General features: G+C 40.0%; 4 protein-coding genes across 4 annotated transcripts; 2 read left to right on the top strand and 2 right to left on the bottom strand.

Moving 5' to 3' along the window:
* Window positions 1–2,765: 2,765 nt before the first annotated feature.
* Window positions 2,766–3,365, bottom strand: LOC133778813 (uncharacterized mitochondrial protein AtMg00810-like). Its single transcript, XM_062218839.1, has 2 exons — window positions 3,015–3,365; window positions 2,766–2,957 (listed from the first exon to the last, which is right to left on the bottom strand). The coding sequence occupies exons 1-2, from the start codon at window positions 3,363–3,365 to the stop codon at window positions 2,766–2,768; spliced, it is 543 nt and encodes a 180-aa protein (XP_062074823.1).
* Window positions 3,366–23,115: 19,750 nt separating this feature from the next.
* Window positions 23,116–23,979, top strand: LOC133778803 (uncharacterized). Its single transcript, XM_062218828.1, has 2 exons — window positions 23,116–23,520; window positions 23,632–23,979. The coding sequence occupies exons 1-2, from the start codon at window positions 23,116–23,118 to the stop codon at window positions 23,977–23,979; spliced, it is 753 nt and encodes a 250-aa protein (XP_062074812.1).
* A 5,638-nt stretch (window positions 23,980–29,617) lies between these two features.
* LOC133778796 (uncharacterized mitochondrial protein AtMg00810-like) lies at window positions 29,618–31,913 on the top strand. Its single transcript, XM_062218822.1, has 3 exons — window positions 29,618–29,747; window positions 31,144–31,395; window positions 31,483–31,913. Exons 1-3 carry the CDS (start codon window positions 29,618–29,620, stop codon window positions 31,911–31,913), a joined length of 813 nt encoding a protein of 270 aa, XP_062074806.1.
* Window positions 31,914–40,873: 8,960 nt separating this feature from the next.
* LOC133809001 (aspartyl protease family protein 1-like) lies at window positions 40,874–44,522 on the bottom strand. The gene is made up of 10 exons (XM_062245907.1): window positions 43,895–44,522; window positions 43,602–43,737; window positions 42,815–43,050; window positions 42,361–42,585; window positions 42,130–42,265; window positions 41,977–42,050; window positions 41,769–41,868; window positions 41,635–41,692; window positions 41,422–41,493; window positions 40,874–41,322 (listed from the first exon to the last, which is right to left on the bottom strand). The coding sequence occupies exons 1-10, from the start codon at window positions 44,215–44,217 to the stop codon at window positions 41,105–41,107; spliced, it is 1,578 nt and encodes a 525-aa protein (XP_062101891.1). The 5' UTR covers window positions 44,218–44,522; the 3' UTR covers window positions 40,874–41,104.
* Between the last annotated feature and the right edge of the window lie 27,567 nt (window positions 44,523–72,089).

The raw sequence follows: 72,089 nt of genomic DNA, 5'->3' as shown, positions 1-72,089 counted from the left end.
TTCATTGGAATGAGCAAGCAGAGGCGACATTCCAAGCTTTAAAGGAAGCCATGACCACCATACCAGTCTTGGCACTTCCTGATTTTTTAAAGTCTTTCATTATTGAAACTGATGCTTCAAGTTTCGGGCTTGGGGCTATTTTGATTCAAGGCCAACATCTCATAGCTTATTACAGTCAAATCTTAGGAGTACAAGCAAGGAAGAAGTCTATCTACGAAAAAGAATTGATGACCATTGTCTATGCTATTCAGAAATGGCGTCCGTGCTTAATGGGACAAAAATTCCTTGTGAGGACGGATCAACAAAGCTTAAAACACTTGTTGGAGCAACGAGTCATTGGCACGGAATATCAAAAGTGGGTTTGAAAATTGATGGGAATAAGCTTTGAAATTGAGTACAAAAGTGGAGCAAGTAATCGGGTAGCAGACGCCTTATCAAGACCTCCTGGATAACCTTCACTCAATGAATTCTCAACTACATAATGGGATTTATGGCCAGAATTGAGCAAAGAAATTGAGGCGGATGAGTTCATTTCTACTATTAAGCATGACTTGCAAAATGGGCAGCAACACCATTATATATCTCTACACCAAGATAACTTGTACTACAAAATAGGCTGGTTCATCCAAAGAAATCAGCCACTATTAGTAAGTTTTGGAGGAGTTTCATAATACACCCATAGGTGGACTTTCCGGGGAGCTAAAAACATATAAAAGGGTTGCGGCTGAATTATTTTGGGAAGGAATGCAACAGGATGTTGCGAAGTATGTGCAGCAGTGTTTGCCAACAAAATAAAACATTAACTTCGTCACCTGCGAGTTTACTACAGCCTATACCATTGCCACGACAAGTTTGGGACGAAGTTGCTATGGATTTTATCGAGGGACTTCCTACTTTTGATGACTAGAATACCATTCTAGTGGTTATTGATCGCTTATCTAAGTATGCCCATTTCATGAAGTTAAAGCACCATTTCACCGCCATTGCAGTAGCTGACCTATTTACTAAGGAAGTGGTCAGATTGCATGGACCACCCGTGTCAATAATTTCATATCGAGATCGCATCTTCATAAGCCTTTTTTGGAGTCACATGATGAAGTTACAGGGCACAACCCTAAAAAAATCCACAGATGGATGACCAATCTGAAGTGCTTAATCGTTTCCTTGAGACATATTTGAGGTGTTTCACATATGAGCAGCCAAAGCGATGGTCTAAGTGGTTGGAATGGGCAGAGTTTGCTACAATTCTTCCTTTCATTCAACTATCAAGTGTACACCATTCAAGGAATTATATGGTCGAGACCCACCTCCAATTATTCCCTACAAGAAACGGGCATTAGTAGTTTCGGCCGTGGATAATATTCTGGAAGATAGAGAAGAAATTCTGGACAGTTTAAGAATGAATCTACTATGTGCCCAACAGCGTATGAAAGCCCAAGCAGACTTGAAGCGTCGAAATGAGGAATCTGAAGTTGGAGACATGGTGTTTTTAAAGCTTAGACCTTACCGGCAATGTTCACTGGCAAAAAGAAGGAATGAAAAGCTTGCTGCCAGATTTTATGGGCCTTTTGAAATAATCCAAAAAGTGGGGGAGGTGGCCTACAAACTCAAGCTCCCTGAAAGCGCAAAAATACACCCCGTCGTTCATGTTTCACAACTTCGTCGGGCAATGGGAAACAACTTATTCTCCCCAACAATACCACCTTTCTTGACAACGGAACTGGAGATGCAATGCACCCTTGAAAAGCTGCTACAACATCGCTACACTGCATCCGGCAAGCTGGAAGACTTTGAGGTTTTGATTAAATGGACTAATCTGCTAGATTTTGAGTCAACATGGGAGGAGTATGCTGGAATTTCCTCACGCTACCCTTCTTTTCACCTTGAGGACAAGGTGAGGATTTTAGGGAAGGGTAATGATAAGCCTTTGGTACAAATCACCTATCAAAGGAGGATTAGAAAGTAGATATTTAGTTGAGTTGTATGTGGTTATTCCTTTATAATTATTTTTGTATTTTATTGGCCAATAATTCCAAGTCATTAATTGTATTTTTTTAGTGGTTTAGGAATTAGACCAACTGTCAGTCTTTTATTAGCCTAGACTTAAGGAGGGGAAAACTATGAATAGGAGGGGGAGTTCTATTCTAGGGGAGGATATTCATTTTTGAGTCTGTAGACTTTTGGGGAGAGCTCAACCCTCTTGAAGAGGTTGATAGGAGTGACCAGCCACTCGAAGTGCTGATCTTTTATACAATTTCAGCTACTGCAATAAAGATTTGAGGAATTTTCATTGTTATTTCGGCTCCTAATTGCTAGAACTATTTTTGTCTAAGAAATATTCTATCAAATACAAACCACATATTTTAATTAGGCTAATTAATAATATCCACACATTATATATACTTAATTTCGATTTAGTTTTTATTTAGGAGCTAATATTGATTTTAACACTGCCCCTCAATGTTATCTCCCATTCTTTGAACTACTCCAAGTTGACGACGAAAGTTTTCAAACTTTCTGATATTCAAGCTGTTTGTGAATAGGTCTGCAACTTGCTCATCTGTCTTGACTTGTCTCATTGAAATCTCGTATTGCAGAACTTTCTCTCGAAGAAAATGATAGTGCACTTCCACGTGTTTAGATCTTGCATGAAATACTGGATTTTCTGCTAAACGAATTGCTAAGTGGTTGTCATAGCACAACGGAATCGCATAATCTATTGGTTGGTGCAAATCATTCATTAGCTGTATCAGCCATGTACTCTCTTAAGCTTCCATTGCTGCTGCTCGGTATTCTGCTTCAATTGTTGACAAAGAAACTGACGATTGTCTCTTACTACACCAAGAAATTATTCCAGATCCAAGCATAAACATATACCCTGTAGTTGATCTACGAGTATCATGATCACTTGCATAGTTAGCATCACAATAGCCAACTAGCTTGCAATTTTCACCCTTCTAGTACACAAGACCATAGTCTATTGTACCTTTTATATATTTGAGTATCCACCGAACCACTTCTAAATGAGACTTCTTTGGATTTTTCATGTATCGATTCATCACTCCAACTGCATAGGAAATATCAGGGTGGGTTAAGGTGAAGTAGATTAGAGTACCTACTATCAGTCGATACATGGATGCATCCTCCAAATCTTTTCCTTCGTGTGCACACATTTTCCCATTTGGCTCCATTGGTATGGAGAATGGTTTACAGTCAAGCATCCCAAACCTCTCTAGTAGGTCTCTTGCATACTTTTGTTGACAAAGAAACAACCCTTGTTTTGTACAATCGACCTCTAGTCCCAAAAAGTGTTTGAGCTCTCCAAGCTCATTCATCTGGAAGCAGACTGATAAATTTTCTCTCATTTGGTGAATTTCTCCTTTGTCATCTCCAGTGATGATCAAATCATCTACATATACCAACACTACTGCCAATTTTCCTTCTCTAGCTTTAACAAATTAGCTAGAATATGCATGTGCCATCACATAACCACTTTGGCTTAAAAATTCAGCTATCTTCTCATACCACGCTCGTGGTGCTTACTTCAATCCATAAAGAGCTTTCCTCAGCTTGTAGACAAAGCTAGAATAAGTTCCACTCTCAAATCCTCTTGGTTAAATCATGTAAATCTCTCAATCCAACTCTCCACACAAGAAGGCATTCTTCACATCCATCTGCCACAAGCTCCAATTTTTGTTGGTTTCCATTGCAAGTAGATTTCGTACAACTGTAAGTTTTTCCGCTGGACTAAACATTTCATCATAGTCTAGTCCATATTCTTGAGAAAAACCACAAGCTACTAATCGAGCATTATATCTCTCGATTGACCCATCTGGACGACGCTTTATTTTGTAAATGCATTTACAATATATGGGTTTTATATCTCTTAGTTTTGGCACCAGATCCCAAGTCTGATTTTACTCAAGTGCTTCAATCTCTTCTTTCATCGCTGTCATCCACTCAACAATTTGTGATGCTTCCTCAAATGTCTCTAGCTCTGTTATAGTTACTTCTTCGACTAAGGCTATATTGGAAATATTTGGGATTTGATCTTCTTTTTCTTGTTGACCTTCGAAATTGAGATTTCGGATTTGAATCTTCAATTTCACTATGCCCACCTTCTTCTCTCGGTAGTTGATACACACCAGTTTGCCAAGGATTCTATGTCACTATTTGATCGACGTCATTGTCATTTGAATTAGATGACTCATCTGAACTTGTTTGAAGTTGAGCAATATGCTCCCCCATCTTTTGTTGTAGATTGTCTTCAAATTATCTCGAGTCAGGTAACATCTTCTTCAAATACCCTGGATAGCCAAGACCATCACACTGTGTGTTTTAAATAGTGTTAGACTCTGTAAACGAGTCTCTTGGCCATAAAGGTGTAGCTAAATGTGATTAATGGTTTAGGATTACAAAATTTGGTAAAAATGAATAACCATTTTATTAAAATGTTTACGTTCATACATGGGACCCCAAAATAACATTTAAAAGGCTAATTACAGTTCAAAAGCTACAACTAGCCGACCTAAGCGGAAAAATAAGGTTTGACCCTAGTTCCTCTTAGAAACCCCTGCCATGGTTATCGAGCAGCCACATATATACACGTCGCCACCGAAGCTTTCGAACTCATGGCTGGTCCAGCTTCCCTTTCCCCTTACTTGCACCACAAGCTGTAGCCCTAATTTTCCGAGACGTTACTTAGGGAGTCCATTTAAAAATAATAAACAATAATTACTTTAAGACACTAAGAGAAAATATTTATTTGAAATTTAAATAGACAATGAGATCTCATTATTTAAAAATAAAAATGTTGGACGCTAGGTTTAATAACAATAGCTTAAAGAAAATAACCGTTCAAGTCTGAAAATTTAAAAACATAACATTTATTTCTAATAACATAAAATAATTGGAGCCCAGCCTCTAACATGTTCCGTCCATGCCTCGAGCCCACACCACTCACTGATTTGTTTTGCCTTTACCTGCACACAGAGTACCCATGAGCTAACGCCCAGTAAGAAGAACTAACAAAAAAATAAACATAATAATCATCGTGCGATATATAAGCACCATATCACACTAACATAATGTGTGTTACACTCATACACATAACAAGTCATGTTGATCGAACATGAAATGTAGTCTGCCCTGCCTGCGCTGTACTCACACTTGACATTCCCACGGTGGCACCTAGTCTAGCTTGCGCTGTACTCACACTCGGTTGTTCCCTCAAGACATCGTTGCCCTGCCTGCGCTGTACTCACACAACATTTTTGTGGTGGCATTCTATTATCCTGAGTTATACACACCCAAGATAATTCCTGCAAGTGCTATACTCACACAAGCAGCTAGAATCTAGTAGAATGCCTACTCTATCATCTAAGCATGTCTATTAACTAAAATCCTTAGCACTATCCTCATGCTAGTTAACCTAATGCAACAATTCAGGTCACAAATATAATTACATAACTAACTGTTAACCGAGATTTTTGACAACTATATTAATGAACAATATATTTACTGATACTAATAATGAAAGTAGAAGATCGACACGAGGTTTTTACGTGGTTGGGGCGTTAACTAGCCTTAGTCCACGAGTCTGTATATTAGAGCTATAAGAAGCTTTTACAATGGAGTTTTCTAAATATATCTGAACAGAGTTTCTACCTTTTCTTTCCTTTTTCTTTTCCCCCTGGTACGTTGTTCTACAGCTTATATTTATAAGCTGAGGGGAACCCCGGGTCTGGGCCGGATCCGACCTAGGCCCATCACAGAAATGGGTACAAGGGGTCTTTCTAGTGGAGGCCCAATACAAAAAGGTATACAATACACAAAATTCAGACCAGCTAAGGCCCAATTGGTTGACCTGAGACACAAGCCTTCGCTCGACAAAACGACGCTTTGGCTCTGACCACTTCGAGTCACGAGGCTGATTCAGGAGACAAGACCGGTCAGAGTACTTGGCTGCGCAGTCCTGACACACCAGTGGGCAATCCCGAGGCGACCTTTTCTGCAGGCGAAAAGTGGGGGACAATGCCCACGCGAAATGAGGCGGTTTCAGGATCCTGGACGCCTGGCCCTTCAATTGGGGAGGAGGTGACCCAAGTCTGTTTACCTTTGGCCCGCTCCATTTACCTCGGGCCCGGACCATACCAGGCTCCGGGACAGGAATGTGTAGGTCGCGACGGTCCGGGCGCTCTGGACATCGCCGGGACCGTTCGAGCTGAAGATGAATCCAGAGGGACGTCCCGGACCCCTCCAAACGGGCCCAGGCTAGGGTCCCGGTCTGTACCAGTCCCCTTGGGTGATATTCGAGCCAAGGGACCTTGGGCCAGGCCCAAATGCTGAGTCGGTCCTCTGACTGTGGGCCAGGGCTAAGGCCTAAAGCCCTTCCAGGAAATGGGGATAACATTTACCCCCCAAGCCTTCACCCGGGCTTGCCGGGGGGAGGGTTGGACCACCCTCGCGGCGCTCGCCAAGTTGCCTCCGCAGTTCCTGCTCGAGCTAGGAGGCTTGGCCGAAAGGCCGCGGCAGTGGCAGGTTGCTTAGCCCGGATCGTTTACCGTGATCCAGGTACGTTTACCCTTGGCCCGCTTTAAGAAAAACGACACACGTGTCACCATGAAATTGCTGCAAGGGCCTCGAAGAGTTGCCTAGGCCTCCCAAAGGCCGCTAGGCCTAGACTAGGGTGTCGGCGCACGTCCCGAGGCGTCACTTCCGCATGGGGGGAGTCATCATTAATGTCCCTGGAATGAGGTGGACCGTAGGATGGGGCGTCCTTTGGCATCCGCCACTCTTGGGCCGTCGGATTTGAGACGTCGAGGATCCAGACCAAAAGGACTCATAAATGCCCCCTGCGTGATTCTTGATCGTCGGATGAAGAGGCACCTGACCGTTGGATCGTGGGCCCGAATTTGGGGGCTGATATAAAGACTCCTAGAGAACAACATTCGGCACTTTTCCATTTTCGAACCAGCTTAAGAAAAAACCCGAACGCTTGTCAGAGCTTTGCATGTCCAACCTCGCTGACGAAATACTCCGCCGCTTGCTAGTTCTGCGCCACCGCCTGTTTCCCATAGCCTCAACCTTCGTCCTTCAACCTGACGGCGCTTCTCGGGTTTGTCCCGTCGAAGAACTACTGAACCGGCTGTGCCACTTCAAGAACGAGGTTCTGCCATCCTTACGGTCGGACAGCCACCAGCCTCAGCGGTCGACACCACACAGTAAGTCTCCCTTTTTTTTATCTCTGTTACCAACTTTGTGAATTTATGCTCTCTCGATGCATGCGTCTAGGCTCTGTGTGTTAGAATTCGCTAGGAAGGCTGCCTGGTTTGGGTTGCACCGTACTCGGATGCTTCCCGGGCAAGGGACGGACCTTAGTAGTTTTCTCTCCCGATCAGGGTCCCGGGGCTCGTCGGGGTCCCGGGCCTGATCCGACGGGACTCCAAGCAGTCCTTAGGATACTCCCTGTACCTTGAACGACTCTTTTGAGTTTAGGTACTGACTGCTTGGTTTTTTCTTTCTTTGTTCCCAGATCGTCAGTTATGGCCACGGGCGTTACACTCCATTCCGAAGAAGAGGTCAATAGGGCCCCTGTAGTCGCTCCCGGATCCAAGACGCCCACAGGAAACAGGTGGGAAATGGACGTAACGGCCAACTCGTTCCGGAACTACCGGATGATGCTGCTCCTGGAGACGAAGCTGGGCATCGAATCGACTCCGGGCCTCTTCCACAATCGCATGGCTAGGCTAGAGGATCAAGCGCATATGTCCGTGGATGGATTCGGGGCTTGGAGCGCCGGACATATTAGCGCGGGAGCTACGCTCCCGCTTTATGACTACTTCGTGCGGTTCCTGACATATGTGGGGATCGCACCTTTCCAACTGCTGCCGCAAGCGTACCGCCTGCTTTCTGGGTGGAAGGTGTTCTGTGTCGCGAAGGAGATCGCGGAGCCTACTCCGGCGGAAGTCTTGTAGTTCTACAAGTTGGTTCCGCAAGTCAATGTTAAGGACAAGAGCTTGGACAACTTTTACAGGCTGCAGCCGCGGAGTGGCTACCCTGCTCCCACCAGCACCTGGAAGCACCCCCCGGATGTCCAGCATTACTGGTTCATGACATCCGGGTTCCTTATTGACAATAACCCCACACTGTTGCTGGACTTCCAGCGAGTGGGTAAGTATTCCTCCGGACCCTCTCTTTTATTCATCTTTTGCTTCGACCTCTTATCGTATCTTCCGGGTCGCAGTTCCATTCATTCAAATCCCCCTTACTGAGTTTCTCCTAAAAAGGAGGAGGTTCTATGCCAAGCTGACCGCGGAGGAGCTGGACGTTGGGGGCTATGTCAATGATGGCAACCTCCAGCTAATAGGGTTGCTTGCGGCCACCCAAACCATTGTCGTCCTGAGCTTCCGGGGCATCCCGTGCGAGAAGGACGCCGAGGTCCGGGAGCAGCTGGCCCTCGACCACATCGCCGAGGTGGTGAGAGTGGCGCGAGCCACCGCAGCCCAGCGTAAGAAGAATCAGCTTCCGGCGGAAGAGGCCACCTCGGAAGAGCTGGAGGAGCTTTTCGAAGATGCCCTACCAAACGACGGGAATCCCGGGGCTAGTGTATCGGGGTGAGGTAACTCCCCTTTAATCTTAACTTATGCTCCCCAAGTCAGGGACTTAGCTAGGGATAGGCTAGAGCCGCCGGGCCCCGCGTTTGGGGCTGATGGGGAGATGAGGCCTTCATCTCCCGTCCCTGTAGGATCAGGGATCCTAATGTTCCTGTCCGGGTTCCTCCAGTATGGGGGGTTTCTAACCCCGGATGACGTAGGAGACCGGATAGACTCATTCGCTATAAGGGAATTGAGTCTCGCCCGGGGCTTAGATGAGGGTTCGTCCCGGGCTGTTCTTTTTTACTGATGCGTTTTCCTGTCTGGCTTATCATACTTACTCCTTTCTCCTGTACTTTTTGCAGAGGATTCTGATATGTCTAACCCGGCCAACGAGATGAGGAGGCTCATCAAGGAGAGGTCGGCCAAGAAGGCGGCCAGGAGGCCAAACGTTGTGGCAGGCACGGAGCCCTTCCCCGCCAGTGAAACACCCGGGGTAGCGCCCGATCCAGGCAAGGCTCTGGCCGTGGTTCCCTTCCAGGCCGTGGAGCCAGCCGCCAGCGTCCCGTCGGACCAGCCCCCGGTCATTGATTTGGAAGCGGGCGAAGCCGTAAGCCGGAGCTCAGGCAAGAGGGGCCCGGAAGTCGATGCCGGGGAAGGCAACCTCGGGAAGAGGCCCCGGATGACGCGGTCGGAAACAACTGAGGAGTCTCACGGGGAGAGTTGACTAACTGCGAAAGAGATCCCGGCTGTGCCTGCCCTTCCCCTCCGCCCAACTCTCCTCGAGGAGGGGGAGTCCGCCCTGAGGGACGAACAGTCCCGGCTGATCAACCGGACTTGGGAAAATGGCCGGTGCTGGAGGGACGACGCTTACAAGGCCCTGACAATCTGTCGTCAGGTCGAGTTCTCGGACCGTCCTGCCGAGTTCAGCACTCTCCAGCCGATCGTGGACCGGCTAGCTGCCGAGGCGGGCTTCCGCCCCAAGCTGGGCCAGGACATCGCCCCCATGGCTGCTGATTTGATGGATCAGGTTGGGAGTACTATGTCCAACCTTCAGCTGAAGAGGTACGCCACGATAGCCAACCCGGACGTTCTGTTCATCTCTCAGGCTCTCCGCCACCAGGGCACTGCGGTAATGTTCACCTCACTTATATTCCTTCTGTCATTTGTTGGTGGTTTTATTATCTAACTTTTCTTTGCTCCAGGTTGATTTACTGTCCTAGAGGAGTGCTGATCTAGTAGCCGAGCTTGCCATAAAGATGGAGATGGCCAAGTTGGAGCTGGAGGCGGCCGTGAACCAGAGGGAGGCCGTCAAGGAGACCCTCAGCCGGGAAACGGCCCATCTCCAGGAAGAAGTGGCCCGCCTGAAGGCGGAGCGCGAGGAGATTTGCCGCGCCAAGGCTGGGCTGGAAGAGGAGCTGTCCCAGAAAACAAAAGTCGCCGAAGAAAGGGCGACGCTCTTGGAGACAGCCGCAGCACAGTCTGCCCTGGACAAGGAGGAGATCCTGGCCCTGAAAGCCCGAGTCTGCGAACTAGGCGACTCCCTACTTCAGGAGAAGGCGGCGCATGAGACGACCCGTCAGGAGAAGTAGGAGGCCGATAACTTGGTGGACGTCACCTTCGACGAGGCCATCTATATGGCCTGGTGCAAGGATAAGAACATGAACCTCCTCGTCTTCCCTGACCCACAATCGAAGCGTTCCGAATACGAGGCCAAGGAGAGGGAGGATGCGGACCTCCGGGCGGATGCGTTGTAGGCCTGTGTCCTGGCCTTGTACTTTTGTTATTGTTTTTGGCTTGTAATTAAACTTAAAACCTTGCTCCTTGCTACTTTCTTTTGTTCAGTAGAGATTTCGATTTGTTGCCGCGACTATCTGATTGCAGGGGTTTTAGTCCTGGTTCCAACGGCCGGGACTAGGCCTAACTAAATTTTCCAAGTCTCTAGCCTTGGCGCTCGGTCCAGGGCTCCCGGGGCTCGGCTCAACCGGGCATTTCATCCTTTTCAGTTTTAGGCCCCGGCCTTACCCCGGGGTAAACCGGATATCTTTATCTCCCAGGACAACACCTGGGCGGGACGAGCCTTGGGCTTGGTCCCTTTTTTAATATACCCCCGGACATCGTTTCGTCCGGGGCGGGACGTGCCTTGGGCTTGGTCCCTTTTTTAATATACCCCCGGACATCGTTTCGTCCGGGGCGGGACGAGCCTTGGGCTTGGTCCCCTTTTTTAATATACCCCCGGACATCGTTTCGTCCGGGGCGGGACGAGCCTTGGGCTTGGTCCCTTTTATTATATACCCCCGGACATCGTTCGTCCGGGATGGGACCGGCCTTGGGCTCGGTCCTCTTTTTTAATATACCCCCGGACATCGTTTCGTCCGGGGCGGGACGAGCCTTGGGCTTGGTCCCTTTTATTATATACCCCTGGACATCGTTTGTCCGGGGTGGGACTAGCCTTGGGCTCGGTCCCTTTTATTATATACCCCCGGACATCGTTCGTCCGGGGTGGGACCGGCCTTGGGCTCGGTCCTCTTTTTTAATATACCCCCGGACATCGTTTTGTCCGGGGCGGGACGAACCTTGGGCTTGGTCCCTTTTATTATATACCCCGGGACATCGTTTGTCCGGGGTGGGACTGGCCTTGGGCTCGGTCCCTTTTATTATATACCCCCGGACATCGTTCGTCCGGGATGGGACCTGTAATGCCCCAGATTTCCTATTATGGTTAATGGCTGGATTAGTAGGCCGGGAGGGCCATAACTGTTTAATTATGCCATTAGATGTGTTTATGCATGTTTATGAGAATTATATTATTATATGATGTTAAATGCATGCTTGTGAGTCAACATTTGTTTACAGGGGTATTATGGTAATTTGGCCCGTTGAGGGTATAATTGTATATTTGTATGTGCGATAATGATATATTGTGAGACCACATTATAATGTGGATTGGTTCGAGTATTCCGACATGAGACGATCGTTAAACGTGATTTATCGATTTGGTCATAACAGGTTTGAGCTCGGGGCTCGAGGTGAGTCTCGGGGTGATATTAAAGGCTATCGCGTTACCGGGGATTTTAGGGTAACGGGTTATGAAATATTGGTGTTTGAGGATATTGAGATTAGCGGGAATTGGGAAGCGTTAATTATAATTAACGGGTTAAGCTAGAAGTACCAATTTTACCACTAGAGTAGTTTGAAAGGCTTTAGATGTCATAGGGGCATTTTGGTCTTTTTAGGGGTGGATATATATGAACTTAAGTGGCTGAAGACTGTAGAATAAAACAGAGTAAAAACAGAGTTTTGCCTCCTCCATTCCCGTACATCACCCTCTTCATTGCTTCTTTGAGGTTTTGGAGCTCTAGTTGTGGATTCAAGCTAAAGGAACTTAGGGCAGGGTTGGAGACTTGGTTCTGCTTGTGTGGGAAGTTCAAAACAGGTTCTAAGGTAAGCTTTGACCATTGAATTCAAATTAAGCTCTGTTTTTGTTCTAGCTTTTGATTCATGGAGTTTGATGTGGGAAGTGAGAATCAAAGGGGGTTTTGGTGTTGGTTTGTTTGGGGTTTGATGTGAGTAAGCTAAGGGTGTTGTTTGGGGGTTCAATTATGGGTTAGGAAGAGGTTCTATGAGGGTTTAAAGGTCTGGTTTGAGAGGGAATTGCACAGGGAGAAAAACTGGTTCGTGTGGCCGACTTAGCCATTCTGGGCTGGGCGCCGCGGCGCAGCAGGGGAGCGCCGCGGCCCTTGGCGTTTGGCAGGCAGGGAGCCTCTCTGTCTGGAGGCGCACCGCGGCGCAAGAAGCAGGGAGGGCCGCGGCCCTTGAGGCTAATTTTGCTAAAAAAATGGTTTTTAGCTTGGGGATTCAAACCATAGGCCTCGGGGTTGGACCTAGTACCCGGTTGGGTAGTATTTGATGTCTCGGGGGCTGGGATTTGGTTTGGGAACCCTTGGTTATCATTTTTATTGATGAATCCTATATTTTGGTTATGACCAGGTGACCGTCGAGGAATTTAAAGGTTGATCGTTCTCAGGGGTCGTTCATATTATAATACTCACTCGAACCAGAGGTAAGAAAACAGTGTATGAATACAGTTGCACCCTGTATAGGTACATGACATGCATGGTTTGATATTAAGGCGTGTTGATTGATATATGTGGACATGGATTGCATATTAAATGCTATTGAATGCCGATTACCTGCTTGAGACACTGACTAGTCAGGGACCGACTCTAAAGTCGAGAATCATGCATTGAATGGCTCTAAAGCATTAATGCCAGTCCGACCCTAGGGTCGAGGAACTTATAAGCGCTTGCCTGGTCTACGACCAGATAACTATAGCCAAGGTATATGACCCCGGTGACTGTTTTTCACAAGGCTAAGGGACGTTGTCCATAGTTTCGACTCTAGAGTCGTGAGGAAGGTTATGTTGGTGACCAATCACCATGCACCTGTCCTGATCAAGTTTATGAAAGAATCACCTATCAGTTAAGCCTGGTGACCCTATCGTCACATGGCTAGAGGGAGCGATGCTCATTACTGTGACTTTTGGCTATTGTCACCTACTTGTTGGACTGATAGTCCTGAATGGTTATTATGAACGTTGTTGATATTATATCATGTCTTGCTATGTTTTCTTGCTGGGCCTTGGCTCATGGGTGCTTTGTGGTGCAGGTAAAGGAAAGGAAAAGCTTGGCCAGCCTTGAGTGGAGAGCTTGGGCGATGTGATGTACATACAGGGCCGCTTGACCGCCACGGTCAAGGAGTTCTCAGAGGGACTAGGGGTTTACCCTATTTTTGCCGCTTAGGCCGGCGGAGTTTGTATATCTGGAACTGTAGCAACTCTTTTGTAACTTGAACTACTTGTAAACATTTTAAAAGGCTCATGAGAAGTTTATTTACTTAATGAAATGTACCCTTTCCTTTTTATCGGTTTTTCACCTTAACCTGTTAATGGTACCTAGATCACGTTTTTAACCAAAGGACTCGGGTAGCGAGTCAAATTTTCGGTTCACCGTAACTGTTCTGGGGTAACCAGGGCGTTACAGGACCGGCCTTGGGCTCGGTCCTCTTTTTTAATATACCCCCGGACATCGTTTCGTCCGGGGCGGGACGAGCCTTGGGCTTGGTCCCTTTTATTATATACCCCCGGACATCGTTTGTCCGGGGTGGGACCGGCCTTGGGCTCGGTCCCTTTTATTATATACCCTCGGACATCGTTCGTCCGGGGTGGGACCGGCCTGGCTCGGTCCTCTTTTTTAATATACCCCCGGACATCGTTTCGTCCGGGGCGGGACTAACCTTGGGCTTGGTCCCTTTTATTATATACCCCCGGGCATCGTTTGTCTGGGGTGGGACCGGCCTTGGGCTCGGTCCCTTTTATTATATACCCCTGGACATCATTCATCCGGGGTGGGACTGGCCTTGGGCTCGGTCCCTTTTATTATATACCCCCGGACATCGTTCGTCCGGGGTGGGACCGGCCTTGGGCTCGGTCCTCTTTTCTAATGTCCCCGGACGTCGTTTCGTCCGGGACGGGATGAGCCTTGGGCTTGGTCCCCTTTTTTAATATACCCCTGGACATCATTTCGTCTGGGGCGGGACGAGCCTTGGGCTTGGTCCCTTTTATTATATACCCCCGGACATCGTTCGTCCGGGGTGGGACCGGCCTTGGGCTCGGTCCTCTTTTTTAATATACCCCCGGACATCGTTTCGTCCGGGGCGGGACGAGCCTTGGGCTTGGTCCCTTTTATTATATACCCCTGGACATCGTTCGTCCGGGGTGGGACCGGCCTTGGGCTCGGTCCTCTTTTTTAATATACCCCCGGACATCGTTTCGTCCGGGGCGGGACGAGCCTTGGGCTTGGTCCCTTTTATTATATACCCCTGGACATCATTCGTCCGGGGTGGGACCGGCCTTGGGCTCGGTCTTCTTTTTCGCATTTGCCTGGGATGACACCCCCCGCAAGTGAGCGGAGATGGGTCTGGGGTCACTTGGGAAAGAAATTCGAAAGGAATTCGCCCTGAGGCGTACATTTTCTTGGTGACAATAGCCCTTTACGACGTTTTACACGCCGTTTTCATTGTTCAAAAGGGAATTAGCCCTGAGGCGTACATTGCTTACAACGTAAATACTAAACTGGGACGAGTTCTAGGACTACTGGTAGTATTTGAGAAGATGCTCTGCATTCCAGGCTCGCGGAACCTCGGAGCCATCGAGCCGCTTCAAGCGGTATGTTCCGGGGCAGGCCTCGTGCTGGATCTCATACGACCCTTCCCAATTAGGGCCCAGAACCCCAACTCCCGGATCCTGAGTGGCAGGGAAGACCCTCCGCAGGACTAGATCGCCGGTTTCGAACTTGCGACTCTTGACTTTGGAGTTGAAATGCCGCGCAATCTTGCCCTGGTACATCTTCAACTGCACTTGCGAATCTTCCCGGATCTCCTCGATAAGATCCAGGGATTCCTGGAGCAAGGCGTGGTTCTGGGTAGGATCATATGTGTCGCGTCGATGGGACAGGACGGTCGTTTCAATTGGGATGACGGCTTCGCATCCATAAGCCATTGAGTAGGGGGTGTGCCCGGTTGACGTCCTCTCGGTCGTCCGATAGGCCCACAGTACGCGGGGGAGTTCCTCGAGCCATTTGCCCTTACAGGCCTGAAGCTTTTTCTTCAGCGTCCCTTTTAGGATTTTGTTCACGGCTTCGGCCTGCCCGTTATCGACCTTGGTCTTGGAGGCTTCTTCAGTGAAGCGCTGGATATAGGCTCTCAATGTCTCCGCGGGGAGTTGCTTAATATTGGCGAGGGCGCTGATTTGCATGTCCATCCTCATGGCGGCCACGAACTTTTTCCGGAACGCCGACTGTAGCCCGGACCATGTTTGGATGGACCCCGGTTTAAGCCTTTTCCACCACTCTTCGGCGGGACCGCCCAACGTGATGGAGAAGCAGAGGCATTTGCCGTCGTCGCTGACGTGAGCCACGGTCATGAGTCGGTTGTACCGGGACAGATGATCCCTAGTATCTGTGTTTCCAATGTAGGCGGTGAGGCTTGGCATCTTGAACCCCTTGGGCAGTATGGCGTCTAGGATGTGCCTCGCGCACGGCTCTTTATCCTCTTCGTCAGAGTCAGTGTCTGCGCCTTCCTGCTTGCGGACCAAGCGATCAGTGACCTTTTTTAATGCAGCCATTTGCTCCAAGAGCTGTTTGGTCGTGCTATCCTCCAGGGGGATTCTCTCATTCCTCCTGTCGTTGATGTTGTTCCTGAGGTCGCCGTCTCGAGGGAGGATTTTTTCCTTGCGGGCTCGCTCTTTCCGGGCATTCAGTCCGTCACGTAAATCTACCCGGGAAGTGTCGTCCCCAGAGCTGAGAGCGTGACGATCCTCGCGGCGAGATTGGTCCCGGCGGTTCTTGTTGACCGAAGCACTCGGGTGCAAATACCTTTCCCGCCGGCTTGGCCCTGGGGGGTGCCGGGGCTGCCCGTTCTGTGGCCACGCTCCTTGTGGATCAATTGGGTGGCCTTGTCCTGGGACGAGGCGCACCTTCTCTTTCCTAGGTAACGGCCGAGAACGTGCCCTGGCTTTCTCGACGGGGGTGGTCTTCTCCCGGGTCCTCCGTCGCTCCTTGTCCGGGACTCTCTGAGCTGCGTCGGGAAAAGGCTCTGGGGGACGGATCGGACTAGCACCCCTGGGGCCCCTGGCTTGCTCTTGGGGAGCGGGTTGTTGCGTTTCTGATTGCGGACCAGCCGTGGGGTTGGCTGCCGGGCCCTGCGCGGCCATCAGTGCTTGCAGGGCTCGCAGAGACTCTTGCACCCGGCGGTGTGCCTCCGCCTGTTCAGCCATCTTGGCTTCCTGATCCAGGATCTGCTGCCTTAGTCTAATCACCTCCGAATCTTGCTGATCATCGCGAGGATCCCGGGGTCCACGGCTTCATCATGATACTCCCCCTCGTACTCCTCTTCTTCGTTTTCTACTTCGTATTCTGCCTCACCCTCGTAGTCTTGCGACTCATCTTGGTGAGACGTCTGAGGAGGCACGTCTTCAGGCAGGTCTTGAGGAATATGCTGAGAAGGCAGCGGGTCTCCGTTACCTTGCTCTGGGTTGGTAGGGTCGAAGGTGGTGTGACGCGTGTTGACCATCGTGGTAAAGGCCTGATGTTGGCGCTAGCTTCCTTCAGCTCTCAATGAAAGCACCAAACTGTTAACCGAGATTTTCGGCAACTATATTAATGAACAATATATTTACTGATACTAATAATGAAAGTAGAAGATCGACACGAGGTTTTTACGTGGTTGGGGCGTTAACTAGCCTTAGTCCACGAGTCTGTATATTAGAGCTATAAGAAGCTTTTACAATGGAGTTTTCTAACTATATCTGAACAGAGTTTCTACCTTTTCTTTCCTTTTTCTTTTCCCCCCTGGTATGTTGTTCTACAGCTTATATTTATAAGCTGAGGGGAACCCCTGGTCTGGGCCGGATCCGACCCGGGCCCATCAGAGAAATGGGTACAAGGGTCCTTTCTAGTGGAGGCCCAATACAAAAAGGTATACAATACACAAAATTCAGACCAGCTAAGGCCCAATTGGTTGACCTGAGACACAAGCCTTCGCTCGACAAAATGGCGCTTTGGCTCTGACCACTTCGAGTCACGAGGCTGATTCAGGAGACAAGACCGGTCAGAGTACTTGGCTGCGCAGTCCTGACACACCAGTGGGCAATCCCGAGGCGACCTTTTCTGCAGGCGAAAAGTGGGGGACAATGCCCATGCGAAATGAGGCGGTTTCAGGATCCTGGACGCCTGGCCCTTCAATTGGGGAGGAGGTGACCCAGGTCTATTTACCTTTGGCCCGCTCCATTTACCTCGGGCCCAGACCATACCAGGCTCCGGGACAAGAATGTGTAGGTCGCGACAGTCCGAGCGCTCTGGACTTCGCCGGGACCGTTCGAGCTGAAGATGAATCCGGAGGGACGTCCCGGACCCCTCCAAATGGGCCCAGGCTAGGGTCCCTGTCTGTACCAGTCCCCTTGGGTGATATTCGAGCCAAGGGACCTTAGGCCAGGCCCAAATGTCGAGTCGGTCCTCTGACCGTGGGCCAGGGCGAAGGCCCAAAGCCCTTCCAGGAAATGGGGATAACACTAACAAATAAGAAAGCAAGGTTGTACGCATAACGACTCCCTATGCGCAGATGTCCACTCTTCTTACCTTAAACAGTGAGTTTTTCGCTGACGTGTCCCGAACCACTTGTTGCGTCACCTTGACGACCGCTAGCTCCTAGACGTCCAATTACACAGCGAAAATTCAGGAAAAATAAAAATAGGCGTTAGGGTTTTATTTCCAAACCCTAATTGTCGAAATAATTTAACCATGAAATTTTAATGTGCATGGCACGTAAATTAAAATTATTTTTCACAAAGGTTCGAACCATCATGTCACATGCACAAACACTAATGTTTATAACGTATCGCATGAATTCATTTATGTACTTTTTATGTGAAAATTACCAAAATGCCCTTTAATATCACAATTACATAATATACTCAATAGTTTCTAAAGATTATCATATGACAACAAAATTTAACAACCAACTCTCCAAAACCCTGAATAATAAGCGAAGACTCATATAAGACCAGAAAAATAATTTTTAACATTTATAAATTATTTTTCTTTAATTTCTCAAATAAAACCCAAATAATAAAAAATAAATACACAACCAGCTCAAAAATCAAACTGACATATAGAACTATTTAAAAATCCAAAATAAACTTATAAAATTTATTTTAGAATTTTCTGGGCAAAATAACTATTTTGCTTAATTAATTTAATATAAAAACTAATTAATTAAAGAAAAATTAATAACGGATTAAAACTAGAATCTAACTATACAGATCGGTTTCTACACCCTACAGTAATACACAAAAATTACCTAGGGTTCAGAGCAGTAGTATTAATATTTTTCATATTTAAAATATAAAATAAGCCAAATAAATAATGAAAATTACATAAATGATACAAATTCGAAATAAATTACAGAGAGCCTTAGAATCTTATTTTAAACATATACAAAAATTTCCAGAATTTTTAGAATACTTTAAATAATTTTTCCACATTTATTTTCTTAAATAACATATTTAAAAGAAAATAATTAAAGGAAATTATCAAATATGATCAAAACTTAAATATAAATATACAAAGCCATTCTAAATAATATAGACATCATTCAAACATAAAATCATATTTTTCTGAACAATAAAAATATTTTTCATAATTAATATTTATTTAAACTTCAATAAATCATAATAATTCAAAGAAAAATATCAAACCAATTGGAAAATGCTCTAAAATTAATGTACTAATTTTAAGATTGAAAAACTAAAAAAAAACACCTCAGTAAACACTCAGATCAGGTTCGTCGGAGCTCTCGCCAAAGTTATCGTCTTCTTCGGCGTCGGCGAGGTTGTTTCTTTCGTTTCCGACTACCCCAATGTTCCAAATCATTTGGAAACTTCCCACACATGTTCCAGCAGTCCAAAACGACCCTAAGACACAAAGAATCACGCGACAAATGCCTTGGTCGAAGTCTTCTTCTCCAACGCCGGTGTACCGTCAACAATGGAGCTCAAAATTAGTTTTTCTTGCTCTGGACCATTTCAGCCTATTTCTTCACGTTAAAACTGATTCTTGGAGTCCCCTAAGCTTCTTTGTCACCAACCACGCACACCATACACTCTTGAACACACTTAAATCCAAAATTATCCAAGAATATGCATTTTCTTGGATAAAAATGGTGAATCACAATCTGGGACTTTATAATTGTATTTCTCATACTCAAAAGGTTTATTTCCTCCCCTAGAATGATTCTACAACATTCAATACTGCCCAGATTTTTTCCAAGTACAAGATCTCAAAAATTTCTTCTCTTATAAAAAAAAAAAAAAGATAATACCCTCTCTCTCTTCGATTATTTGCTTCCCTCACTATTTTCACGATTTATTTCCTTCAGATTATCATGGTAAACACATTTTAGAATAGGTTTAGAAAAGAAGTTAGTGTTTGAAGTGGTAAGATCCTCTTTTCAAGGAATTCTTTATATTTTCCTTTAAAAAATAAAATAAAATAACTAAGGTTCCACAACCGATATCGTCAGTTAAATTTAAAAAATTTAACTCATTTTCAAAATATTTAATCATGTTAAATAAAAAAAATAAGGTCTCTAAAATGCCCCTTGAACCAATCCCAAACTTGAGGGTATTATGGTCTTTTCGCAAATTCAATTATTTAATATTATGGCAAACCAAAAATTACACATAATATGATAAAATAATTTCAAGCATATTATTATTACTATTATGCTCATGATAATAATAAATTTTAATTAAATAAATAACTTAACCCGAGCCGTTATTTATTCAGTTGACATTATTATCATGTTGTGATTCCACAAAAACTCAAACATGAGAAATCATGAATTTTATTTCCATTGGAAGTCATACATATCCAATATTCCATCAAAGGAAAAGAAAAAAAATGACAAGGATGCACATTGTGGGAAAATTACAAAATTGCCCTTCCAGGAAAACGGATATTACACAAGCACCCATGAGCCAAGACTCAGCAAGAAAACTTAAACATACTCATAAGCAGTTAATAACATATCATAGAATCATAATAAGCATCCCTAGCAGTAATAACCTTACTCATTCATGCATTCTATTCAGATAAGTGACTACAGTGTCACACCGGGGCCCGTTGCCCTAAATACGTGACCATAGAGTCACCTCGGGGCAGAGACTAATAAGTCATATCAGGGCCCATTGCCCTAGGATATGGGACTATAGAGTCACCCCTGGGCCCACTGCCATATCCTCTGTATAACTAGCCTTAGAGCTGGCCTAGCGTACCTGGCGCTTTAATTTTCCAACGACCATAGGGTTGGTCAAGCGTATATCACGCTCCTGATTAGGCCTAACCATATCGCTCAATGCGCTATTGCTTCCCTTGACTTATAAGTCAATGCTTTCGACCAGCGCTCAACGCGCTATTGTCATCCTTGACTTATAAGTCAATGCTTTCGACTAGCGCTCAACGCGCTATTGTCATCCTTGACTTATAAGTCAAGTTCTTTCAGTCAAATAATGCAACACAAGCATACATCATTTAACAATTATCCAGATATAGAGCATTCACGCATACTTAATCAATAAATCACATGCATAATCATAATCATGTTCATTCACAGGGGTCCGAGCCCTAATCATATCTACATTTAACAACGGGGCCAAGCCCTAATCACATATATCACGTGTTGGGTGTAGTTTTCTTACCTCGAGTTTCAAGTGAGTGGTGAAACGAACCCGAGCGCTATCCCTGACCTTAGCCTTGCGGAAACCTTAGTCACAATACAAGTATACATTCATCAAGCCCAAATCCCGAGTTCCAATCTGGACTCTAACTCTCGAAACCACTGTTCCCAGTTAATGGGACGCTAAAAATATCCCCCGAGCCTCTAGTGGGCTCCTAAATCGGATTCCTGAGCCCCCCGGACCTTCCTCTAAAATCTCAGGAAAACAGCTTTTCGAGGCACCTGGCGCAGTTGCGCCCATAGAAATATTGGGCTTTCCAGGGCATTGGTGCGATTGTGCCAACCCTTGGCGCGGTTGTTTCCCTCAACTAGAGACCCAATCCCAATTCAAATTCCACCTCTTCTGGGACACTAGCATGGTCGCGCTACAACCTAGCACGGTCGCCAGAAACCCGAAAATTGCCCAAAACAAAAGTGTTCTTCCCCAATCGAAGTCCATACGATTTCCTACAAAAATCAAACTCTGATTTCGACCAAAATAGGTGTTTCCAGTAGGAGTTCAACCACAAAACACCCCACAAAGCTCAGATAAACCAAACCCAACACTCATCCCCCACAAAATACATCATACAACTTAAAACCCAAAATCAAAGCTTTAAAACTCAAGAACATTCAAAGAACTCAATGGCTTAAGAACAGAGGGATCATTTATTGAAATTCTAAATTTCCAAGCTGCTTTGAGACCCTCAACAACTTTTAATCCCTTATAAAACTTCAATTCCCCTTCACCCTTCTCAAGAATCCAAACTTAGGCCTAGCTTTTGAGTTCCCTTGATTGTTCTTCCAAAGTGGCCAACAAGTGAGAATGAGAGAGGGAAAATGTGAATGCTCATCCCCAAAGGATGCTTCCTATTTTGCAATCTAATGTGGTCAAATGACCACATTGCCCCTTTCCCCACTTAACCTCAAAGTTTACTCCCGAGGGAAAATTAGTCATTTGGCATAATTCTCGTTAATCTCAAATTACCACGAATTCCCACTTAATCCACTAAACTCGAGTGCTCACCAAATTAATTCTCGTCACTCAATAAATCCCGGTAATTTAACAAAATACCCCTAATCTCACCCCGAGCCGGGTATTTACCCCGTTGTGACTTTCCCGCTAAATTTCTCACTAGGATCGCCTCATGCCGAGTAACTCAAATATACCCACATAATAATGCGGTCTTAATCATAAATCACATATATTTACACTTATATACCCTCAACATGTCAAAATTATGAAAATGCCCTTCTAATAAGAAACAAGTCCACATGCATGCTCAATACACCTAAAGATGCCAATATAGTCATATTATAATATAGCTCACATAATACATATAATCACATAATATATTATTAAATCAATTATTGTCCTCCTGGCCCCATAATCAAGACATTAAGCCTTATTAGGGAAATTAGGACGTTACAGTGGGTGTGCCGAGTGCACTTTTCTATGTATCTAACTTGTTCCTTGTGTAACAGGTGGTATCTCTTGTGAACGTGTTCCCAAGGATCTTTGGGAGAAGATTTCATCAAGTGAAACTTTTGGAGGAAGAGAGCACTCGCTGTTCTTTGAAGGGATTTCAAGAGACTCAGTGTTTCATCAAAGCTAAATCCGTAAAGAAGAGTTTAACAAGATTGCGGCAATTGTTTAAGAGGGAGTCTTACATTGTTTAAGTCAATACTTTTATACAAATTGGTTCTTTATTTCTTAGTGTAGTTAAATTCAGTAAGAAAGTTTATTTTAAAGCTATTAGTTAGTTGCTGCAACTTGTATCCGTTTGTTATCATTTCATGTATTACTGGTTACCATAAATAACTTTTTAATCTTTTTCATAATCAATGAATAAGAGAATTCTTTTCTTGTTTTCTCTATTCGTTTTCTCTATTCGGTTCATTCAAGTAATATGGTACCATAGCCTTGAAGGCTTCTTCTACTTTTTTTTTTCATCTTTCAAATTTTTTTTTCAGCCACCATGGTTCAAACCATAAGCACCATTAACAATAATTCTGGTAATGAAGCTTCCATCGATGCAACTCACATTCCTCTTATGGATAAGACTGTTCGAAATTACAAGGAATAAGCTCGAAATCCCTATTTCTTAGGGCCTGGTGATCATCCTAGTGTAATCTCGTTCCTAAAATTCTCACTGGAGGAGAAAACTATAGCTCATGGAAACGATCTATGATGGTAGCTCTAATTGCTCGGAACAAGGTGAAATTCGTCACTGGTAAGCTTCCTCAACCTCCTCCAGATGATGATGATGATTATGATCCTTGGTGTAGATGCAATAGTCTTGTCATTTCTTGGATTTTACATGCTATTTCTAGTGATATTGCAGACAATATCATGTATCTTGGTGATGCTTCCCTGATTTGTTCTGAACTTCATGAAAGTTTTCATCAAAACAATGGTCCTAGAGTTTTTGAGGTTAAACAATCTATACAAGTTCTTGTTCAGGGAAATAACAATATACAGACGTATTTTACTTGGCTCAAAGGTCTTTGGGATTTGGTCAAGGAATTTCGTCCACAACCTATTTGCAGTTGTGGTGATATGAAGACTTTCTTGGATTATCAAGAACATGACAAGGTTCTCGAGTTTCTAGTGGGCTTAAGCGAATCTTATTTTGCTACAAGATCACAGACTTTGATGCAAGACCCCCTTCCTAACATCAACAAAGTTTATGCCACCTTAATCTAGGAAGAAAGACAAAGGGGTCTCAATCATGTCTCATCTGAATCCCTTGACACCAACACTCACAATTTTGGTCAGTTTGCAGGTAGTGCTCACTACAATCGACCAAAGGCCACTTGTTCTCATTGTGGAAACTCAGGTCACACCATAGCAAAGTGCTACAAGATCCATGGGTATCCTCCTAGACATAAATTCCATGGGAAAGGTCGACAACCATTTAATACTTCCAACAAGCTAGCTGCAAATCTGACAGGTGTTAATGATGAAAAGTCTGGAGATAATTTGGAGCAAAATTATGATATAGTGTCTTCTCTCTCTGCACCCCCCAGTTTTAATCGATTATTGCCATGCTAGCCAATAAACTCAAACACATCACTAGTTCCACTTCCTTTGCTGATCAACCACTCGTTTCAAACTTCACTGGTAATGTCTCTTTCCCTTCTGATAAAAGATGGATAATTGACACAGGTGCCACTCATCATGTTTTTCATGATCATTCCTTGTTTTTCGAAACCTTTTCTCATTCATCTTTTACTTTAGTAACATTACCAAATGGTATATCAGTGCATGTAGCTTGTATGGGTTCAGTTATTCTTAATCCACTCTTAACTCTTTCTAATGTCCTCTATGTTCCCACCTTTCAATACAACTTACTTTCAGTCAGTTCTTTGACTCAATCCACTAAGTGTTCTTTATCATTTTTGGACAAAAATTGTGTCATTCAGGACACTACTCGGACTGTGCAGATTGGGATGGGTGAAAGAATGGGCAATCTCTACTATCTTCTTGATTCTTTCCAAGTCAAACCAGTTGTTCTTTCTTTTTCAAATTCCACAATTTTTGTAGATACAGTGTGGCATTACAGATTAGGTTACCCCTCTTGTATTAAACATCATTCATTGAATAAAGAATTACAATTTTAAAATTCTTCTTCACAACACTTTCATTGTTCCATTTGTCATTTTGCCAAATAAAAGAGACTGCCTTTCATTTCAAATCATCATATTTCAGAAGCTTGTTTTGATCTCATTCATGTGGATATATGGGGTTCTTTTCATACATTAACTGTTCAGGGTTTTAGATATTTTATCACTGTGGTTGATGATTGCTCAAGGCACACTTGGATTTTCTTTATCAAAAATAAATCTGAAGCCCAACAAGCAATGCCCAATTTCCCTAATCTTGTTAAAACTCAGTTTGGAAACTATCAAAGGCATAAGATCTGATAATACCAAAGAACTTCAACTTTTAGATTTATTCAATTCTCTTGGCATTACACACTTTTTCATTTGTGTGTAGAAAGGCCTCAACAAGATTCAGTTGTTGAACGCAAGCATCAACATTTGTTAAATGTAGCTAGAGCCTTATTATTCCAATCTCATGTACCTTTAGTATATTGGGCCACTTGCATATCTACAGCTGCATATCTCATGAACAGAATCCCTACTCCCAATCTATAGGACAAGTCTCCTTTTGAAATTCTCCATCATAAACAACCAACATATTCTCATCTCAAAGCATTTGGCTGTCTTGCCTATGCCTCCACATTACCTAGTCACAGATCTAAGTTCTCACCATGAGTTGTTGCTTGTGTTTTTCATGGATATCCCATTGGCATGAAAGCCTACAAGTTGCTTGGTTTAAATACTAATCGTATTTTTGTTTCACGAGATGCTCAATTCCATGAACAAATTTTCCCATCTGTCTCCTCACAGATACTATTTCCCCAGTATGCCAATTTCTTTTCTTCTTCTAATCTTCCATGTTCTAACAAGAATTCAGCGGTTGCATCACAACTTCCAGCTAATGCAACTCAGCTTTCGTTCTGATGTTATTCACCCCACACCAGATGACTCTTAGCAAGCACCTAATGCTTCTTAGCTTCCAGCTGAAAATTATAATACCAAATTTGTTGGAAAAAATTGAGTGAATGAGAAATTGATGCCTAAAATGATAATTATTCAGCAAATCACTTTGACTAAAGATGAGAATATCTGAATATTGTGTGATTTATTCTGATTGATTTTGGCAAATCACTTTGGTCAAAATTAAGATATCAGAATATTGTGTGATTAAGTCTGATTGATTGTCAGAAAATCACTTTGGGTAACAATTGATATTAACAAAATAAGAGTGATTAATTCTGATTGATTTTTCAGAAAATCACTTTGGGTAACTGCTGATATTACCAGAATAAGTGTGATTAATTCTCATTGATTTTCAGAAATTAAGATTCCATATTTGTTGGATATTTTGGCATTAATGCACTTGATTCACACACATTTTCAACTCTCCATGAAGCCTATATAAGGAGACTTCTCCTCTCATTCTAGGACGCACAGATACAGAGTATCACACACTTAGTCTCTTTCTCTCTTCAGTCTCTGTAGTATTTTCTGGTGATAGAGGGAAGGTTTGTTTTTAGTTCACCTAAGCAGACGCAATGGTGCTTTCATTCTACTTGATAGCTATTGTATCATGGGAAGTGGTTGCTCACGAATCCTCTAGCACCGTTCAGGTAGAAGGGGAAAATCTGCTTTAAGGAAAGCGTGTTTTGCGTGCCTCGACTTTGGTTTATTCTTTGTATTGTATTTTTTTATTTCCATTCTTCAATTAAATATATTAATATAGATGTTTCGTTCTTCTCCACTATATTATTTCTAACAATCTTATCCCATCATCCTGTTAGACAAACTTGGGTACCCTCTTATCTTCGTGTTTATCATTGCTCTTTAGTCAACAATTCTGAACCATTTGTGCACCAAATTTCTCCCACTGCTCATCCTATCTCCAAAGCCATCAGTTATGACAAATTATCTCCCACTTTTTGAGAATCAGTTCTTGCCACATCTAGTCACTTTGAACCCACTCAATACCAGCAGACAGCTGCCATTCCTGCATGGGATAAGGCAATGAGTGATGAACTACAAGCCTTGGAACATAACAAGACTTGGACAGTGGTTACACACTACTACAAAAACGGGCTTTCCTGACAGTTTTTAACTGTCGCTATTGAGCAACGACGACAGTCAACTAACTGTTGTATTTGCCTATGCCGGCGTAGGGGTAGCTACGTCGACAGTTAAACAATGTCTCTGTTGCAGGCAATGCTGACAGTTATTAAGTGTCGTCGTTGCTGGCAACGCCGACAATTATTAGGTGTCGTCGTTGCCAGCAGCACTGACAGTTATTAGGTGTTGCCGTTGCTAGCAACACCGACAATTATTAGGTGTCGTGATTGACTCTCTATGGTGATAGTTTTTAACTAGTGAAAAGTTTCCACACTAGAGGACATTGCAAATATGTTGTTAATGCCCTTGGTTTCAAAGTCAACGCAACAATTGTAGTAAAAGAATGCAGATAAAAAATTAAATTAAATTTACATTGGTAACATTAAATTTATATTTGATTAGTTCTAACACTTTCTAATAAAAGAAATACATAGTTCCAAAAAAGTTTGTCATAAAATGGACATCTAGCAAAGTTCCAAAAAAACTAGTTTGTCATAAAGCAAATAGGCACAATATGGAAAAGACATGCTTTGGCTTTGGTTTTTGCATATAAGCTCGGTTCCCTATTCTTTTCTTGCAACTTCGCAATTTGAATCAATTTGGTGAGTTATCAATAAGTATTACAAGCGTCAAATTGTAATAAGTATTAAATGAGTATTACAAGTGTCAAATTGTAATAAGTTGGTCACCAAACCAAATTCATATGTTTATTTTCTATTTGAGTTGGAGACACCATTTGCGTAATTTTTCACTCTTTCTTTTTTCGATTATTTTCATTAAATAGTAGTAGGCACATGTGCCTACCCCTAAACATAATGGGTAGTTAATTAAGGGATTGTTAGAATATGGGTTAGAACTAGTCTTTTAACAACATTCCACACAAGGAATTTATAGATTAGTTCAATTGCAAACATTTTAGCAAAATTTAAATGAATTCATATATTATTAATGGTGTGACTATTCGCACCCATCCTTTTCAATATTTCTCACTTGTTTTCAATTAATTATTTAATACCAAATATTTATTCGTGAAGTACTTGGATATATATATATATATTACTGATGATTATGGGGTGGGGTTGGTGGCATATGCATCCTATTTACTTGGAGCTATTTTCAAATGGTTCAATGAATTCTCAATTGGTTTAAATGTATTAGTTTCTAAATCATTCATATTATCTTTTATGATTTAGTTAGTGTATTTAAGGTCTTCAAGCAAAAAAAAAAAAAAAAACAATTGTGATCTCTTGCCCCATTATTTTTAATTATCATTGCTAAATTTAAAATGGACATCACTTCTCCTATATTTGTAACCTAACCATCTGTCAACATCAATTCAAATAATTCAATCAATTCAAACAACAAACGATTTTTCTTCCTTATATCTCCCCCATCACGCAATTATATATATATATATATATATATCACAGAACCTACTTCACTAAGACATGCAAGTTCTCAACCTTCCGTTATCACCGCAACACACAATTATAATCTCAAAACCTACTTCACTATGGATGAATATTTAAGATATTCAAAATCCTCTAACATACACTTATATAATATTAAAAAGAATAAAATAATATACCTCTTTCAATCAATAACAAGCTTTTCTAATGCTCGTCACTAATTCCACTACCTAAAAATAAAATTAATGCTTGAAATATTATAACATGGAATATATTATACTCAAAAGTAATACAAGTATGAATGAAAACCAAAAAAAGTGTTGTGCTCAAATAAATGCTAGTCCAAAAAAAAAAATGAAACTTAGATTCCAATATAATTATGAATTATCACCCAATATGCTAATGTCAAACTTTTGTTTTGTTTGTGCACGTGCCTATTATCTACAATGTAATGACATGCTTGCTTGTTTCTTATGCTCACTTCTTAGCTCTTGGAAATAATCGTTATGCAACAATTACAAATAATATAAAAATAAAATACTATACATAAAAATATAATGTTTTGCATGTAATACAATACCAAGAAAGTTTAGCTTGTCTATTATGTTGAATGTAATGTTTTGCATATTCTATAATTAAACATATTACTAAATGTAAAATCAAGACAATGACATGCTTGCTTGCTTCTTATGCTCACTTCTTGGCTCTTGGCAATAATAACTATGCAACAATTACAAATAATAAGAACCAAATAATTTTTTTTTTTATATTTTTCCATAATCAAAAGTTTCAATGAACTAATTTTTTTCTCTCTAATACTTTATATCAAAACAAAATCAATAAATCAAAATTTTCAAACTAGAACAAAGCAAAGAAAATACAAAGTATATCAAGGAAATACACTAAGTGCATTTTATCAAACACTTTGTGTGCAACTCAAAATCCAAACTAAAACACATAGTTATTTACCGAAAGAGAACCATAAATGACAAAATCAAATGTAATGTGCATATAAATGAATGTTATTATGCATGAAAAAGACAAACTAACCTTGAATTTACAATCACAAATTCAGACCCTAAACTTTGAGATTTATAATTTTAAACTTTGAAATCTTTAAATCTATACAAATAATAGGTCAAAAATACAATTAAACACACATAAAACATAAATTTCCATACCAAAATAATAAATAAATGAGTTGATAACCTTGGGAAAGATGGAAGAACTGCTTGAAGGGACCTCGCGCGCAGCTGTTGGAAGATGGAGGAGAGACGCCTGTCGCAAGTGACCGGCTAAAGGAACGACGCCGGTGTCGCACGTGGCTGTAGGGGGTTTTCACGTCAATGGTGCTGGTTGGAAGAAGACTAGGCGCACGAGCTGGCTGCTGGAAAGAAAGAAGGAAGAGGGAAAAAAAGGAAGAGGGAATGAGATTTAGGATTTTAAACATTGAAATCTTTAAATCTATACAAATAAAACAAATCATAGGTCAAAACTACAATTAAACACATATAAAACATAAATTTCCATACCAAAATAATAATAAAAAATGAGTTGATAACCTTGGGAAACATGGAAGAACTGCTTGAAGGGACCTTGCGCGTGGCTGTTGGAAGATGGAGGAGAGACACCCATCGCAAGTGGCCGGCTGGAGAAACGACGCCGGCGTCGCACGTGGTTGCAGGGGGTTTTCACGTTGACGGTGTTGGCTAGAAGAAGACTAGGCGCACGGGCTGGCTGCTGGAAAGAAAGAAGGAAGAGGGAATAGTCGGGGGGGGGGGGGGGGGGAATAAATTCAGTCTGAATTTTTTTAAATTGAGCAATGCCGAGTTGCTCCAATACGTCCATATTTAAACATATATATATTAAAAAAAATCATAACTAATAAATTTATTTATTGAACTTTTTTTACAACATTTTTTAAATAAATAAAACAACTCTTTTTCAAATAATACTAATTTTATAAATATGTTAAAGAATAATATAGTTAAATTCAATTAAAGTGTTATTACTCTATATTAAATTCATAATTAAATTTAAATTTTGATAAAAAAAATTATTATAAATACAAAAGTTAATTCCTGAAAAATTTAGAAACAAAAAAAAATCTAGTTATAAAAGTTTTCTAATAAATACATAATTTTTATAAATATATATTTACAAAATTTAGTTTATTTTAAAATTATATTATTCATTAATTATATTTTTAGATTTTTAAAATAATTTATAAGTAAATACATATTTTCAAATATTTTATTTGAATTTTGGCGACATTTTATGACTGTCGGCATTGGACTTTTATTAACTGTCGGCATTGGGGTCAATAGCGACAACGTTTAACTGTCGGCATTGGACTTTTATGAATTGTCGGCTTGGGATCAATAGCGATACTTTTTAACTGTCAGCATTGGTCTCAAATTAACTGTCGGTGTTGGGGTCAATAGCGACACTCAAAAGCAATGGTGACAGTTACTATATGTCAGCGTTGGTCTCTAGGCCTACAGTTTTTAACTGTTCGCATAGAGTCCCGCTAAGCAATTACAACAGTCAACTCTATTGACTGTCGTGGTTGGGTGTCGAGAAAGCCCAATTTTTTTGTAGTGACATTACCCCCTCATAAACATGTCATTGGTTGTAAATGGGTTTATAGAATCAAATATAATGCAGATGGTTCCATAGAGAGACACAAAGCTCGCTTGGTTACTAAGGGTTACAACCAACAAGAGGGAGTAGATTACACATAGACTTTTGCTCCAGTAGCTAAATTAGTCACTATAAAACTAATTTTAGCTATTGCAGTTATAAAAGGATGGCATCTTCACCAACTAGATGTAAACAATGCTTTCTTACATGGGGATTTAAATGAGGAAGTGTTTATGACTCTACCTTTGGGGTATAGTCCTAAGGGGGAGACTTTACCATCAAATCTTGTTTGCAAGTTACGAAAGTCCTTATATGACTAAAACAAGCATCTAGGCAGTGGTTTGAGAAGTTTTCTAAAGCTCTCATTGAAGAAGGATTCTCACACTCTGCTACTGACCACTCACTATTCATAAGATATTCAGAAGCTTCTTTTATTGCCTTGTTGGTTTATGTAGATGATGTAATCATAGCTAGCAATGATATGACAACATTAGAAGATCTTATAAGAAGGCTTAATGATAGGTTTGAACTGAAAGATTTGGGTAAGCTAATATACTTCTTAGGCTTGGAAGTAGCTCGGTCAGACAAGGGGATATTCATTTCACAAAGACCATATGCCTTGCAACTTCTTGAAGACTTTGGTTTCGTAGGGTGTAAATTTGTCAGTACTCCCATGGAGCCTAACCTGAAGTTTAGTCAAGAAAAAGGTGAAGTCAATGATCCTCATATATACAGAAGGATAGTTGGAAAGCTTCAGCATCTCACTATTACTTGACCATATCTGGTCTTTGCAGTGGATAGATTGAGTCAGTTAATTGCAACTCCAATGCTTCCACATCCGAATGTAGCAAACAAGTTATTAAAATATGTCAAAGGCTTTCCAGGTTTGGGACTTCTTGTCCCTGCTAACTATGAAATACAACTTAAGGCATATACAGATTCAGATTGGGGAGCTTGCCAAGATTCAATGAGATCAACAACAGGCTTATGTGTACTGCTTGGTAAGTCCTTGATATCTTGGAAGAGTAAGAAACAACACACAGTGTCAAGGTCATCAACTGAGGCAGAGTATCGAGCAATGGCCAGCACAATCTGTGAAGTTGTTTGGTTACTTTCAGTTTTGAAGGAACTTAAATTGGTTCGTAAAGGACCAGTTGAGTTGTTTTGTGACAATCAGGCAACACTATACATTGCAGCAAATCCAGTGTTCCATAAAAGAACATAGCATATAAAAATAGATTGTCATCTAGTGAGGGAGAAAATACAATTAGGCATCATCAAAACTTCTCATGTTTCATCACAAGAACACTTGGCAGACATTTTTACAAAGGCTTTGTTATCTCAAGGTCAAGATGGATTTACAAAACATTTATAATCCATCTTAAGGGGGAGTCTTAGTGTAGTTAAATTCAGTTAGAAAATTTGTTTTACAACTATTAGTTAGTTGCTACAACTTGTATCAATTTGTTATCATTTCTTGTATTACCAGTTACTATAAATAACTTTGTAATCTTTTTCATAATCAATGAATAAGAGAATTCTTTTCTCGTTTTCTCTATTCGGTTCATTCAAGTAATATTATTAATTTGGTTTATTCTATGAGTGTGTCCCCGTGGATATTCTATGAGTGTATCCCCGTGGATGTAGGTTATCTGAAAGGATTTCTGAACCACGTAAAAATTCACTTGTGTTAATTTTTACTTGCTTTTTGCTTCTGTTTGACATTTATCACAGTTGTGGTTAGTAGAGCCTAAGTTAGTTATGATTAGTTTTGGTCTGTTAGTATTCTGTTTGTATAGCTGTTAGATTAGTTATTTTGTTAGAGATTAGTTACAATTGTAATCTGCTATATATATAACCATTGTACAGCTGATTTATTCAATGAATCAATATTATTCAGTCATTCATACTTTGCTTTCTCAAGATGGTATCAGACCCAATCGATTCTCTCCTCTGATTTTTTTTTCGTTTCCAATTGATTCTTGATTCTTGGCTTAAACACTTTTCGTACTGTCTTCTTCAATGGCACAACAATCTTCATCTTCGACCGCTTCTGCAAATGCATCGTTCGTTCCCATTGTTTTCTCTCACAAGATCTCTGTGAAGCTTGATCATCATAATTTCCTTCTCTGGCGTCCTCAGATCCTCTCGGCAATCAAAGGTCACAAGCTTCAAAAGTTCATCTCTTCTGATTCTGTTCCTCCACCGAAGTATCTTAGTGAAGCTGATCAGATGTCGAATACTCTCAGCGAAGAGTATATGTAGTGGGAGCAGCAGGATCAACTTCTCTACTCGTGGCTTCTCTCGTCCATGACCGAAGGAATTCTCACCAGAGTTGTTGGATCGGACACCTTCGCTCAGGTTTGGGCTGTTCTTGATGTATACTTTACAACTCATACATCAGCTAAAATTGATCAGTTTACTACTCAACTTCAGAATCTTAAGAAAGGATCTCTAGCCCTAACTGACTATTTGTTGAAAGTAAAATCACTTGTTGATAGACTTGGCTCTATTGGTCACAAAGTCTCAGCCAAAGAGCATATTGTAGCTATTTTCAAAGGTTTACCCTCTGAATATGATACCTTCATCATCTCTGTTAATTCCCGTTCCCAGCCCTATACGGTTGCAGAGATTGAGTCTCTTCTACTCTCTCAAGAACATAGAATGGAGCGTCAAACTCCAGAGCTTGATTCTGTCAATCTTGCTCAGTATCATGGTTACAAAGGAAGAGGTGGATACTCCAATAATGCTTCTCATGGTTCTAATCGTTCTATGTCTTCTGCTTCGAATTTTTCTAGCAATAGTAATTTTGTTCCAAATAACAGCACTAGTCGAGGCTTGTGGAACCCGTACGCTGCTAATTCTCGTCCTAACTTTCCCTCCAGTTCACCTCCTGGCAGGCCCAATAATAATCATGGCACCTTCTCCTCTCGACCTATCTGTCAACTTTGTTCACGACCAGGCCATGTTTCTGCTTGCTGCTATCAGCGTTTCAACACAGATTTTCTAGGAGAAGGGGCTGCAAATATTGACAAACCATCTGCTAACATTGCCACTGCAGATTCTGTTACTGATATGGCCTGGTATCCAGATTCCGGAGCTACCAGTCACTATACAGCTAATGAAAAGAATTTGATGGAGAAGGTTGACTATTTTGGCTCGGAAAAGATTCATATGGGTGATGGAGGTGGCTTGAATATTCATAATGTTGGTAAGACAACTTTTTCCACTCCTTTCACTTCTCAATCTCTTGTCCTAAACAGGTTGTTGAATGTTCCTAAAATAACCAAAAACTTAATCAATGTTTCTCAATTTGCTCGGGATAGCAATGTTTATTTCGAATTCTTTCCTGATTACTGTCTTGTCAAAGCTCAGGATTCCAAGCAGGTGGTGATGCGCGGAACACTACATAAGGGGCTATATGTGTTTCATCCTTCCACCATGCATTTCGTTCCTCCTCAAACTTCATTGTCCTCTGTTTTTTCTTCTAATACTGAATCTGTCAACAATACTCAGTTGAGCACCTGTAATAATACTTCTTGTTCAATTTTTCGTCTATGGCATAATCGCCTTGGACACCCTTCCTCAAGGGTTGTCAAAACTATTCTCAACAAGTGTAATATTGCTCATAGTAATAAAAATGTTCATGATTTTTGTAATGCTTGCTGTAAAGGGAAGATTCATAAGTTCCCTTTTCCAAATTCAGATGCAAAATATCATTCTCCCTTATAATTAATACACTCCGATCCATGGGGACCCTCACCAACACACTCATTCAATGGATATAAGTATTATATTCATTTTATTGATGCCTATTCTAGATACACTTGGGTATATCTCTTGAAAAATAAATCTGAAGCTTTTCAAACATTCATTAACTTTAGAACTTCAGTGGAAAAACAATTTAACTGTCCCATTAAGGCCATTCAATCCGTTTGGGGGGGATACCAAGCATTTAAAAAATATCTCATCCAAAATGGTATCCAACATAGAATTTCTTGCCCCACTACACATGAACAAAATGGCTTGGCTGAGAGGAAACATAGACATCTCATTGAGACATCCTTAACCTTGTTAGCTAATGCTTCCATGCCTCTTAAGTTTTGGGATGAGGTTGTTCGAGCCTCAGCTTTCCTAATCAATCGGTTACCCTCACAAACCATAGGTAACTCTACTCCTTTCAATCTCCTTTTTCACAAAGACCCCGACTGCTCACAACTAAAAGTTTTTGGTTGATCTTGTTTTCCTAATACTCGTCCTTTTAATGCTAACAAGCTTGATTTCAGATCCACTCAGTGCACTTTTCTTGGCTATAGCCTAAATCACAAAGGCTACAAGTGCCTATCTTCGACATGTAGAATATACATTTCTCGTGATGTTCTTTTTGATGAGTTTTCTTTTCCATATTCTGCTTTGTCATTCTCTTCTACCACTTCTCCTTCCACTTCACATTGCACCACTTCTAGTTTCATTCCTATTGTTTCTTCACATCTCACGCCACCCGCAACTTCTTCCACCACATCTCCTTCATGTCCTCCCACTATTCCCTCCCATTCACCAATTGTTCTTCCCACATTGGACCCTATATCTTCTTTATCTCAGCCATCCACTTCTCATTTTCCTTCCACCTCTTCCTGCCCTCCTTCTATACAGCCACCCATTTCCTCAGTTGTCTTACCTGCATCATCTTTACCAAGTGCTTCTAACACTCATGCGATGACTACAAGAGCCAAGGCAGGTGTGTACAAACCCAAAGTGTTTATTGCTTCCAAGGAACCACTTACTGTAGTCGAAGCTCTTACTCATAAGGATTGGACAAATGCAATGCAAGAAGAGATTAATGCTCTTAAAAACAATCAGACATGGACTTTAGTTTCCCTTCCTCCAGGCCGAAGAGCAATAGGCTACAAGTGGGTTTTTAAGTTGAAAGAAAATCCTGATGGGTCTCTCTTGAAACACAAGGCCAGATTAGTTGCAAAGGGCTATAATCAAAGGTATGGTTTTGATTTTACTGAAAATTTTAGCCCGGTTACAAAGCCTACTACAATTCACATTATTCTTACTATTGCCTTGTCTAAAGGCTGGTTATTGAAGCAATTAGATGTAAATAATGCGTTCCTTAATGGTGAGTTGCAAGAAAAGGTTTACATGACACAACCACAGGGTTTTGAAGATCCTACAGCTGCTGGTTTGGTTTGCAAACTTAATAAGGCTTTTTATGGCTTACGGCAAGCTCCAAGGGCTTGGTTTGACAAGCTCAAGTCTGCCCTTTTTGGATGTGGATTCATTTGTTCTAAAGCTGATAACTCATTATTTATTAGACAGACTAATCTTCATATTACATATATTTTAGTATATGTAGATGATATTCTCGTTATAGGGAGCTCCATCACTGCTGTCAAACAACTAGTTTCAGATCTTCACAAGGCATTTGCTTTATAAAACCTAGGGGAGCTTCATTATTTTCTTGGAGTCCAAGTCGAACATACATCAGCTGGGATACATCTATGTCAAAAGAAGTACGTTACTGATGTCTTAGTCAAGGCTAAACTTCAGTTTGCAAATTCTTTGGCCACACCTATGACAGGTGGTAAAAAACTTTCAGCTTTTGGGAGTGATCCCATTCAAGATCCTCATCATTATCGAAGCCTAGTAGGTGCCTTACAATATGCCACAATCACTAGACCAGAAATTTATTTTGATGTCAACCGTGTATCACAGTTCATGCACACTCCTCTTGAATCTCATTGGAAGACAGTCAAAAGAATTCTACGCTATCTCAAAGGTACTCTTGATTTTGGCCTTCATTTCCAGCCATGTTCTGACCTGTCTTTGACAGCATTCTGTGATGCTGATTGGGCCTCGGATCCTGATGATAGGGGGTCCACCTCTGGTCTATGTGTTTATTGTAATGCCCCGAATTCTCTGATGTGTTTAACGGCGTGAACAGTAGGCCGGGAGGGCCATACTTGCTTAATTATGTTATTAATTGATAAAATGCATGTATATGCTGATTATATTATGATATGATGTGAAATGCATGCATGTGAGTCCATATTTCTTATTACAGGGGTGTGATGGTAATTTGGCCCGTCGAGGGTAAATTGATTATTTGTACGCATGTTGGTGATATATCTTGAGACCACATTATGATGTGGGTTTGTTCAAGCCATTTGGCATGAGACGATCAAGGAATGTTAATTATCGGTTTGATCATAACAGGCTTAAGCTCGGGGCTCGGGGTGAGTCTCGGGGTGTTTTAATGATTAGAGTGTTACCGGGCATTAAAGGGTAACGGGATGTGAATTATTGGTGTTTGAGGATATTGAGATTAGCGGGAATTGGGAAGCGTTAATTATGATTAACGGTGTAGGTGTAAAGTGCCAAAATTACCCTTGAAGTGGTTTTAGAAGCTTTAAAAGACCTAGGGGTATTTTAGTCTTTTGGCTTGGATATATATATATGATGTTTGGAGGCTGTAGAATAAACAGAGTAAAACATAGACAATTCTTCTTCTCCTTCCCGTACCTTCTCCTTCCTTCATCTTCCTTGTGAATTTTTGTGATCTTGTTGAGGATTTGAGCTTAGGAGATAGGCCTTGGCACTTTAGGAGAGTGTTCCACTGTGGAAGAGCACCATAACCTGAACTTGAGGTAAGCTTTTAGCCATTAGTTTCCATGTATGTTCTGTTTTCGTTTTAAGATTTCAGCTCTAGATTTTGGTGTGGAAAGTTGGAATCAAGGGGAGTTTTTGTGGTGTTTTACTTGGGTTATGATGGGGGAGAGTTATGGGTGATGTTTGGAGGTTTAAATGGGTGTTTGGAAGAGGTTTTGAGTTGGTTTGAAGGGCTGGTTTGAGAGGGGAAACGCAGGGGAGTTTGCTGATGCGTTGCTGAATTCTGGGTAATTTAGCATAATGAGCTGCAGCCTATCTAGGGTGTGCCGCGGCCTGAGATGGCTTCAGAGGTGGAAACGCCTCTGTCAGGAGGGTGAGCCGCGGCCCAATAGGGAAAATTTGGCCAGAATAGTTTTTCAGCATGGGGATTCAAACCTAAGGCCTCGGGGTTGAACCTACTACCCGGTTGAGTAGTGTTTGATGTCCCGGAGGTTAGGTTTTGGTCTGGGAACCTTTTATTGTTCATTTTATTGATGGAATCCCATAATTGGTTATGACTAGGTAACCGCTAAAGGACCAAAAGGTTGATCATTCTCAGGGTCGTTCTTTTGTTCATTCTAGCTCGAACCAGAGGTAAGAAAACTGCACCCCAAGTCTGACATGCATGGATACTCGTGAGGCATGTTGGTTGTGTAATATGGACATGGATTGAATATGGAATGCTTAGCATATGTTGCTCACTTGTGCATGGTACCGACTCATTAGTCAGGTTTGGCAAAGGTGCTAGTATCAACTGTGAAGTTGTGACTCATTAGTCAGGTTCGGCAGTGGCACTGGGCACTGGTCACGTTGCACTGACTCATCAGTCAGAATTGGCAAAGGTGTTAGTATCAACTGTGAAGCTGTGACTTATTAGTCAAGTTCGGCAGTGATACTGGACACTAGTCACATAGCGCTGACTTATTAGTCAGAACGGCCTTAGCGTGGATCACGCAAGCCAACAGAGATTAGATCTAATCAACTATTAGCATTGAATGACTCAAAGAGCATTAATGCAAGACCGACCCCGAGGGTCGATGATTGAGATAAGCACTTGGAGGCTAGTGGGTTACCTAGCAGCCACTCTCCCGCTTGAATCATGTGATGTTCACTCATTTGTTTAAAAGCTTTATGCTCAGTGTGATTATAATGATAATCATTTGATAAAGTTTATATAAAGTGTTATGTTTTCTTGCTGGGCTTTGGCTCATGGGTGCTATGTGGTGCAGGTAAAGGGAAAGAAAAGCTCACCTAGCCTTGAGTGGGGAGCTGATGTGGTGATGTGTACATATGCGGCCGCTTGACCACCACGGCCAAAGAGTTCTCAGAGGAACTAGGGGGTTTACCCTATTTTTGTCGCTTAGGTCGGCGGGATTGTAAATTTAAAACAGTAATGACCATTTTGTACTGAGAACCACTTGTAAATGTTTTGCTTAGCTCTGCAGAGCAGTTTGTAATGAAAATTTCCATTTCCTTTTTATTGGTTTTATGCCTTAACCTGTTAATTACACTTAGAGCACGTTTTTGACCAAATGACTCGGGTAGTGAGTCAAATTTCCGATCAACCGTTCACCGTAACTGTTCTGGGGTAGCCAGGGCGTTACATTTATCTTGGTCCAAATCTTGTTTCGTGGTCATCTAAGAAACAACGAACTGTCTCGAGGTCTAGAATATCGGTGTCTTGCTCACGTCACTGCGGAGGTTACTTGGATCTAGTCCTTACTGTCTGAATTGTGTCTCCATCTTTCTCGGCCTCCTACAATCTGGTGTGACAACTTGAGTACCGTTTTGATGTCCGCGAATCCTATTCTTCATGCTAGGACCAAGCACATCGAACTGGACCTCTACTTTGTGCGTGAAAAGGTGCTGAACAAGTCTATTGTTGTTAAGCACACTCCAGCTCATGACCAAGTTGCAGATATACTGACTAAAGCTCTTTCACCCTCTCGATTCTTACTTCTCAGAGACAAACTTCGAGTGTTGTCCTTATCCACTCTCAGTTTGAGGGGGAGTATTAGAGCCTAAGTTAGTTATGATTAGTTTTGGTTTGTTAGTATTCTGTTTTGTATAGCTGTTAGATTAGTTATTCTGTTAGAGATTAGTTACAATTGTAATCTGCTATATATATAACCATTGTACATCTGATTTATTCAATGAATCAATATTATTCAGTCATTCATACTTTGCTTTCTCAAGAGTGGTAACAATGCATAAATCTATTTAAACAATTTAATACATATTCTGCATTTAAACAAGTTGTTTAATTCTAATTACTTGGTAAGTATAAAATACGGAATTTCGTGACTAATTTTTAACTACCCAAAAAAGAAAAGAATAATTTTTATCTGTTAAAAAATAATATATATGGCAGAACTTAAGTAGAAATTAATTGCTAGTAAACTGAGGATATGAATAAGAGTATGACCTTTTGATAATTCCAAGCTAAAAAATTAGACAAAAGCATATAGTTTAGATTGACAAAATGAGACATTTGAACATTTATGGACCAAATGAGACTACCCTTATAAAAATTAAACATTATTTTCACCCAAAAAAGAAAAGTAAATAATTTCAAGATAATAAAGAAACACGTAGGAACGCTTCATAAGTTTATCATAAACAATACATTAACATTTTAACTAAAAGGGAATTACCAGAAAATTATGAAGAGGAGAGCTTTGGTTGGAAGCTCAATTCTAACTCTCTCAAACCCGATAAGGGTATGAAAATTATATGTCACTTATTTTATTCTGGCTACGAAAGAAGATCCCCATAAGCAAGCTACAAATTAAATCATTAGAACAACAAAATTACACTATTAGAATCTTGTAATTACATTTTAGGCAATTTTATTAGAGAGTCATAATTACTTTATTAGAATCTTGTAGTTTTATTTTACCCTGCAACATTAGAACAATATTTAAATCCCTTTGGGGAAAATAAACTATACAATTATTTGAAATATATGTTCTAATAATAAACAGAATAATTACTTATCTTTGTTGATTGGTAAATTGTGTTTATCATCTCACATTTTATTATACTTTGACAATAATTACGTAAGATTTAGTTTTATCTGTGTTTAAACAAATTAAGTTACCCTTAATTAAGGAAATAAACTAAATTTGATTAAAGCCAGCATAAAAATAATGAGAGGAATTATAGAATTAAAATATCCCTAGTCCAAATTTGATCATTCTTTTTCTGCTTATTTAACCTTGCTATAATTGTAATCCAAAGACATAATGGCAGTTTGACTAATTATTGAATAAAAATTGAGACTTGTAGTTGCAGCAATCATCAAATGTGACCCCAACTTTGATTAAATTGCACTTCACCTTAAATGGCTTCTTCTTTTTTTCTTTTCTTTTTCCTTTACCGGTTGAAGTTGAATACTTTTGCTATTATCTTTGACAAAGATAAACTTCTCTGCTCATAATGTAAAGAAAAAAGGGATTGAAACTATAGATTTACAGAACAAAATTTTACATTAATCAAATTTGACACACAAAGAAACAAAAAATCAAAGCATAGCCAAGGAAAATAACTCAACTATAATTAATATATGGATGTTACTGTCTTTGCTCATAATCAATGCATATATACAACCCCATGTTTATACCAACGTTAGACATTCCAAAAAAAAAGGATGTTGTGGTACATCCTATTTGTTTGTTGTATATGTCTCAATAAAAAAACCGACTAATACATATGAATATATGATACAGGGGCCGAGAAAACCTGCCTACATAGAAAGAATGATCAAACAATGACAAATAATGGACAAGTAATCAGTAGAATGAACATGAATGAGAAAGAGTTCAGCTTCGACGAATGGTTTCTAGGCGGTGCAGCTTCTGGTTTAATAGAATTGTTGACACTGCCTGATGTGGCTTCTGGGCTAAGGGTGCCTGCAGGGGAAATGGCAGGCGAACCAGATGGCTTGACAGGAAGTGTTGCAGTTTCTTCTTCTTTGAAACCTGTCGATAGAGATTGCCATTGTTACATTAGAAACCAACCCAGAAAATAGATTAGAAATCTTTCTGAACATGAATCCAAAAATGGTAAATTTCACTCACAGTTGGAATCCTTCCACCCCAGGACCAATTTCTCACGATCAAAAGTTATACGATAACCAGTCATGAAGTTTTCTGCATATATATCAATAAAATCTTATTATAAACAGCAGTTCAATAATGCACAGATGAAAAAATCTATGTCTAACAATCTATCAGAGACTATACTGAATACTTTGCGCAAAAGAAAGAAGGATAAATCAAAAAGATACTCACGTCCAATGATATTTACATTTTCGCTTTTGACAACACCCAGACAGTAGATAAGTGCACCCTGGAGATCACATGAATTCAGTTTAGAATACACAATGCAGGATAGGGATATCAAAATTCTAAATAAGAGACCCTACCCTTTCAGAAACCACCACAACTGAATCCTTAACGGCGTATATATGACCACCTTTCATTGTAAAATTCAGGGCGGGATATTCAAAAGAAGTTTGGTTTGGCCTGTGGTAAAAACCAAGTTAGTCGTTGGAGGTTTGGAAGGGTGTGCATGCACACATTAACCAAGAAAAGGAATAATAGAAAGGAACTTTATCTTTAGAAATAACTGACCTTAAGTCATAACAATACTCAAAGGGGATACTAGAATTACTTGAATGCCGATCTTCGTTTGCCATTTTATTGAACTGCAAGATAGCCAAGTACTACTAATTAGACTATTGAAGCTTAGAGTGATAGACCAAAGCTACTAGTTAAACCACTTACACTCTCAGAGATCAGTGTATAAGCCGGATCGTTTAGATATGTAAATGAGGTACCAGAGTCGAATATTGCACTGAATTCAAGGTTAGCATCCGTACCTCCCACATTTATTTGAGTGATAGTGACATTGTAAGTTGGACTGGTAATAATTCCCAAAGAAAAATCAGTACAGAAATCACACAACTTATCTTAGAAATTAAACTTTGTTACGCATACTAAGTTGTGACCACTCACTGTGTTTCTCTAATACTAAATGGAGTTTCTCCTTGGTCCAAGCTTCCCTTGTCTCCAAATCTGATTCTGCCTACACCCTCATGTCCAAAACACATGGAAAAAGAATTTGACGTATACCCTTCTTTTGCTAAGATGCTAGGAACAGATATATCCTCTATACCAAGCCCAATTAAACCGTTGGGAGCTGCACCTTCTAAAAACGAACCAGTCTGAACTGTACCACAACTGCAATCAAATAACACATTTTACTTGGTTGCTAACAGAGAATGAGAAAGGGGGAATGTGAATAAGAATGATAATGACAAGAACAGAAGTCATGTCACTACAAAACTACACAAGCAGTGAAAATTTGTAAAGTCACCAGCAAGCACATGAGATCGGCTCAAGTGATGTAATTTCAGTTAATCAACTACCCTGTATTTATTGATGCGAAATCAATTCATAAACAACTCACCCAAAAGTAATGGGAGCCTTAACACCTTTCAATTTAGCATCATCAGTAATCAAGTGTAATACATCTTCTACCAAGTACCCAGTAGATGATGTGCCATTAGAAAGATACTTAATTTGATAAGGACAAGTGCTAGTTTCAGAAGGGCATTGTCGTCGTAGATCACACAAGGTGCTGTTACAAGATACCTTCTTACTTGTCGATGATGTATTAGGGCTGAAGATATTAAACTCTCGTACCTGTTTGAGAGGACAAAGAATATTAAGAAACTAATACAGCTATTTCGGTGCTATTTGCAAATCGATCAATCAAACGAGCAAATCTCTCCTGAAACTATGTTGGTCGAATACAAATCTTAGGAACCTATTAAGATGAAGTTTAGCAAATTTCAGTATGTTGCTGAATTCAGTTGACTGTTTGTTCATTCTGTGTTTTAAACACCATAATAAGCTTTATGAACTGAGCTATTTTAAGCAGGTCAATGACTAAGTCAACGGTTACGAGTAAAATTACATTCCAGAGAAACTAAACTTGATATTCTTTCACGTAATTATATGAGTTTAGTTACTTTTCACTACTATATTTTCTCATTGAAATTTTTGACTGCATTTCTAATAATCTAGGCAATCTTCGGCTAAATCTACGAAATTAATCAAATTCAATTAGTCAAACAAGATTGATACTATAAGAATACTAGATCCTGAAAAATGTTAAACTAATGGATAATTCATCATCAAATTCATCCTTATTCAAAATTTAAAATAAAAAAGCATTTGATCAAATCGCTTACATTTCCATCTCTAGACCTTACTCCACCCACACAACTGGTACAATCACATGGTAACCAGAACAAATCGCTTCCAGTGTCTAAGGCCACAAGGTATGATGAACTGGGTGTCCCCACTGATATATTGGCATAATGCAAACTGTAATACAAACATTATTGGGAAAAAAAAAATTAAAAACATGAAAAGGAACAATAATTAAATATAAAATAGGCTCTTTTTTTTCCTCCACTTTCTCTCCAACCAAACAAAACCCAGCTCAAAACCAAGAACTTGAAAATCGAGAGAGAGGACGTACTATCCAAACACGCCACCTAGCTGTATTGTTTCGTTGCCAGGGTAGAATGCGAGCGGTGTGGTCTGATCATCAGAGGTGAGGTGGCGAGCCTTAATTAGGTGGTCTCCATGGACCAAAACCTTATAATAATCCACAGTCCCCTTCTGTGGTACCTCATCATAACCGATAATATCCCTTACGGGATCCGAAAATTTATGGTGGATATCGAACCCGAAAGTCCCGAAACCATAACAGTTCAGAGAACCCCAGCCCAATACTACTAAAAATAATGGTAACAAATATACTGGAACTTTACCTAAAACAAAGTTAGAAGTAGCTGCCATAACTGATCAGCAGAGAGAGAGAGAGAGGAGGAGGTCGGGAGGGAGGGAGAAAGAGAGAGATAATTTTCCCTAGAAAATATCAAAATTTTCTGGGAAAGGTGAGGCATGAAAATGAGAAAATGACAAAAATGAAAAATGGTATTTAAAGGTAGAGAATTGAAAAGGAGGGTACGTAGAATTGAGGCGTTTTCCCAATTCCCACCCAAGTTTAAGAGAGAGAAAGAAGAGAGAGAGAGAGAGAGAGGTGTATGGCTTGGTGTTCTGGTCTTCTCTTCTACATAAAAGTCAAATATCTCTCTGTCATCTTCATTTTTCGGTGAAGACGAAAGCCGCGGGTGTACGGTAGGCCCGCGGACTAAATTATAATAATAAAAATAATTATGGATAGATTATTTTCCTAATTTTAATAACTTAAAAAATAAGAAAGGGAACGGTATTTTAAATTTGTCTAATTACAGTTGTATTAAATAATGTAATGATTATGTAACTATTATAAAGACACGTCAGACTATGGGTGACCAATAATAAATAAATAAAAAGTACAAGTACAGAACTTGCCATAAAATTCCATTTAAAAAAAAAGGTACTTGCCATAAATATAATTACTGAAACGAATAAGATAAAAGTAGAGTATAGGGGCATATATGCAATTATATAAAGATACAAGGGTGAGAAGAGAATGTCGTATATATGGTTAGGTAAAACCGTTGACATCAGAAACCCAGAACCCATGATTGACTCCGAAACTTAGAAAGACAACATTATATTATTATTATTATTATAGAATTAATGTTGTTTTATTATGCCACTTGTCAGACAATAACTTCCGCTCATATCTCATTACTTCTTTTTATATATAATTAAATTAAAAAAATAAATTACTGTTTAAAATTAAAAACGTCATAAACACCTTCCTTGGTGTATATTTTTTTTTTTATAGAATGCTTAGTTCATTAAATACTTAAGCGGATGTGCACCAAAGGAGTACCCTTTGAAAATAGATATCTTTACAATTATATACATATAAGATATAACATAAAATAATTACAAAATTTTATTTACAAAAATATCTTATCACTATACCTGAATTGGAAACATTCCTGAAATCTCGAACTTCTCATTTTTCTAGATTTTCAAAAGTAACTTTTTAGTTACTTATGTAATGCCCCGATTAATTCTAAAAATAGAAAAATGATAGAAATGAAGAGATGAATATTTGTGAAATTTGAAATTCTGTTTTTAGTAATTACCAAATTAATTAAACTATGTGAATTAATTAAAGTGTAGAATGGTAATTAACTGTTTAAACAAATTGCAGTTCTGTCGGGACAAAATCCGAACTTGTTACGATAGAGACTGATCACAATAAAAAGACAGTGCAAAACAATAAAGAAGACAACGAATTTTTACAAGGTTCAGATACCCTTTCGGATAACCTACTCCTTGGAGCCGCGCCCAGAGAATAAAACAAATTAATAAAGAATCACAAGTACAACATATTGACTTAAACAAAACAAGACTCCCTCTTGAGATTTTTTGCAACTTTGTTGTACTTCTCTTCACTAATCTGATTTTGTTTGAAACGCTCAACCACTTGAACTCCCTTCAATGGCCAGCAAGTGCTTGCATCCTCCTGATGCAAGGCTTGTAAAAATCTTCTCCCGAAGACTATAAAAGTTGTGTTCAAATTACAATGTGTATTAACTCATGAACATGGTATTAACTCACCACAAAATCTAAACACTTATATTTCTACAAGATCACGTGAATACTATGATCTTGAATACAAATAAGGAACTCTCACAAATATTACAATACACTTACAAATTATGCACCAAAGAGCACTTTTCCTCACTGCCTTTAGAGCCCTATTTATAGAGTCATTTTTCGTGCTCATAAAGGCTGAGAAAGAATCTCCTAATAAAGGCAAGAATAATTGAAGATATTCTTGATTGATGAAGAATTGCCTTTCTTAGAAGTTGCTGATCTGACAGATACGATTTTGGTGGGGACAGCTCAGACCTGTGTCGAATAAAAAACATGCTCAAAATAGAAAGAACAATTAATGACATTACAGATTCAGTTTCCTCAATTTCAATTCTTGAGCTGCACAAAAATATAATGTCAAATATTTCAGTAAGGATTTTGAGTAGAATATTTGCAAGATATTACTTCCCTTTATAATCAAATAAAGTTAAATAAGGAATGTAAATATTCCACAAATCACAAGAAATAGAAAGTTTAATTCCGAAAAACACAATAAAGGGAAACACAAAATTGATCTTGTAATAAAACGATATTTCTATAAAATATGCCAATTTTAGGATTTACAATTAAATTGATAGAATTAATAAATTGATAGATGCACTGTTGTAAATCTTATTCTAACATTGATATTAATTCAAAGTAGAGTGCTAAGGAGACTCTCCAACCCACTCTCTTTTGCACTATCTCTTTAGTTTGATGACATGTGTCATCTTTTAAGTCATGTCTATTTTTACAAAATAATTAGTCTTTATTACAATTATGCTAATGTAAATAATTTTTTTTTTTAAATCTACATGTGAGTACAAATTAAAAAGAAAAAAAATAATTAGTTTTTTTTTAAAACTTCCTTATAATTATGCAACCATTAGAACACTTATTTTATAGAGGAATGTAACCAATAAATTAAACTTTATTTTATTTATTACCCGGGCAAGGATATAGTATTAACTTTGTAACGTCTTAAATTACCTAATAAGGCTTAGGGTCTTGATTGAGGAGTCAGGATGACAATTTATGAAAATTAGATGTTAATGTGATACATATGCGTGTAAGTAGGTGATTGCGTGAGTTATATGAGAATACGACTAGATATGCATATTTAGGTGTATTAAATATGCATGTATCAAGATGTACCAAGATTTGAGAACTTTTAATTGGTGGTTAGGAATGAAGAGGGATGTGGTAGATTATGTGGCCAAGTGTTTAACTTGTCAATAGGTAAAGGGTGACATCAGAGGCCAGCAGGGTTGCTACAGCCTTTAAGGGTTCCAGAGTGGAAATGGGAGGGTATCACCATGGACTTCGTGGTTGGATTACCGAAGATTATTGGACAACATGATTCAGTATGAGTGATTGTGGATAGGTACACTAAATCAACCCACTTTTTGCCTGTTAGGACAACTTATACAGTGAAGCAGTATGCATAATTGTATGTGAAGGAAATTTTACGACTACATGAGGCTCCGAGGTCGATAGTATCCGAAAGGGACCCCACCTTCACCTCCAAGTTTTGGGAGAGCTTGCAGAAGGCTATGGGTACAAAGTTGCAGTTTAGTATCACCTATCATCCTCAGACGGATGGACAGTCTGAGAGGACAATTCAGATACTGAAAGATATGTTGCGAGCCTGCATGTTGGATTTTGGGGGATCTTGGAGTAAGTATATCCCTTTGATTGATTTTTCATACAATAATAGTTATCGGGTGACTATCAGAGTGGCTCTGTATGAGATGCTTTATGGGAGGAAGAGCAGATCACCCATCCATTAGGATGAGATGGGTGAGAGGAGGTATTTAGGTCCTGAGGTTGTTTATAGGACCAATGAGGTGATTGAGAAGATTAGAGCTCGAATGCTCACCTCCTAGAGTTGATAGAAGAGTTACTCAGACTTGAGACGCAGGAGCAAAGAGTTTCAGGTTGGGGATCAGGTGTTTCTCAGAGTTTCTCCCTTGAGAGGGGTGAAAGGATTTGGGGTGAGGGGCAAGTTAATCCCTAGGTTTGTTGGCCCCTTTGAGATTCTGGAACTGGTTGGAGAGGTAGCCTACAGGTTGGCAATGCCTCCAGCTCTATCAGGGATTCATAATGTGTTTCATGTATCCATGCTTTGGAAATATGTATCAGATTCTACGCATGGGTTGAGTTATGAGAACCTAGAGTTGGATCAAGATTTATCGTATTAAGAGAAGTCGGTTCAGATTCTAGACCAAAAATATAATCTTGCGGAACAAGACCATCGCCTTGCTGAAAGTATTGTGGAGGAACAGCAAAGTGGAAGAGGCGACTTGGGAACTTGAGACAGATATACGGGACCGGTATCCCGAGTTATTCAGGTAAATTTTGATGACGAAATTTCTGTAAGGAGGGGATAGTTGTAGCGTCCCAAATTTGCTATTAAGGCTTAGGGCCTTGATTAGCATGTCGGGAGGACAATAATTGTTTTAATTATGTTAATATGTGAATTAAATGATTATATGATCAGAAATGCATGTGTTAGGTGAATTAAATATGCATGTGAGCCCCATTTGGTTATTAGGGGCATATTTGTAATTTTAGCCCGTAGAGCGCATAAATGTTATATATGTGTGTATTTTGATTGATACCACGAGGTTATGGTGATGATATTTGCGATGTACAATCCAGTTCTATTGTTTGGATATGAATCCTAGGCTGAATTCTAGGGTTAAGGCTCGAAATTGGTGAGTTTCAGGGAGGTTAGCTCATAAAATGCATGGGAAATTCTAGGTTTTGGGGCTCGAGCCGCGACCTGTTTAAACATTTAGGTTTGGGGGCCTCAGAAATTTGCCTATGCGTCATGGCCAGTGTCCTTCAGCAGAGAGGGCTTTGCCCTCTGACTTGAGCGCGCCGCGGCCCTTAAGGGCTGGGCTGCGGCTCAAATGTGAAATAATGATTGCTTGAGGGTTTTAAGTTCGAGAACCCAAATGTTAAGGCTTGAGAAGGATTTTACTAACCAGCTTCATAGAATCCAAGGTCCCGGAGGTTAGATTAATATTTTGAAGTTCTTATTTGGTTTAGGGCTTGATGGATGGTTATTTTGAATGCATTTTGACTAGGTTTTCAATAAAGCTCGGGTTAGGGAATCGTGCTCAGGATTGCGATAGTCAATCGGCTTAGGACACAGGTAAGAAAACTGTTGTACCCGTAGAGCAAGGCATGGCCTTATTGTTTGTGTTTTAGGGCGTGACCCTATTGTTTATGTTTAACATATGTGTGAATATCTATGAATGCTACGCTCTATGTAATGCCCCGATTAATTCTAAAACCTTGGACCATTAAAACTATTAAGCATAACTACTATTTTCAAATACATGCATAAAATAATATAACTTTATTATAAAATCCAAAATATGGGATCCCATTGTTTAGTACATAAAAACATAAAGAAAACATAAACCTTTAATTAATTGTTCAAATACTAAATGCGGAAAAATAAATACATATATGAAAAAGACTCAAAATATAAACTTCACCCTCGGTCTTTTCCAGCAGTCCATTCATTCAGTTATCTCCCAACACACATGCCAAAGCTACCATGAATCCATCCCGCCATCTAAGCTTATTTTCCTGCACCATCTAAAATAAAAAGGAATGAGCCTAATGCCCATCTACTAAATCATATCATAATCATAAGACTAAAAACATTTATCATAAAACATAGGAGTACAATATTAATGGCCATTAACACATTACCGTAGTATATGATAAACCATCTAGGCCATCTTGCTACTATTCGATGTAGGTTTAATCATAACTCTAATCTACGATAATGATAAAAATATTGGGATTTATTTGCTATCTAAGCAACTATATTTCCCAAGTGACTACAACATAAATATATACATACATATATATACATATAGCATATAAACATAACATATCATATAATCATATCATAACACATACAATCTAACTTGTTTTCCTTACAAAAAACTGGGATATTGGAGACAAGAACCGGATTGGAAAACTCCTAAAACCAAACAGTAAGAATCATAAGTTTCTAAAGAAATGGAGATGAAAAGGAGATCTAAACCATCAAGATAGAAACTTACCGAAAAACTTAAGTTTCAAGAAACTTAAACACCTAACCAAAAGCCATAATAATAACAAGTTAGGATCTGAAAGAAAATGAAAGAATAAGAAGACCTATAATGAACTAAACCTGAGGATAAAGAATACCTTGGATATATTAGAACTTCGATCTATATCTCAATACTGAAATATCACTCTATCTTACTTACCAAGTGTTTAGAAAAGCTTAGATTGAAAAGCTTTTAATCCCAAAACCCTAGTGTTTTCTCTCTAGAATAAACTTAGCAACTTGGAGGCTCCGAAGAATACTTGAATGATGAATGAAATGGTTGAGTTAAAGGTCCTATTTATAGAGTTCAAGGAGTGAAACTAACCCCCTTTTTTAAAAAAAAAAATGAATATTAATTGAATAAATTTGAATTTTCTGTTCAACAGATGCCCAGAACTTGGTAAAAAACGTTCAGGAGCAAATCTAAGTTGTTGAGGGCTGTTTCTAATTTGATTCCATGAAATTTCAAAAATACAAAAGGCAGCTGATATATCACACCCTATAGGCGATATATTGCCTGTCCCTCTATCCCGAGCCTTTGTGGTTTCATTCGTGCGAAGTCGACGTGTTTTCCGTATCAACCTTAGGCGATATATCAGCCCCTATAGCTGTGATATATCGGCATACGTTGATATTTTAAACACATTTTTGAACACTTTCAGCACACTTGAAGTTTGTTTAAACAACTTTGACTGAGTAAAATGTGATCCTAACAGCTGCTAGAAGGTTCTAGACCTTCTAGATCTATCATTTATTAATTTATTCATATAAAATGCTTAAATCCTTAATAAACATGCATGTGACAAGTGTCACGTTCTTAATTATTCTATCTAAACCTTAGGTTATAATAAATATCATTTCTAGGACCAGCTATATTAATCAAACCTTATGTTAAAATTAATATTTCTAAACTATAGGTTAAACTTATAAAATTCATAACTATCTTTATGAGTTTCCAACTAAATCCCGGCTTGAACCAATAACCACGAAAACTAGAATACTAAGCTACTACTATTACTATCTAGCTAAGTAAAATTCCGAGACACTACAATTCTCCCCTACTTAAAAGAATTTCTTCCCTGAAATTTACTTACCAAACAATTCCAGATACCGTGCTCGAATGTCTCCCTCCAACTCCCATGTTGCCTCCTGCTCTGTACTATTACTCCATAGGACCTTGACTATCGGAATACTCTTAGACTGTAATTCCTTCATCCCCTTCTCTAGGATGCTAACTGGTCGTTCCTCGTAACTCAGGTCTTTCTGAAGTGTTAACGTATCGTACTTGAGAACATGGGATGGGTCTGACACATATCTACGCAGCATCGAGATGTGAAACACATTGTGGCTATCTGCTAGAGCTGGCAGTAGGGCTAATCTATATGCTACTAGTCCCACCTTGTCCAATATCTCAAAATGACCTATAAACCGGGGACTAAGTTTGCCTTTCTTCCCAAACCGCTTCACTCCCTTCATAGGTAGGGGTGCACACGGGTCGGGTTTTCGGGTTTCGGGTGCATCAGGTTCGGGTTTTGCAGGTTTCGGGTGGAGGTAAGTGGTATCGAATCCGGTCAAAAAATTTCGGGTTTCGGGGTGATTTCGGGTGGGATTGGTCCAAAAATGGGCTTTGGGTCGAAAATGGGCCTTGGTAAAAAAAATTCAAAAATACCATTTTTTGACACTTTTTGAATTTTTTTTACTTTTCACATGTTTTTTTAACTTTGTTGTTAGTTTGGTAATGTTGATTTTTTACAAATTGGGTCTTGGTAATTTTTTTTTAAAAAACATTAATTTTTTCAAAAATTAATTTTTTTAATTATGTTCGGGTTTGGGTTACACCCGAACCCGTGTGCCCTTAATTTCAAAATCCGAAGCCAACCCGAACCATGTTAGGTTCAGATCGGATTTCACCTGAATTTGACGAGTTTTGCAAAAATTCGGGTTGGTCGGGTCGGGTTTGTGGGTTTTCAGGTCAAATGTTCACCCCTGTTCATAGGAGATATTCTTAAATAGACTTGATCTCCGACTTTGAATTCCAAATCTCACCGCTTGGCATCTGCATAACTCTTTTGTTGACTCTGGATGAATCTTCTCCGAAGTCTGAGTGCAATTCGAACATTCATTGCAAGCTCGGGGAGGTTGTTCTCCAATGGTTGAGCTTGGTAAAGTCACTGGCTAAGGACGAGGTTAACCAGAATGATGAGCTCGTGATGTTGGTCGATCTCGAAAGTGTATAAATTGTATGTTTGAGGTCGGTACTCTAGTTTGAACGCGATTGCTGTTTGAAAATCCCTATTCCTTAGGGATTTGTTGTAATCTGATAATAAATCCTGATTATCATGGGATATTATGTAATAATGCATTTATTTCTATTTATTTCAAATTTGAATTGTAACTTCCTGAAATAAAAGGGAAGATATTTTGTTAACCAGTCTATAAATAGACTGGAGAATTTCATTTGTAAAAAACAGACAATTTTGTACTGAGAATACTCTGCAAAATTACTTCCTAAAAGCTTTAAGTGAATTCTACGACTCAATAATATTGACTCGTGGACTAGGCATATTTTAACTGCTGAACCACGTAAAATCTCAATTATTTTTTGATTTATTGTTTAGTGCTCTACATATTCAAGTTGACAAAAAACGACATCAATAGTTTGGTGCTTTCATTGAGAAAGTCTAGACTTCATTGAAGAAAGACAAGACGAAGCCCAATTAAAAAATGATGCATACCAGCAATGGCCTACTAGATATTTTAACAAGAAGGTCCGAGATAGAAAATTCGGATTGGGAGACCTGGTGCTAAGGCACGTGTTTTTGGCCACGCGAGGCCCGTCTGCTGGGGTACTTAGACCTAATTGGGAGGGACCCTACCAGATCAAGTCCATTATGCGACCTGGAGTGTATAAGCTGGCGAGGTTAAACAGAGAATTGGTTTTGCGAGCATGGAATGGTGAACATCTACGACCTTATATCAGTAATATAGGAATAATGCTTTCATTTTAACCAAGCATGTACTTTATTTTTTGTTTTTTATCAATAAAGTACTGAATTTTGTTCAAAAGTTGTATTTTTTATTGTTATACTTTTTTGCAAACCCTCATAATTCAATAACCTAAGATTGCAATCATAGGATATTAAGGGGGCATAAGTGGTATACAATCATACCATAGGTTCGAAAAAATATAACATGTATAAAAAGTAACTAAACTAAAAATGTCTGGATTATTAACCTAACATGAAAAATTATTAAGTGTATGGATCATTAACCAAACACAAGAACTAAAATGTCTGGATTATTAACTAGACATGAAAAAATTAATAAGTGTATGGATCATGAACCAAACACGCGAGCTGAACAAGTCTAGAACAAACCAGCAAAACCTAACCGAGGGTAAAAAAATTGGAATTCTAGATAAACCAACTATAAACTAAGTTGACACTAGGGTTGGAAACTTTTGCAAACAAGTTTTGACCTCACAACCTCGAGGCCATACTCAAGGATAAGGAAAAGTAACTGGAAAAGAAAAATATAACTAGACAACTAAGGTTCCATGCCAATTAAGTACTTTTCACGTACATGGTAAATGTAAAGTTCGACCTTGGCAATAACGAAGTTGAACATGGATATTTTGAATAAATTGTGCATGAATGCATTGAAATTCGAACTTAAATCCAATATATATTTGTACAAATAAACAAGTATAAAAGTAGGTCCTTAATAATGGCGTGCTCAAAATATTTCGATCCAGAAATGTAGGGCATAATATTAAGGCAAAAAGCTAAAGATTAAACCAAGTGCATAATGATTTTGGAGCTAGAATATTGTGAGCATAAAAGTTGTTATTTGTATAAATTCATAAGATAATTAAATGGCTCAAAATTGAGCTGTAAATTGTCATTGCCCCGAGGGCATAAAAATAAAAAAAGTATAATTACAAAAATTATTACAATGGGTCGCAGCCCATGATCTTGGCCTCGAGACTTAGATGTCTCTCCAGCTGCAGCCCCTGAAGCCTCCACTACCTCCTAAGCCTCGAGCCTGGCCTCTTTTTTCTCAAGTCGAGCCTGCCATTTGGCGATGAACTCGGTCTTCAGGTTGGCTAGGAAGCTGGTGCCGAGGTCGGGATTGTTCACCCAAATTCGATAAATCGCCATGTCTACGACGCGACCTTTTTTGGTTTTGAACTTCTCCAGAAGATGAGCCTTCTCACCTTCGATAACTTCGAAGGTCATCTTCTTTTCCTCTTCCAGCTTGGCATTGAGTTCCCGAATCTCCTTGATCTCAGAATTCTTGTCCTTGATCTCAGAATTCTTAGCCTCGACCTCCAAGGTCACCTCCAGCGTCGATTCAAGGTCGGGGACCTTCTGGACCTCTTTTAAAGCGACCTCCAGCCTTGACTCGAGCTTAGAAACCTTCTGAATGGTCGCATCCCTTGCTGCCACCTCCAGCTTCGCTGCTTTCAGTTCGTCCTCAAGCCTCAGCTGGGCGTCTCTAGCCTCCTACGCAAGCGCCTTGCTCGCGGTCACCTCGTTATTCAGCATGAAGTTGTGCTGAACGAAGGATATGAATGCCTACACACAAAAACAAACATAGATCAGCAAATCACAATATAAGTTAGTACACAATAAGAAAGCTAATGCAAAAATAACTAACCGATGAGAGAAGTTCGCCGCCCTTGTCAAAAATAATGTTGGCATCTCGGCAGGAGGTTAGAAACTCCCATTGAGGGGCCCTGAGGTGGCTGAGACTTTCACCCACGCGAATCAAAGTGTCAGAGCCCAGGTTGACTCCATGATCCCTAGCTGCACTATCGACCACAAACTCAGGAACATGAGTTGAGATCGATAGGAAGCGTTCCCGTAGAGGAGCCTGTCTCGCTTGGGCTGCGGGGACTTTCTGGATCGCTTGGATAGTAGGAGGAGGCAGAAGAGTGGGAGGCGTCGCGGGCTTGGTAGCTGTACTCGCTCCGACCTCATAAGTGGGTACGACAGCTAGGCTTGAATCCAGGGGAACCGAGGATGAAGGGACCACCTCGATCTTTTTGGGCATCTTGAAGGGGCGACCTCCTTTCTGCGAGGCTCTTTGGCACTTACTCGCCTTCGCCGCCATAGGCCTGTTGAGCACGTTATCCAAATCTGAGTCCATTTTACCTGAAAAATATAAGGATTGTACTTTAATAATTGAACAGGAGTTATTAAAAGAAATAAGATTCAAGGATAATAGAAACCTAATTGGTACTCTCGACTGAGCTTGAGCTCGGGGACCAAGAAATCCCCTTATCTTCTGATGACACTAGGGGAGTCCCATCTCTACAAGTAGGAGATAGCCTCGAAAGGTCTCTATAAACATTAGTCTTGTACTAAACGGCTACCCCATCCCAAACCTCATTTAAACTATACATGTTCTGGTACCACCCTAACCAGCTATCGAACCTACGGACTCTAAGGTCCACCCTTGACCAGGCTAAGAATTTCTAGGGTCTTCGCACACAACTATCACGTCAGGCTTGTGTTTAAGCATTGACGGAGACCACATGGAGTGGTCTAGAACAACTTTACCTCCATCAGTCGAGTTCGGTGAGGCTTCGTCATGGGTTTCATTGCCCGAGACTGGTCGCTCGTGTAGGCGAGAGGCAGAGGCATGGAATTGCGAGCCTGAAGGTCTCTTCCTAGGGGGAAGTCTATCAGTGGGGAGTGGTAAATGTTCCCACCTCAGGTATTTGCTGTAATGCCCCAAATTTCCTAATAAGGTTTAGGACCTTGATTAGGAGGTCGGGAGGGCCATAATTGATCTATTATGCTATTTAATGATCATATGCGTGTTAATGTGAATTATATTATCATATGGTGGTAAATGCATGCATATGGGTGTATTTATAATTATAAGGGCATTTTGGTAATTTGGCCTGTTGAGGGCATATTTGTAAATTGGGTGCATATTGTAATTTGTGAATGAGATTTAATTATTATGGAGATATATTCGAGCTATTCGACATGAGACGGTCATATATAATGGATTAGCGGTTTTGTCATAACGGGGTCAATTTTGGGGTAATAAAAATGTTTATTTGGTGATAGATTGGGAATATTTGAGATCAGGGTGAAATTCTGGAAGTTTTGACTATAGTGTCCCCGGGGGTGTTTTCGGGACCCCGAGCACTAGGTTTTATTTGAGGTTACTTAAGCTTGAAGTAGCTTGACAGATAAGAACGTACGTTAGAAACTTCTCGTTCTCTCTCAAAACAGTCCGTTTTACCGTTTGAGCCTTTTTGAGGAAATCTTGAGTTCTAGGAGTCGGAATCAAGCGAGGGTCGAGGCATAGCGATCCTAGGAAAGATTAGAAGCTTCTTAACCGAAGGATTTGATGAGAAACAACCCAATCGAAGGTAATCTAAGTTTGAAGTTTTAAGTTTTTAAAGTTTCTAAGCTTAGAATTGGACCTTGTTAATTGTTGAGTTTTTGGTCGGTTTGAGCTTTGGGTTTTGAGGGTTTTGGAGTATTGGGAAGCTTGGGAACTTTGATTTGATGATTGGGGAATGTTTGGGTATGTTTTTGGAGGATTTGGAGTGCTTGAAGCACGTTTGGGAATGGCCCAGGGTTGGGGGCCGCGACCCTATTCTTGTGCGCCGCGGCCCTAGTTCGAAGAAGCAGGTGTCAGGAATTTGTCTTCGCTGGGCGCCGCGGCCCTTGCCTCAGAGAACCCTGGGGGCCGCGGCCCAAGGTGATAGGGCCGCAGCCCTTGCCCTGTTTTCACCCCGTTTGCTCGTTTTGACCCTGGGAACTTAGTTATGGGCCTCGGGAGTGTCCCTACTACTTGGATTAGTTTGGATTGACCTCTTGGGGGATAGATTTTGGTGTGGAACCTTTGATTATCATGTTATTGATGATGTTCCATATTTGGTTATGACTAGGTGACCGCTAAGGGCTTAAAGGTTGATCGTTCTCAAGGATCGTTCTTATATTGGTTCTAGCTCGAATCTATGGTAAGAAAACTGCACCCTGTGTATATGTGACATGCATGGGTATTATGATGCATGTTGGTTGATTAATGAGTATGACATGCGTGGTTATTATAAGATGCATGTCGGTTGATTATTATGTATGACATGCATGGCTATTCTTGATGCATGTTGGTTGACTATTAAACGTGACATGCATGGCTGTTATTGATGCATGTTAGATTGCTGGATAATGCATATGATGCATGTGAAACATGTGATTGAGACATGCTTTATATACTGAGTATGTTATCGTTCAGAGCTTGAGCCTCTGTGTTTATGCATGGCCCTAATAGTGCTAATACCTGTTTAGTAAGCATGCTGAGTACCTTGTTTATAGATATGGAACATGTGATATATGATTGGCAGCATGACTTACTTGTGTATGACACTGACTAGTCAGGGACCGACTCTAAAGTCGAGAATCACGCATTGAATGGCTCTATGGCATTAATGCTAGACCGACCCTAAGGTCGATGAATCATGCATTGAATGGCTCTATGGCATTAATGCTGGACCGACTCTAAAGTCGAGAATCGTGCATTGAGTGGCTCTAAGGCACTAATGCCAGACCGACCCTAAGGTCGATGATCACGCATTGAATAGCTCCATGGCATTAGTGCGAGACCGACCCTAAGGTCGAAGAACTTATAAGCGCTTGCCTGGTCTATGACCAGATGTTTATAGCCAAGGTATATGACCCCGGTGACTGTTTGTCACATGGCTAGGGGACGTTGTCCATTGCACGACTCTAGAGTCGGGAGGAAGGTTATGTTGGTGACCATTCACCATGCACCTGTCTTGATCAAACTTATGAAAGAATCACTTATCAGATGAGCCCTGGTGACCCTATCGTCACATGGCTAGAAGGAGCTAAGCTCATTATTGTGACTTTTGGCTATTGTCACCTATTTTCTTGGACTGATAGTCCTGAATGGTTATTATGATATTATATCATGCTTTATTGTGTTTTCTTGCTGGGCTTTGGCTCACGGGTGCTACGTGGTGCAGGTAAAGGCAAGAGGAAGCTGGACCATCCTTGAGTTGGAGAGCTTACGTGATGATGTGTACATATGCAGCTGCTCGTCCACCACGGCCGAGGTTTAAAGTGGAACTAGGGTTAAACCCTGTTTTGCCGCTTAGAACGGCCTGTTGTAAATATTTTCTGTAATAGACTCTGAAACTCTATTTTCGGGATCCCAATGTGTATATTAAACGTTCTAGTGAAACGTTACATCCTAACCAAAGTTTTTAAATCCCTAAACCGCTAATCATACTTAGTTCACAATTTTGGCCAAATGACTCGATTAGCGAGTTTAGCACTGTTTACAAGGCACACCGTAACGGTCCCTGGAGTTTGGGGCGTTACATTTGCGATACCCCAAGTCATCCGTGGACTCGCCTTCGCCTAGAAGGTCGCAAGCTCGGAGCTTGTCTTCATGAAGGAGGTAGGATAGGGACCTTCGACCATAGGGAAGGTGGAAGATGGCTGCCTTGTGTTCCATCATAGCTTTTGATGGAGTGAGGCGGTGGTAGTTGGCTACAGGAAAGAATAGTGTGAATATTTCGAGCATAATTATTCAACAAAAAATAGATAAAAGTATGTTGAAATACTTACAGATGCGTTGGAAGGAATAAAATATGGAAGGGGCGAGACCATCCGTTTAGAAGAATGCAGTCTTGAAGTTTGGAGGATGGTTTGGCATATCCTCAAAGATCCTTTTTTCCTTCGGATAGCTTGATAAATAATAGAAGTCGTCTCCTCCACGAGCTCGAGAAGGGTTGCTCTTGAGGCAGAATAGATATAATATCTCTTATGATGAAGGCCTTTCCCACTTCATCTTGTGGTACAACGACCTGAGGGCTGAAAAGACCCTGAAAGAGTTGGTCTGGAGCTGGAAGGGGGTGAACCCGACATAGTCCAACAAATCCTTGAAGTATGTCTTCAAGGGTAGCAGAGCCCCAGTCCTCATATGCTCGCGACTCCAGGTGGCAAGTTTGATCTTACGGTCTCGATTGCCATCTCCCGGGGCGTAGCAGCTCCTTTCATTCATGGTCGCTGGTCGACACATCAATGTACTAGAAAGCTTAAGGCCATGATAAGCTAGCAACTCGGATATTTGGCTGGTGGACGTGACTGAGCTCCAATAGTGCTCAACCTCGAAAAACTCCTCCGAGGTGGGGACTGAGAGAGCATGGGAGGTGGAAGGATGTGTTGAAGAGTCTTCCATTAGGTAGAAGAAAAGTGCTCCAGGTGCGAAGGCGACAGTGACTTTGAGTTTGGGATCTAAGGGAATAAACCTAATCTCGGGGTCTGGATCAGGATAAGCCGACACTCGGAGTCTCTTTCTCTTTTTCTCTTCGACCTCGTCTATCTGACGTTGAAAGCGGTCTCGTATATCTTTTTGCTCACACCTTTCTTTGTACTCGCTGATCAGTCACTGATTTTGGGTAAAAGGTGACTAGGACTAGGTGTTGATGGGTGATAAGGGATAGCGAACTCGGGGCTCCACCGATTCTCAGAGTACTACGACATATAACAAGGAAGAAAAAGGTGAGGGCCCAACATACAAGAAATCATAAGGAAATTATAATTTTGATGACTCGAGCTCGAAAGCTCGAGATAACAAGATTGCCTCAATCGAGATTGAAACCTCGAAAGGGCGAGATTAACTCGGATGTCATACCCAAACTATTGTAAAGTTCGGGCATCGAGGATGCACCCATGCGAGAGTGGGGAGGTTAATACCAGTTTAAAAGAATGCCGGATTTTCAGGGAAAAAGTTAGCAGTTACCAAAAAAGGTGATATTTTTGGGATTCGTGCGTTTAAACCCCTAAACCAAAAACCCCTATTTCTTAAGCTACATGAAACCCCCCATTACCAGAAAAAAAAAACTCATTTTTACATGTTTATGTCAGAAATTTATTGGTCTAAAATCGTGATTCTAACTACACCAAAATTATTCGGACCAAAAGCTTGCCTAGTGTCAAAGTGGAACCTTAAAAAACTGGTAAAAACCAGAGAAGGTATTCTCACAAACAGAATGAACATGTAAAAAAAAAAATATATGCCAAAGAAAAGGAATCAAGAACATGAACTTACACAAAGTTGTTCGTGGGTATGATAGAATCGTCGACTCAAGGAGCGGTTACATGAAAGCTTTCACGGAGTCAAAAGTACTGGAGTTACTTTGTTTCTTTGGTTTAGAGAACATGTAAAGGAAAAAATAAGGCTCTGGTTCGTTTTTTCTTTTCTCTGAAAGTTAGAATGAGAGTGATGAAGAAGAAGAGAGGGCATATATATACGTCCCAGTGGGATGTCAATGGTCGAATTGATCTAGGCCTTTGATTTGGGTTGAAAAATGATATGACAGATGGGGTTTAGTTATAACATTGGTGGAAAAAAGAGGATATATGAAAGGACGTGGGCAAAGATATGGAGTACTTGAGTACTTTGGGTGTGAAATCCTCGAGTGACGCGTGTCCATACTCGAGTATGGTAGGTGGCACGTTTTTTGAAAGGAGAAGTTCAAAAGTTTCCTTCTCATAGGATTTGAACCAACACTTTTGAGGGGGAAAAATGTTACACCCAAATTTCGAGAATAGAATTTATGGCCTCGAAATGTAGGCTCGTAAAATGTAGTCTCGAAAATGGCAAGTAAGGGTTAAACACTTGTCTAAATTATCATGTTTCCTAATTTATTCTTATTGGCAACCGAGCACCAATTAAGAAGGATTGAGCTTAGGCATCAAGCTCAAAAGGATGAATCTTCTCCGAAGTCTGAGTGCAATTCGAAACTTCATTTCAAGCTCGATGAGGTTGATCTCCGATGGTTGAGCTCGGTAAAGTCACTGGCTAAGGACGAGGTTAACCAGAATGACGAGCTCGTGCGGTGGGTCGATCTTGAAAGTGTGTAAATTGTATTTTCGAGGTCGGTACTCGAGTTTGAACGTGGTTGCTATTTGAAAATCCCTGTTCCTTGGGGATTTGTTGTAATCTGATAATAAATCCCAATTATCACGAGATATTATGTAATTAATGCAATTATTTGTATTTATTTCAAATTTGAATTGTAACTTCCTGAAATAAAAGGGAAGATATTTTGTTAACCAGTCTATAAATATACTAGATAATTTCATTTGTAAAAAACAGACAATTTGGTACTGAGAATAATCTGCAAAATTTCTTCCTAAAAGCTTTAAGAAAATTCCACCACTCGATAATATTGACTCGTGGACTAGGCAGATTTTAACTGCTGAACCACGTAAAATCTCGATTGTTTTTTGACTTATTGTTTAGTGCTCTACATATTCAAGTTGACGAAAAACGACGTCAATACTCATCAAACATAAAATCCAATCAAAGCTTAAAAACTCGAAAACTCAAAACTTAAAACTTGGATTACCTTTGATTGAGTCGTTTCCCAGTTAAATCCTCCGACTCATAAGCTCCTAATCTTCCCTAGAATCGTTATGACTCTAACCTTGCATGAATCCGAGTCTTAAAACTCGAGTTTCCTTAAAAAAAAAATGCTAACGGGCGTAAAAAAGATAACAGGAGAGAGAGAATGTACTGAACGTTCTTTTTATTTCTGACAGGTAACTTCGTGCTTAAGTAACCTCAAGCAAATCCAAATGCTCGAGGTTCCAAAAACGCCCCCAAGGAAAAATAGTCAAAATTCTCAGAATTCCCTCCTGATCTCACTAACTCCTAATATATCATCAAATAATCATTCTCATTACCCAATATCCCGGTAATGTGCTAAATACCCAATATACCCCTTGACTCACTCTGAGTCAAGTATGGGTTCCGTTGTGACTTTCCCACTAGCTCGCTCTCTAGGATCGTTTCGTGCCGAGTAACTCAAACATATCCACATACTAATGTGATCCCACACACATATATCACATATATGTCAAATATACCCATAACGAGCCAAATTACAACAATTTCCCAATTAATGAGAAATGGGCCCACATGCATATTTAATACACCTAAACATGCATATCAAGTCATATTATAATATAACTTACATAATCACATAATGATTCACATAAATATCATATAATCACATAATTTTCATAATTTTCCATCCTGGCCCCCTAATCAAGGCCCTAAGCCTTATTAGATAATTTGGGACGTTACATTAATATTAATTACTGAAATGAGATATCTATCATTTAACACCTCGAACCAAACTAAAAGGAAACCATCATTTTACTCTTCATAAGAAGCTATTGATGTTTTTATCTATGATTAACACTCCCACTCAATTATACTATCGAGTTCCCAAGATGTAAGTATGGGCCAGCCCGTAGGGTAAGCTGGTAACGAACAAGTCAAATAACTCAATTAAAAATTCCTCATAAATGTTAAAAATTCTTTCCACGCATATAAAAAAAAAATTAAGCAATAAATTATAAAGGTTGAAATATTAACAATTTACGAGGAGTTTAAATAGAAATGTGTATGGTGAGAAAAAATTAACATATAGATAGAGGCACCTTAATAAATTTCATGTTTGTAAAATTTAAATATATAAACGTTTTTATTAAAAATAGTAAATTAATTAATATATAAGTAATATATTAAATATTTTAGAGATTTGATAGAAAATACTTTTTATATTATTTCAAGAGAATATTTAGGTCAATTACAAATAAAAAATATTTGGTAATAAAGAAGGGTTTAGAAAGAAAAAAAAAATAGGTGTTATTTTTTAAAAATCATATTTTACCATTACAAATTAGGATTTATTTAATAAAATATAACTTTAGGTACCTATGTGAGCCATAAAGCAAAGGCTGGGAATCTAATTGCTACAAAATAAAGGCTGTGGACTTAAGTGATACAATTAGTAAAGTATACTCCAAGTGCTATTTACCCAAAGTTATATGTAAGAGTATATTAAGAATTATGAGTTTCATCTAAAAATTAATTGGTAATTAGTATGGTGATCATGCTTTTTTATAAATGATCTAATATTTTTTTAAATATATTCATGTGAGACACCAACAATAAGGATTAAGAGATGAAAAGAGGATTTAACTTTTACTTAGGATTGCAAAAAGGAAAAAGTGAAGAATTGAAAGCTGGAATTATTAAACGAGTTCTGATCGAAGAATATTTCAAGGGCTGAAAACGTGACATTTTTTCACACACAGTTCACGACATTCAATTTAAGCAGCCATTTGATTAAGACTAATATAAAGTTAAGTTGTCATTTTTTTGCTTAAAAAGAAGAACAATCAGTGAATATACCCCCTCACTTTTGTTACTAGCATGTTTTTGCCCCCTTACTTTTGACATTGTCTTCAAATGCTCACTAAATAGTAAAATTAATATTCTTTTACCCCTAACTAGTTCTTTTAATATGAATTACTTAAAAACTTTTATCTATTGTCAATTATTACTCAAATTGATAAAATTGTTTCATTTTTACCCTTAAATTTAACTTTTCTTATCAATTTATTTTTTTAGTTTTTATTTAAATATTAATATCATTTATTGTTTTACAAAACTTGCAAAGTTTGTTTGCAGAACTTGTAGATGAGGTTTCGTTTGCCATGATCTGTAACAGAGATTCGTCGGTAGGATAGGATGAAGTATGGCTCTGATGCTGTTATATTGTAAAATATTCTGCTCCCAAAGACTTACTTGAATCTCCTCCAGAACTAACTAGATGGGACATTGAGCTTCCTCCAACAGACTCCCAAGAAACTCCGCTTTCAACTCCTCAACAAAACATTTTTCCATCCTACAAAATAGAAGCAAAATGGATGCGACATCATGGAGAAGCTTTTCCTGCTCAAAATCAGTTCCAAAAGATTCCACAAGTATGAGTCAGATTTTCCTCCTCTCAAGAAATTTGATAGACAAGACGACCAAGGTACGATTTCTCACCAACCAAAAGTTCAAAACCCCACAACTAGGAACGTGAATGGGTCTCTAAAAAAAGTATCTTCGGCCGAAGAAGTTCTCAACTGGAAATTAGAAAATATGATTGCCCAGAACAAGGTCTTAAAGCAAGTCGAGTTACAAAATACCAAAATAGAGACAGCAGTAAACCAATCTCAGACTACTGTCATCGATAAACTCACTACAAAAATCCAACAGACTCATGAAGAGCTTTTAGTCATCATTAAAGTAAACTCAATCCCGATGCCAGTATTCCTAGCCAAAGAAGTCGAGATGAAGAGCCTTAAAACTCAATATGAATCCCTCAAGAACTAGTTCTGCCAGCAAGAACTGACAAAGGCTCCTTCAACTAGCTATTTGGGAACTTCGTCCCCGTTCAGGATAACTACGACGCCGGTCCCTTGGTAGTTTTCTACAATACCAAAGACCTCCCAGCCTTTTCCTATCACTAGATCTATGCAAGAGGATTCTGTTGTAAGACTAAGATGCATGCTTGATGAAAGTCAACAACAGAAGACAAAAAAGGGGAAGAAGAAAGAATCACCAAGCCAACCGAAAAATGAACTTAAGCAACTTATGGTTCACCCAGCCACTAATCCTTTGTCACGAATGATTCGACATACAAGCACTCTCCACATCGCAGAAAAAGAAACGGACTCAGATGATCAAGTCTCTTCGGCTAGTTCAAAAAATTCTTCAGATGACTGGTTTAGAGAAATGAGTTCAACTTCTAATGATACTATACCTAGTGATCTCGAAAGCTTATCCAGTGAAAACTTATCCAGCCATGCAAAGTGATACTATAGTCATGCAAAGCAAATGGGTCTTCACAAGTGGAACTACCCACAAAAGAAGAATTTAAACTTTACATTTTCTAATGGGCCCAAATAAAATCTATCATTTTATGAATATTTTATTTGGCAAAATCCATATATCTAACAAACATATGAGTCACTATATGCATCTAAGCCCAATTGCAAAAATACCACATATAGTGCAAACAGACATGATATAATTGGATGAGCCTAATCATGTTACTATATGAGCAAGTCTAAGAATTTATGCAAAAATACCACAATTTATTTCATTTACAAAAATAACACAATCAATTATCTAAAATTGATCAAAAAATTCAAATTAATTGATTTTTACAAAAATAAGTCAATTTAAATTTCATTTAACAACAATCAACTTGGTTTAGGTTAATTTGAAAAAAAAAATATTTTTTTAATTTAAATAGGATTCATCAACAATTAACCAAACTTAATTTAAATCTCATTTATAAAAAAAATATTTTTATTAATTGGTTGAAAAAATATCTTAACTATTTTTCAAAAAATATCTTGTGTTGTTACAACTATAAGCTAATATTTTAACCATTAAAAATAAATAAAATATTAATAGTTATAACAATCCTAAAATATCTCAAAACACATAAACAAATTCAAATTTCCATGAAAATATCTAACTAACAAATTTCAAATTTCAAATAATTTAAATATTAAAAACTATAAAATAAACATATATTTATATTTTCAAATAAAGATTTAATAAAAAAACAAGTATTTAAAAGAAAATATCTTAAATATCTAATATCTTAATTATAATATTTTAATATATTAATTTTTTTAATTAAGTTGTGAGTCTATTTTTAAATTTGAATTTGAATCTTTGTAGAAAATATCTAATTATTTAAATCTCAACCAACAAAAATATCTTATTTAAAAAAAAATTAAATGATAAAATAAATCTGATATTTTTTGCTTTGATTATAAATAATTAATTTTCACATTTTAATTTCTTTAATTAATTTTTTTTAATTTGGATGAACAGTACCCGTCATCGTGTGCGGCTGCAAGGAGACGAGCACGTGCAGGCCTACTGGCTGCCGAGAGGTGAGTGCAGGTGCGCGTGCATCTGCTAGTGCGCGAGCGGGGTGTGCGGCTACGCGCACGCAATGGTAGCCAGGCCAAAAAATTTTCGAAATTTTTTTTGTGCAATTTTTCAAACCAAAATCATTCTCAAATTAATTTTTAACATGTTTTTACACAAAATAAAGTATATATAAAAATTAATGGCATAGAAAACACAACAACACAACCTAAAAATTGCTAATAATCACATAAAATTCAATATGCATCATAAAATCATGAAATCCATCCAATTACTCAACACATCATCTAATTCAATTTTTAACATGTTCATGCATGAAAATAAAGATTACCAAAGACTTTGAGGCCAGTTGTTGGGAAAACTTTTACAGGATCTTTATTTATTTTCATGTAGATCTAATATCAAACAAATTAATATGAGATAACCTAGAACATGTTTCTAAAATTGAATTCAAAGAGAAATAATGATAAGAATACTTACATTATACGCAGCGGAATAATAGAGTCATTCCTTCAGTTTCTCTAACTATTGTATCCTTTCTGTCGCAGAGTATTACCAAGAAACTGAACCAATCTTCAATTTTCTTCACAGCCTTCCAAAGTGTCCTTAGAATCACCTAGACTAGAGTGGGCAATTCTCAACACATGAGATAGATAGAGAGAGAAGAAGAGAAAAGAACAATGAGGCTTAGAAAATGACTTATGTTTAGAGAGATCTATCAGAAAACCAGTGATTAAACTTGTGTTTTGGCTTGTCTGATTTATGTTTTGACTTCTCTCTTAACATTCCTTTTATAGACTCAATTAGGTCATTTATTTAATTAAAAAATCAATAAAATAATAGCCAATAAACAGCCTTAGGTCGAAATTATCATGGGCTTTAGGCCCGTGAAATTTCTCATTTGATTATAAGCCCATTGGACTTAAAATCAAGACATGTATTATTTTCTATTGATTTAATTGATTAAATAATTATTTAAATCATTTATCAAATTAATTATTTATAATTTGAACCTTGATTTAAACTTATTTATTAATTTAGATAACAATTTATCTTAATTAATAAATGAGTCCTAATTTCTCTTTTCTTTTCTAAATTACATAACTCTGTGAAACTATCTAAAATTGACCTGATCAACTTTGATAATTCCAATTGATAATTAAATCAATTAATTGAGACTATCTAGATGATTTTATCCAAGGTATAGTAGGGACCATGGGCCTATGAAATCAAGCTCCAATAAGTTATCATAAATCTAACAAATAAATTTACTAACTTATTAATTCCTCGTGACTCCACTAAAGATTCAGAATTGCACTCTTGAATTCATAGAATGCTCTATAAGCAATATAGATACGTTATTAGTTATCCATTATAACAACCATAATTGTCACTCAATCCTCTATAGACGGTTTACAGTGAGATGGGACTAAAACACCGTTTTACCCCTCGTTGTATTTTATCCTTAAAACACTTAGCTCCTTGTAAATGATATTTCAGTAAACTAATATTAATTACTGAAATGAGATCTCTATCATTTAGCACCTTGAACCAAACTAAAAGGAAACCATCGTTTCACTTCTTCATCGGAAGCTATAGATGTTCATATCTATGATTAACACTCCCACTCAATTATACTACCGAGTTCGCAAGATGTAAGTATGAGCTAGTCCGTAGGGTAAGCTAGTAACGAACAAGTCAAAGAACTCAAATAATACAATCAGTTAGAATACTAACCACTCAAAATTGAGATTGAATTGACCTATGGTAAACTATATGATATGACTAAAATAGATAATAACGGTATGTTTACTTATCCTTTCTACTGTCAATATTGGTCTTATCCGATGTAACAAATACATGCGATCTTATTTACTTTGCTAATTTTCAAGAAAGAACATAACACTACTGTTATCCCAAAAATTTAAAAAGACTGACGTGGAAGTGAAATTGACGCGTGGCATGAATTAGTGGAGTGATTTGACCTTATAATGGCCCAGTACATCAGTTAAGGAATGAGACAGATAGTCAATACAATATGCCCGATCGAAGAGAGTATTTGGACTGGGGGTTGCTTGGCTCAGACCTCAGTTTAAATATCCTTAGAATTCAATTGGTGCATATGGCAAATGGTCCGAGGAAGTGCACTTGGGCTTGAATGAGGTGAGGAGGAAAAGTTTATCAAAGATCATTTCGGACCAAGGAGATGACTATGCTCGATCGAGCTTTGGTTGAAAAAGAGAGCTATGTCCGATCGGACATGCTCATCAAGGAGGTACCTTGGACCATTTTGGTCCGAGGAGGTGTAAGTGATGGCTCGGACCACCTTGGTCCGAGGAGAGAAGTCCAATGCCCGATCGAGCATGGGTTGGACCAAGGAGACACCTGCACCCGATCGGACATGTTCATGGGAGAGATCTTGGGTTGTTTGGATCCAAAGTGTTGATATGTGAAGGAAGAGTCCAATGCCCGATCGAGCATTGGGTGTACGAGGGAAAGCTCGGACCATGTTGGTCCGAGGAGAAGGAATGTGTGCCCGATCGGACATGGTACTTATGAGGTACCTTGGACCATTTTGATCCAAGGAGAGGTAAGTGGTGGCTCAGACCACCTAGGTCCAAAAAGAAAGGACCAAGGTCCGATCGGACCTTGGTTAAACGAAGGAAGCTTGGACCATTTAGGTCCAAGTAGAGGGGCATTGTGCCCGATCGCACAAGACGCCTTCCCCGATCGCACAAGACGCCTGAAGGAGTGCTTTGGACCATTTTGGTCTGAGGAGATGCTAGGAAGAAGATGGCTCGGACCACCCTGGTCCGAGAAGCAAAGTGCAAGGTCCGATCGGACCTTGATTGAAGGAGTCAAATAGGGTGGTTTGAACCACCTTAAGCCAAAGAAGACAACCATTTGGTCCAAGGAGAGCCATGCACATATCACCTTTGACCTACGTAAAGCTTGAAGAATAGTCAACATGCATGAGAAACTACATCAAACTGCCCGAAACTACTTCAGTGAGAATTGGTCCAAGCATCCGGGAATCACTCAATCCTCACTTGAATTTAGGGATCAGTTATATTTTGAATGTTTATTTTGTAATATAAATATTAGGTAAATAATGGAATATCCCTATCGAAAGGGGATATCAGTTGAGGATCCCAGGTCTATAAATAGAGACCTGGGAGAATCGTAAAAGGACTTTTGAAAAATTGGAGAGTGAATCTGTATTCTAGAGAGAGAAAGTGTATTTTTCTTGAGAAAAACCCTTTTTTGTATTATGAAATATTTGCACTGAAGAAACTCAGTTGACTCTGGTTCATCTGATCTTGAGTGTGAATACAGTAATAAAATCTCTAAGTGGATTAGGCTATTACCGATCATTGGGGCTGAACCACTATAAAAACCTCGTGTTATTTATTTTCATTCATAAAAACTGTCTATTTTCGTTTATAATTCTCTTGAAGGTTGTCGTAGTTGACGTTCTTACGTCGTTGGCTAAATTCACAGTCAACATTTTGGTGCTTTCATTGAGAGCCTGAAGAGAAAACAGACAGTCCCTAAAGCGATATGGCGCCTAAGAACACCACCGCGGCCTCCAAGAGGGCAAGCACCTCCAGGGAGCATGCTAGATCGGAGAATCCCAACGTTCAAGATCGTGAGAATGAGCCTAGAGTTGTGCTCGAGGATGCAGTTCCAGAAGTAGAGGAGCTCCAGGAGACTATGAGCGCATTCCAGGAGGAGCTAGCTCAGTTCAATGCTAGGCAGGAGGCCTTTGCTGAGGAAATGGCCAAGCAGAGACAAGAGATGGACGCTAGGAGCGAGGAGATCCGTCGACAGCAGGAGGAGGCCGACAGGCGACATCGCGAAGCTGCACTTGCTCTGGAGGCAGCTACGCAATTGACCCGAGCCAATGCTCAAGCTGCGCCTGGGGTTATACCCACTCCAGAAGCAAGGACCACAGAGGCTGGTCATAAGAAAGCTGATAGACCAGCAAGAGGTGGTGGTAACCCACCTGGTCATGAGGAGGAGGGAGTACGATCGCGCACTGCCTCGACCCAAAGGGGGAATTCTAAGACCCCCTCAAGGAGTCACAGATCAGAAACTTCCAAGTCAGGGAGTCATAAGTCTGGCAGTAAGAAAACACCTTCTGAACAGGGGCACAACAAAGCCCCTCGTGGCAAGGAAACTTCACACTTCAAAGATGGACATGGGCGTGATGAAGGTGACAGTTACCACACCAACCAGTCGAAGGAGAAGAATAATAACCGACGAGGAGGAGATGATCAACCAGCTCAAACGGGGAAGCCACCACGGCATCCCAACCAGCGTAATGGCAAGGAGCACGCTCCACCTAGTAGGCCCTCCGAAAAGACTCGGAGTACGGTGTTCGACTGGTTGGGAAAGAACACTGCTCAGAAGGACCTAAGGGATGTCATTGATGACAGAAGGAGGACCGCTCCGGTCGAAGGGCAGGAGCCAATCCGTCCTACTAGTCGAGTAGAAATACTCGACGTGGATACGCCGGATAGGAGTGCCCGACCAAGCGGTCCCGAAGGTGCATCCCCAGCAGTGGCCCCAGCCATCCAAGCCTAGCTTGATGCTTTGACGGCGGCAGTACAAAGTTTATCCAAACAACCAGTTATTGATCCGGTAGACCACAGAAGTGGTAGCCCTTTTTGTGCTAGAATAAGAGCAGCCCAACCACCAAGGAAATACAAAGCGCCGGTGTTGCCAGTTTATACAGAAAAGGCAGACCCGGTGAGACACGTTGGAAAGTTCGAAGATCAGATGGAGCTGCTTGGGGTGAGTGATGACTACCGCTGCAGAGTCTTCCCCACCACCTTGTCAGACACTGCCCAGGAGTGGTACTGGAAGTTCAAACCCGACTCCATCACCTCTTGGGAGAGCTTTAGGAAGGAGTTCTGCAGGCAGTTCAGTACTGCCCGAACCCCTCCTGTTTATGCCAACCACTTGGCGGATATCAGGCAGGGTAAGGATGAGTCTCTCAAGAACTACATTCAAAGGTTTATGAGAGAAGCCAATCGGGCTACCGCTGTTGGAGATGAAGGGAAGATGGTTGCAATCTCCTCGGGTATTATTTATCGAAGTCCTTTGTGGGACAGCATTCACCGCCATCCAATTTCAACTTTACAACAGTTCTTGGACCGTGCAGATAAGTACATGAAGTTGGATGATGCCATTGAGAAAGGAGAGAACGGGTTGAACAACCCAAGTGGATCGGGGGATACTCCAAAGGATAGCGGAAATGATCAAGGCGGTAGTAAGAAACGTGGGAATAACGGGTCTGACCGCCGCAGTGAGAAAAAAGCTAAGTCTGGGTCGAATGACAAACCTACGAAGTATGAACCTCGATTCACCAACTACACTACTCTTTCGGTAACCCGAGCGGAGATCTATCTAGCCAGCCATCAGGAGGTCCCTTACCGAAGACCCCCTCCAATCAAGAAGGAAATGAGTAAGAGGGATAAGAACAAGTTCTGTCATTTCCATGGAGACTATGGTCATGACACGAACGAGTGTAATCACCTTAAGGATGAGATAGAGTTTCTCCTCCGTTCGGGGAAACTAAAAAAATATAAGGCAGAGAAGACCCAGGGCGAGGGAAGCAACAATAATCCTGGGTTCAAGCGACAACGGTCCCCACCTTTGCAACCTGAACCTGTGGACTTCACACTAGATACAATATGTGGAGGACCACATCTCGCGGGTGATAGCAGCAAGGCGAGGGAAAGATATGCTCGCACCCTTCGTCATGAGTTGGAGGCAGCGTCCACATCCGAGGTTATGACGGTGGAGGAGAGACCATCAAAGAACCCAAGGTATGAAAGTGAGTCCCTCACTTTCACTGAGGAGGATGCTAAACACGTGAGGTATCCTCACAATGACCCTCTTGTAGTGACAGTTCAAATAGCTAACATGAAGGTGAAAAGATGTCTGGTTGATACGGGAAGCTCCGTAAACATTATTTATAAGTCCTCTTTTGAAAAAATGAAGTTATCCATCAATGACTTGAAGCCATGCTCTCACGTCATTTACGGGTTTACTGGAGAGGGACTATCACCAGCTGGAACAATAAAGTTACCAGTCACCACGGGGGAAGCTCCCAAGCATGAAACCGTGATGATTGAATTTTTGATTGTTGACTGCCCGTCTGCCTACAATGTGGTTATTGGTCGAC

The sequence above is a fragment of the Humulus lupulus genome, chromosome 1 (assembly GCF_963169125.1).
Source record: "Humulus lupulus chromosome 1, drHumLupu1.1, whole genome shotgun sequence".
Lineage (NCBI taxonomy): Eukaryota > Viridiplantae > Streptophyta > Magnoliopsida > Rosales > Cannabaceae > Humulus > Humulus lupulus.
This window is presented reverse-complemented; position numbering and strand designations above follow the sequence as displayed.

Bases quoted from the DNA above. Each gene is read 5' to 3' on its own strand.
- LOC133809001 (XM_062245907.1), bottom strand. From the start codon at position 44,217: ATGGCAGCTACTTCTAACTTTGTTTTAGGTAAAGTTCCAGTATATTTG. The intron at 43,738-43,894 runs GTACGTCCTCTC...TTTGTATTACAG, and splicing joins CTAGGTGGCGTGTTTGGATA to TTTGCATTATGCCAATATAT. The intron at 41,869-41,976 runs GTCAGTTATTTC...TTTTTACCACAG, and splicing joins GAGTATTGTTATGACTTAAG to GCCAAACCAAACTTCTTTTG.
- LOC133778796 (XM_062218822.1), top strand. From the start codon at position 29,618: ATGGAAGAACTGCTTGAAGGGACCTTGCGCGTGGCTGTTGGAAGATGG. The intron at 29,748-31,143 runs GTGTTGGCTAGA...TGGTTTATGTAG, and splicing joins AGGGGGTTTTCACGTTGACG to ATGATGTAATCATAGCTAGC. The intron at 31,396-31,482 runs GTGAAGTCAATG...TGGTCTTTGCAG, and splicing joins GAAGTTTAGTCAAGAAAAAG to TGGATAGATTGAGTCAGTTA.
- LOC133778803 (XM_062218828.1), top strand. From the start codon at position 23,116: ATGGTAGCTCTAATTGCTCGGAACAAGGTGAAATTCGTCACTGGTAAG. The intron at 23,521-23,631 runs GTTCTCGAGTTT...ACCTTAATCTAG, and splicing joins ATTATCAAGAACATGACAAG to GAAGAAAGACAAAGGGGTCT.
- LOC133778813 (XM_062218839.1), bottom strand. From the start codon at position 3,365: ATGAGAGAAAATTTATCAGTCTGCTTCCAGATGAATGAGCTTGGAGAG. The intron at 2,958-3,014 runs GTTCGGTGGATA...CTTGTGTACTAG, and splicing joins AGAAGTCTCATTTAGAAGTG to AAGGGTGAAAATTGCAAGCT.